This window comes from Xiphias gladius, chromosome 3 (genome assembly GCF_016859285.1).
Source record: "Xiphias gladius isolate SHS-SW01 ecotype Sanya breed wild chromosome 3, ASM1685928v1, whole genome shotgun sequence".
NCBI lineage: Eukaryota > Metazoa > Chordata > Actinopteri > Istiophoriformes > Xiphiidae > Xiphias > Xiphias gladius.
Genome location: NC_053402.1, coordinates 3,056,251 through 3,128,339, shown reverse-complemented (window position 1 = coordinate 3,128,339; position 72,089 = coordinate 3,056,251). Strand labels below are relative to the sequence as shown.

Sequence of the window (72,089 nt, the reverse complement as noted above, 5' to 3'; positions counted from 1 at the left end):
TTTCTATACCATGAGTTGAGTTACAGAACCGTGACTCTTTAAGTATCGGTTGCCCCAAACTTGACACACTTGCAGGTGGACTGGTGTACATAGTAACATAATGTACAATATTACATTAATTGAATTGCTATATTGTAAATACATTACAAATACTAGGTTAGCGCTATGATACGAGAAATCTTTTCAATATACTTTGTATGGATATGTTTTTCCAAAATGTTTACATCGTTGTCACTTTAACCTTTCCAGAAAACCTCCTGGAAAGTGAGGAAGGGGAAAGGTCTTTTTTTTTTTTTTTTTGGTAATGTTTAAGAGTTAGAAGTTGGCTCTTTTACTTTGTAGTTGGTTCTCTCTTTAACTAAGGCTACATTAACACTGCAGCTGACACTGTTGAACCGCTGTTTTTCTGCCATGTGATTTTGTGGTTTAGAATCAGTCTTAAATGACAACTTTTTTTTAACTTTGTTTTTATTTTCATAGCTTCAACCATTGGTTCTGTTGGCTATGATAACATTGTACTCACTAAAGTCATTCCTAAGAACTTGGAACATGATGACATTGCTAAAAATAGATCCAATGGGGCAAGTAACACAAGCAGTCAGATGATGACACAGGATGTAAACAGTTTAGCCAGATTATCTAAACCACATTATTTAGAGGCAACAAAACTAAGAGTCTACCCCTGTGAACCAAATGGTTCTTAAGATTTAAGTCTAAACCGAAGTGGTGGACTGACCAACGGACCTACGTGTATTTCCCCTAAAGCCAGCCGCTAGCATGGCTAAAAATGTTGAATGAGTCCTTCATTGCACAGGAAAACTGTGCACATCTAGAGTAAGTAAAGTCAGTCTAAGTTGAACCAGGATTCAGGCTTTAAACTGTGTTGGTAATATTTTTTACATTTACCTTGCATTTTACTTCAAATTAAGTTTAACTAGCTTGTGGATTGGTTTTCAACCTTTCTGATTATCTGACTGCTCATGTGTGTGGCTTTTTTGTTTTTTTGTTTGTTTGTTTTTTTAGCATAAAGTGTTCCTAGACTACGAAAAGGAAAGTGAGACCCAAGTTGTAACAACCTGTAGTTTTCATTGAAAAACAAAAGCCTACACCATGGGTGCTTCTTTTCCACATCAGCCCTAAAGGCATCTGTATATTTTCAGCAAGGTGCTAGTCCAATCTTCACCCCTCTCCTTGACATCAGATTTTTTGCATTGCTTTTTACTGTTGCCATTTGGAACATCTGAAACACTTTTACCTTTAGACAAGTCTTCATATTAACTAGTTCATTTGAAGCATACTGAACCACAAAGTTCATTCATTCCTATTGAAGACATAAATCTTTATGAAAATAAAATAAAGAAAGTGCTTGAAAACAAAAACCTCCCTATGTTTTGCCAGATGAAGTCTTTTAATGTAAAGCAACAGCAGCAGGAAATGTTGATTGGCATTAGCGGTAACTCAATCCTGATACAGCTGTAGAAGAGAGAGCAGTAAACAGAGAGGCTCATACCAATGGGATGAAATTACACAAAGTAACACTGGATTACATGCTGCATCTTTTCCTGTGAATCTAAAGTGTGGGTGAATCCAGCACGGGAATGACAGACTCTGTCACTAATGTTGAAAACTATCATATAGAGAGATAATAACAGAATGCTAATACATTAAATGGCTATTGCTGAAAAAATGGCAACCATTTATAGCATCAAAAAGAGGATTTAACTTCATGAAAGCCTGAAGGATTATAAGTAACAGAGGAAGGTCTTGGCGATTAGACTCCGATTATGAGAAGCATCTTCATTAAGCGTGGGGCCCAATGGAGATAGGAGATAGGACAGGATCCCCTGGAGTCTAGATGCTGTACTCCCTGGAAGACCTGGAGGTCAAGGCGGATATCAGGAGGAAGTGAGTTTCACATTACAAGGCCTGAAAGATGGATAGACAGACATGCACTGATATTTAAAGAACAGAAACTAGCAACTGATAAGGGATCATTGGTCAAGTAATGCTGACACTTAAATTATGAATGTAGGGATTTTGATAGCATGGGAAAGCAATGTATCAAAACTATTTTACTTTTTAAGACTGTATAGTGAGATGATATAAAATTTTTACAATATTTTTTGTGGTTAACGTTATTGTAAATTAGAGTTGTGTCTATAAGTTTCATGTTGAGTGAAACTGAATGCCTCACTGTTACCTCTCTGTGTGCAGCATCAGCAGCAGAGCAGAGCAAAGGCCTTTCAAATAATGAATCATATTTTAGAGCTGCGGGCAGGGTTTGAGCTGTATATACGATCTCAAGAAGTTCAAGTAAGGGTAAGGGTAAGGGTAATTTCAGTTCAAAACTAACCTGTCTTATGTGTTGAAGGTCACAGACTGATGTGGTCTAACAGTGTCAGTCGTGTGTACACCACCACAAGAGACCAGCTGCAGAATGTAATTGAGAACATTTACTCAAGCACTGTACTTACAAATGTGCGGAACAGGAGTATTTACACTTCATGTTATGAAATACTTCTGTTCCTGTACATTTACAACCCAGCTTTAGCTAGGCTACTTTACACATGTATATTTTACCAACAAAACATGAGTTTATAAAATGCACTGCTGTAGATTAATCTCCCCAAAAGTATATAAAATAGTGAGCCAAAACATTATGGCCACTCACAGTTCTAGGGAAAAACGTTGATTATCTTGTAAAACAACCTTAAGGTCTAGGATATATATTTCTCTGGGAGAAAAGTGCAGGTCTGCAAACCTGGGCGACGCTGACAAAGGCCAAATCCTTACGGCAGGACGACTGGGTCAGAGCCCCTCTGAAACAGCAGGGCTGGTGGGCTACCAATGGTCGTTAGTGGCTACCAATGGTGGTCTGGTTATGGGCAAACCCCAGACCCGTGACAGGGTCTTGGGTGGAGGTACTGAAACAAGTCTGATCCAAGGCAGGGATCAGACATATTTGCGGTGGGCATTACGTTTTGGGTCAGCGATGCATAATAGTACATTCCTCACAGGGGACATCTTTTGGCAATAGGAGTACTTTGATACTTTAAGAACATTTTGCTAATGCTTTTACCTATGTGACATTTTCAACGCAAGACTCAGATATTGGAATATTGTTATATTTCAATATTGCTACTTTTACTTTATTAAAAGGATCTGAATACTTACGCCACCACTGAAAGACAGGCAGGGGTCATGCTAGGTCTTGTTAGACTCATGAATCTGGCCATTTCTTCGTCTCTCCTGGTTGCTTTAGCTAAGACTCAGGACAAACTGGTACCACTCTCTAAACAGGCAGCCTTTAAGGTTTTAAGCTGCAACTAATTGCTTTATCTTTTTAGCTCTTTATCTTTAAGACTTCTCAAATGGGCCATTTGACTGCAGGCAGAAGTTCATTTGAGGATCTGGAGCACAATCCATTCATTTAATAACTAAATTACAATTGCACATGCGATGGTCTTTTTATTAATCATTTATCAACATTTTTAGAGCATCATTTACTAACCTTGGCTGGTTGATTATTAGAAAGTGTGAAACTCCTCTAAATAGAGTGACCAATTTGAATAAAATTAACAAAGGCTGATCATGAGTTTCTCACCATCTCATAAAGCATAAGCAAAAGGTCGTCATCTGCATTTATAAATAAAAATCACTAATAACAGGTTTTTACAACTGGATTGGATTTTGGTCCAGATTCCTAATAGCATCTTTCCACAAGGCCAGTGGTGAACAAATGTTTTACAAGAAATACAATGTTGATTATGGAACTTTTTATTTGAAACAAAACCAAAGCAAAAACATTTGACTTGGAATAAACAGTAATCTCTTTTTCCTTATTAAAATCCATTGTTGAAACATCAATAAAAATACTTCATTGCATCAACCGAGAGTATAGAGGTCCAAGAGATGCAATCCTTGTCTGTCTGATAGATTTATCCAGCATAAACCAGTGTGTCACCAATGTGCCACAACATCAGAAAATAAAATACACACCGACTTTACAAGTCAACACGAGTTTATACATTAAGACCCACTTAGAAAGGAAGCAGGACTGCACCTATAATAGTATAATACCTATAATAACAGTTCACCTATAATAAATCCAACAAGCACCAGAATTATCCCTCCATGTGTTCTGGATTCTTCTGCAGGAAGCAAGCTTCTGACACTTTATTTCTGAACTCGTCACAACTGTCATAAAAATGAGCCTGACTACAAATATTTATATCAGCACGTTAAAACTAACAAAAGGTATAACATATAAGTGACATTTTTCCCACGAATATGATACAAGACACTTTACATGTAAAGAGGCCTTAATCCTGACGGAAAAACTTGAAGATTTTTACCCCCAATTTTATCAAGGTCAGAGACAAAATGTTAAAAACTGGGTTTCACATTAAGATTTGCTTTTGAATCATGAATGATTATATTTCATGTCTCCATTATTTTTAAGAGGTAGGCGAAAGGCTGGAAAGACATCTGGCTTAATCTAAATCAGTCTTCATTTGTTCCATAGTGGCATCTCACCTCTATATGGCACAAAAAACCCAATGAGAGGTTCATGTGTCCTTTCAAACATTCCTCACCTCTACACCCTTGTAGTAATGGTAGCAGCAGGCCTCTGTACGTGTGTTCACAAGTCACTTCACTTCGTAGGTTACTGGATTAACACGAGTACAATTATTCATTTTTTACTAATAGAGGGGCACATTATTCATCTTTAACATATTACCATGTGTTTAGCACCTGGCGGATTTCATTCAGCCTCAGCATTAAGCCAGGTGTTCTACCACAGGTCCAGGTTTTCAGTGTTGGAGAAACCCGGGTCTTTGCGGAGCTTCCAGTAGGTTCCGTTGTAAAGCCACACCTCTCTGCCGGCCTCATCCAGAGCTTTCCTGTGAACACAAACAAAGAAAACTTACTGTTCACTACTCATCTTGCAAAAATGTTTCTCATAATAACATGTAGGAATAGTCCGACTCATATCTGTATGGTAATACTGTATGGGGGGGTTGGGGATAGGAGTTACAGGCTAGGCTTTTTGTTGGTCAGACACAGCACCGTCTTGGAATGTTACCGTTACTACCCTGGGCCAAGACATAAGATCTGTTCTAAATCAATAATAAATACTAATTTCAAACAATATACACTACCGACAAAAGTTTTAGAACCACTCCTTTTTTTCCAGTTGTTACTGAAATTTACATAGTGCAATGTTTCAGTGTACTAAGAAATTAAAGCATAGAACAAATAAATAATAAAGATTAAAAAAAGAAACATGTTATTGTGGAATCTTAAATCCTTAAATTTAATCAAATTTTCTTACTAATATATTAACTTTCAATGCTCAATTTACTCCCACTTCTGCAGGAAAAAATTGTAAATTAACCAATTTCTTAATCCCTGAAAAAGACCTGTTTCTATGAAATTTAGCTAAGCTTTAAGGTTTTATTTTAAGGTTATTCACTGCACTTGAACTGCTTAAATTTTAAAAAAAACATACCCATCATAAAACATGTCATTATTACACTTTGGTTTTTGTATGGATTAAACAATTGATATACAATATATTATTTATTGATTTTTAGAGGTGCTGATGGATGGTTAGGTCTTCCTTATGTTTAGATTTAATTATTTTGGTTAAGGTCATGTTTTAAAATTTGCCATAAATAGGCTCACTTAGTTACAATTTTTGTTGAAATAAACTGTGAAATTAACTCAAACACGTAGAGAATGGTGACTAAAAACTGAAGGTGAAGACACACTGTAGGAATCAAGCATTTTTTGGAGTTCTAAAATCATACTAGGGATCAAATCTCAGATTTTGAATACTTTTTAATCTGTCTGTTGTGAGTCCCCCATCACTTGGGGAACTTCTTAATTATTGCTGATAAAGAGTGAGGCAACTTATAGTTGTGTCTTATCTATGCTTATGCAATATTAAATCTTCCTCCCCAAATGTTCAAAAGCACAGCTCCTCACCAGAAAAACCTGGGGTTGTGCTCCTCCCCTCTCTTGGCCATCTCCTTCCTCCTCTCCCTCTGCTTCTCCTCTACCTCGTCCTTCTTTTTATCTGCATCTGCTACCCTCCCCTCCTCCAGAAGCCTGATGGAGTAAGAGTGGTAAGAATTAAACAACTGGGCAACATGGAAGATGGTGCAATAACATTTTACAATTTAAATAAATCCATGATTTTGTCTGCACCTCTGGTCTGGTCTGAAGCGTGTGTCTGTAGGTGGGAGAACAGCTTTCAAGTCAGGTGTGAGCTCGTTTAGTTCTCTGGCATAACGTGAGAAGCCATAGAACTCGAAGTGGTCATCAGGTTGCACATCTAAAAAGGAAATAACATTCTGTATATCAAGAACTAGAACACTGGACAATGTGGAGAAATGTAAAAAAATCCAAAGTGTATGGTCTGTGGAAGAGATCTATCTATCTATATATACACACACACTCATATATACAAACACACACACACACACACACACACACACACACACACACACACACACACACACACACACACACACACACACATTCATATATACAAACACTATAGATAAAGTCGAAACCTGAATTTCTCTGGACTTTTAAGGACTTTGCCAATGTTCAGACAGGAGGGGATGCTACTCACTGGGCTTCCAAATGCACTTTGGTGTAGGAAGGGTGTCACAGAAGATGCCTTCATGCCAGAGGCCTCCAAAGCGATGGACCACCTCTCCAGCCTGGTCCAGAACCACACCTTGCACCTCATTCTTACTGTTATCTGAGGACCAGTAGCGAGACTAGAATATGAGGAGGAAAGGGTCATAGTGGTTAAACAGGAGAATAGGGCAAGAAAATTCCGTGTGCATTATTTTGATTTCTTACTGATAAGCAGTAACAGATCAAGGAGGGACTGGCTAAATGAGGACATCGGTGTGTGTGCATCCTGACCTTGACAAAGGTGATCTTGCAGGTGCAGATGTCGCTCTTTGTGTTTCTGATTACCACCTCACCATAGTGCTCCAACCAGCGCTGCTGACTCAGCACGTTGTGGATACATGTCACTGCCTTGTTCCATTCGTAGTGATCACCGTACCTACACAAACAAAAAAGTGCAATAATGTTTGACTTCTTAAGGATAATTTAATATTGTATTTTTGCCTCTATTTACAGAGGCAAAATGCACAGAAATGCATTCTTATGCATGTCGTACTCCTAGACTTATCATAGTAAAATTGTTGAGGGCTTGAAAACAAAAAAATAAGATGCTTTCTTGTTTTTGTCATTTTCATTTTCATCTCTTAAATGAACTAAGTCAGTCTTAATATGGGCTATCAGACTGAAATTCAACTTATAAATCCATCTACAAGTCTATAGAGTGCGCAACAACTTTTAAGGTGATAGAAAGTGACTGAACTATGACTTCAGTACCACAGCGCATTACAAAACCTCACCAAAAAAGCTGTACATGTCCCCAAAAGCTCAACAAATGCTATCAACAACACTGAAAACATATCCTAATATTTCATCTGGGAAAAATGTTTAATTTATGTAGAATATTATTGAATATTCAACATCGGCAGATCTACATGGTATGGTATGTACATAATGGTGTGCTCATACAGATGGATGACACATTTAAGGAAAAACCAACATTGAGTGTCTAAGGAAGGTGTTGGGACACCACATGCTGCCAGAACAGCTTCATTGCACCTTGGCAAGGATTTTACAAGTCTCTGGAACTCTACTGGAGGGTTGAAACACCATTTTTCCAAAAAAGTTGGTTTTTTGATGGTGGTGGTGGAGAGCACTGTCTTACACGTCGGTCCAAAATCTCCCATAGTTGTTCAGTTGGGTTGAAATCTGGTGACTGCAAAGGCCACAGCATATGATTAAAATCATTTTCATACTAAAACTATTCAGTGACCCTTCATGCCCTATGGATGGGCGCATTGTCATCCTGTTTCTCCATTTTCCACTTTCAGGTTTTTCCTTTAATTTTTCACCCATCTGTAGGTGTTTTAGGTTGCAGCAAGACGTGAATTGGTTTGATTTGCTCCTGGGCATTTACTGATCTTTGCAATATTAGATAATGGTGGTCAAATCATTTGTCAACCTCTTGAATCCATCTGCACCCACTTTGTGTATGGTTTGTCTTTTTTTTTTTTTTTTTAAACCCACAAATTCCTTTCCAATATGGTGAGACAAGATAGCCGCAAGCTAGCAGGTAAGATGCTAAGTGTTTACTGCTGTAAAGTAAAACACTGTTGTTTCTATGTTGTAATTCCTGTCCAAAAGTGCCTAAATACAGTCATAAAGAGGAGAGTCTAAGCTATTTTCTATTTTTCTATTATGTATAAAAAATATTGATATGAAAATATGAAAATTTTGCCATGCATCGATTTCCTCTGCACCTCATAATTGGAATACAGTTGACAAGGGATTAACATGAGTTGCTAAATGTATAGTATACTGTTAACAGGTCGTGATATCGTAGAACTTGTTAAAGAGTATTCTATAAGCAGATATACTACTTTATAGTTGTACTTAAACTACGAGTTAGTAGTTTATACTGCAGCGGTAGAACAAATTTATCTGCTGTATTATGTGACTGGTGTTAAAGGAAGCAGTGGCTCACTTGGGCAGGTTAACATTGACCAGTCCGCTAGAGATGATCTCCACTGATTTCCCCCAAAACTTGTTCTTCCATCTCTGATCTGAGAGCAAACAGGACAGCAGAAACAAAGAGCGTTAGGTTTAACTGCCCTCATACAGTACAGGTGGATCCAGCACTGATCAACAAGCACTGCTCCTACCTTGCCAGAAACTGAAGTTTTCCGACTCAGCGTGACAGGCAGAGATTGGCGGGTGATGGCAGACCTGAAAACACAACATACAACACGGCATTACATTTGCTCTTAACCCAGATATTGAGGTTTTTGCCAACATATTTGAATATCCATTTCTGCTGGTTACCTGCTCACTGATGTAACTGAAGCCTCGGTCCTCTCTGTGACTCTCGTATGTTTCTCCTAGAACAGGGTTGAAGGGTTTGTAGCGATACCTCCAGGATGCCCAGGCGTAGCCAGAGATGGAGAATGCTGCTACGTAAACCTGGTAATAATTTTTTTTTTTTTTTTTTTTTTTTTTTTTTTAAAATCATTAATGAAGTTAGCATTAAGCTCAACTGTATCTCAGCTCCAGCTGGATAGTGATCTCAGTAAACCAAACTTACCATTCTCTCATATGGATCGTCAATTTGGTTGGCGATGTCTAGCAGCTCAGAGTACTCCAGCTCTTCACTGAGTCTCTGCAGCAAAGACAGTGGCTCATTTAGAGCAACTGGCATGGACACTCTGGACAGGTCCTTGCCAATGTTGTTGTACAGGATGGCCATGATGCCAATGTGGCTGTTGTCTGATCCTGGGGCAGGGAGGGTGGTGCGACGACCTGGATCACAGAAACACAAATAAGTACAATTAAAATGAAATTCAGGCATCTTAAAATGTTTCACATAAGACAAAAATGCAAAGTAGCAGAACATGACATCAAATATATAGACATAATATAATCATTGAAAAATAATAAAGGCAAGCCTAAACATGTCTCTCTTCCTTGAGCTGTTTTCTATAGACTACCACAGCATCCACAAATCTCAAGTCCAGTGGAAGTGTCCCTCTAGGGTAGTGGTTCCATACCTTTTCTAGACCAGGGCATCCCTTCGTTGAGATTTTGCTTCAATGGTACCCCCTTTGTCAGTTTCATTATTTTTTACTACTGGATTAGATTTTGCCCATTAAGTGCCTAGTGTACAATATTTATTCATTACCCTATATAACCTGTAATGTTGGGGGACTCCTAAATTATACTGTTGTATGACACCAGGTGTATTTAGGCTGCTCCCAGATCTTGTAAATCAAAAGTATTGTTATCAGCGATACCTACCCTGATATTACCTGACATCCAGTTCAAACCAAAATTTGCAGTATTGCCCATCAGTAATCAGTATTTCTTTGAGCTCTCTTTATAATGGCAAGTATTTGCATTGCTTGCTCTGAGAGTTACCATCTCTGATTGCTGTACAACTGCAGCTTACACTGGAAAACAAGTTACTCTGACAATGCGCAAGAGTGAGCTATCATGTCACCACCTTAAGCTGTGGCAAAACTGCACATTTAACGAAGCTTTTAATTTGTTGGTTTCAATGTTTATTGCTTTTTATTTCTTCCATTTTGATATGTTTAAAAACAACATATTTATATGTAGTTCATTTATATGTAGTAAATGTTGCCTTTTTAAAAAAAATCCGTTTACCTTATTGTACAATTAAAAAAAGTAAATAAACCTTAAGACACTTCAGGGTGCCATAGCACCCGCTTTGGGAAGAACTGCTGTAGGACGCGATCTCATTTAGTCTTGAGTCTGGTACAACCAACCCTTGTGACCTCCACTAAGTCATACAGGCCTCTACTAGATTAGTGTCTTTAGAGGCACTTTAAAAAAACTGGGTGACAATTGGCTTTTTGCAGTAATCTGATTTCTTAATCATTTATACCATTAAATACCATTATACCAGTAAACCCAGATTCTATAAATGGGGAAGGGGATTAGAGAAACTATATTTATTAAGCTAGATTTTTCCTGGAGAAAACCTATTTCTATGCCAAGTATACACTGTGTATTCCACAACATTGAACTGCTAGGTCTAACTTATTTAACGTTTATGAACATGTACTCGGAGCCCGCTCCAAACTAATTGAAAACATGTTAAAGAAGTCATCGATGTGGCTGCATTTTTTTTGCAACTCCAATCTGCATAATTAGCCCAAAGTAGTTCATAGTCATTTATTACACTGATTAAGATATAAGATTAGAGGTCAATAATACTATAAATGATGTCCATGAAAAACTGCAAGCATCAATATAGTATTGTAAGATATGTGAATCCTGTTCTTGAAGTTATCCCCCCATATATGGTCTAAGTATGGTCTCAGTACTGAGGAGCCTAGACAGGTGACCCAAGACTATGCAGCAGACATAACTGCATACCTTCAACGTAAATGAGTCAACACTATTGGTGGTGTTACCAGTATCAGTGGGCACGGGGCTGGGTTTCTCAGTAGCGCTGTTCAGACTGGCTCTGTAGTTGAGGGCGGCAGTGGCTGGAGGAGGAGGAGGAGGAAAGGAGAAAGTCAGCCACTCTTTCCATTCAAAGAATATCTTCTGTCATGTTGGCCCGAAAATATTGGAGTGGTGTTTGTGCAGGATGGTCTGACTAATACTGGTAAGAATCTGTTACGTAAACACTCACTGTGTCCCTCTTCCGGCTCTGAGTTGCTGGTGGTGGTGATGTCACTCAGGCCTGACTCATCCGAAGCCTCGGCCTCTGATGAGCTCTCGCACACGATCACCTCACTGGCGTCAAAATACTCTGCCATGGATTCTGCCACTGAGGGCGCACGATGACTGTGACGACCCGTAGATGGTGTCCTCTGTGACGGAGTGCAGAGGAGGGGAGGGAGAGCAAAGAGGAAAGAAGGATTTATGGTTCAAACGATATTTTCAAATGATAACAAGATCACTGGCTAGCATCCATGTGGAGAGAGAGACAGACAAGAGAGACATGCAAAACAGACACACTCAACTCTCTCACACACGCCCACTGTCAGATGTGAAGTTCAGTTCCCTCTAGTGCTACCAACCAAATGTCTACACACATTGTTCTGTCAGGCTCTTGTGTGGAACTTTCCCAATTGCTAACCTAATCACACCAACCACCTGACAACAATTTCATTCATTTGTATTGGCTTGTAACAAATTGTTTCTTGAAGGAAGAATCATTTTGTGTGAGATGTGCTCTGGTGAAATAGCTTCTGGGATCATGTCAACATATTCTCCTTAATTTTTAGACAAATTTTATATGCAAGGTAAATTAATGCAAATGACCGACAGTGAAGATCATGAAATTGCCATGCACAGAAAGACAAATTGACTTTCACAGACAAACTCATAAAGCAGTACACACCTGGTCCGGACGGACAGTGTAGAAGGATTCCTCAGTAGAATCAGAGGACAGGGAAAATGAGTGGACTTTGGTCAGGCGTGACTGTATGTCAAGCTATACACATGCATGGACATGCATACATATACACATACAAAAACCAGCCATGCAGCACACAAGAGGAGGAAGCAAAGAATATCAAAAATAATTGATAAGAACATCACGCAGACTCCATCGCGTTCACACTGCACATGACGCTGATCATCGTGTCAGTCTATTGTCTGACTGACAGGGCCAGAGGACAAAACTGCATCCTTGCTGTGGTCTACAATATATTTAAATGGGTCAGGTAGGTCTTTTTGCTGCAGTAGTACTGCCTTTTACAAAACGTCTTAGCAGGTTGACGTAAATAGAGGTTTACAGGGCAATTTTGTGTTTCACAAGGGTTGGAGGGTGAGCAAGTTAAAAAAAAATAGATGTCTAAAACTGTCCTGACTTTTATTCTCTTGTATGGGTTGAGCTCTGAAAACATTGGAATCATACACTTCCACATGTCCACATAATGGAACTACATGTTTTACATTTAACCCTCCCTTCCTGGTAAACACCCATGATTTCACACTCCACGCTCCAAAATTGCTCCAAACTCGTGCTCTCAATGCAGAGAAGAGAGCAGGAGTGCACTGACTTATTGACTGCTGCATGAATTGCTCATAGTGAGAATGCAGGGTGACAGCCAGCTGCCAAGCTGCCAACTGATGTCCCATTCGTTCAAACATACAGTGACATGAAGCATGGACAGAAAACAGGGCAGGCAGCTAGGAAACCTCATGCAACACCAAACAAGAAGGGTCCCTGAGCACCGTCAGTTTGACAGCAGGAATTAACAAGCTCCTCAACTGGTGCAACTGCTCAATTTCAGTGCGAGACAACAATCCTGTTATTTATGTCTGTCTGTGCGGAAAAAGGGAGAGAAAGACTTGAGGTGTGTTCCTTCAGGTTGCACCTGTGATAATTTGTGTGTGTCCTGCCTAGAAACAGGCCAAACCTGCTCAACAGTTTCACACAGCACCTCACCAACAGAGCGAGGGCTTGGCCCCCCATTGTACTTTGCAGGTCGATACTAAAAGGAAAAGTAAGATGGTGTTGAAGAAGTGAACAAAGAGGTCAAGGTGGATAGACACTGACACTACTAAATTCATGTAATTTGTATCTGGTTTTGAATGAATGAGGATCATTTTTGAGTTTTGATCCTATGTATCCCAGCTTTGGTCTTTGGTCTTAGTCCTTTGTGTATATATATATATATATGTGTGTGTGTGTGTGTGTGTGTGTGTGTGTGTGTGTGTGTGTGTGTGTGTTACCTCAGACAGTGTGCTGCACAGTGTAGCAAGCTGCTGTGAGGTGTTCTGCCTCAGGTCTGGGCCGGTCCAGGCCTGCCTCAGTCTCTCTCTCTCAAAGGATAAAACCTCATAAATGGACCTGAGTGAAGAATGAACTGCAACACAGCATAGAGAAACTGAATTACAAAGAGAAAGTTAAGTTTATGAATTTATTATGTTACCTGTAATAAAGATTATAAAGAGTAGTATTAGGAGAGGTATTTTTCACTTATTAAATTCATTTAAGTTTATAAAATGTCAGAAAACAAAGACTAACATCAATCAAAAGTAACCTAAACCAGGGTTGGGCTCTGATAGCCAGCTCTAGAGAAATGATCAGCTCATCGTGGCATGTTAAACAAAGGAGTTCTGGTTCAAGTTTTTTTGCAGAACAAATCAATACTTTGAGCCCATTAAGCTCATATTTGTGAATCAGGGCCTCCATCATTTGGATCATGTAGTTTGTGAAAAATCAGGTGTAGAAATCAGTATGTTCCAGCTGCTGTTTGTCACAACAATCAATCATCGCCATTTCATATCTTCTGCTGCTACGCTCATTTTCAGGTTGGAGCCACAGATTGTTAAAATTAATTAGGTTTGCTTAATGTTGATTATTTTGCTATCTACAACTAAAAACTATAGGATTTTTGGCTTCTTAGCCAACAACGTGATCCCAAATCTAAACTGAACCTTTGAGTTGTACTTATTTATAACTAGTGACTTGCAAATACTACTTAATAAGATTCAATAAGGTATTTGAAAGAATTTCGATTTCATAAGTGGATTTAATACAGACCCTAACCAGAACCCAAAGTAACATCTTGAAATAGCTAATTTTGACAAAACAATATTTTTGCTTACATTAATAACTTGTATAACTGACAATCAAAGTCGTCTCTGATTAGTTACTAAAGCTGACTGAAGTTTCTGTCTATCAGTCAATCTATCAATCATCTGTTTGTTTGTATTTCAGAACAATGAATTGAGAAATGTACTGACCCTGTTGATTATCACTTGTCATTAAACACTAGCTAAATTAAACCTATTCAGAGAAATACAAATCTTTCAGGTGGGAGGGCCATACCCCTCTGGGAAACAGTGCAGATGTCCTGGTGGAGCTTCCTGGCCTCAGGTGAGGAAACCTGTGGGTTGGACAGTTGAGAGTAGACGTAGTCAGGGATAGACTGAACAGACGCCCCCAAACCAGAGCTGCTATTGGTACTCAGATGGCTGGAAGTGAACTGGAGAAGACAAGATGGAGAAGAGGAATGGTATGATATCAAACTGATAGGTTCAACTTGATGAACAAAGGATGTAACTAACATTAAGATGAATGATAACACTGCATACAAGGTTAAAGTACTAAAGTCTGTCCTACCATTCCCCCCATGGCTTCAACGCGGGACAAAGTCCTGGAGTGACCAAACACTTTTCCCGTCTTCTTCTTGGGTTTCTCAAGGGAGAGATTCTAAAACAGAGACCAACAGGGTTATAGATTTCTCCAAAAAGAAAAACCATACAATTAAAAAAAAAAAAAAAAAAAAAGTGCAGTTTTACCATGTATTTGTAGACTGATATTTATGGTCGATATTTATGGTCTCATCTATATTTAATTTTTTTCCTCATCAAATAGTGGTAAAAACGAAGAATAGCTCATTTGTCTTGAAAGCAATCAATATGTTCACAGTATTTAATTTCCCCCCGGAAGATCAATTGTGTGTTATCCAATTATCTCATTCAGAGCAACATTTTGTTAGTTGATTAATAAAAACTTGTAAATTAACCCCACTTTTATTTTTCTCACCCCACTTTTATTTTTCAGTGAAATACTATTTAAAGAATCACAGACATTTATAGTTTTTACCAGAATATTCACCTGCATGCTGATTCGCATCTCCAGGTCTGTGTTTGTGATTGGCAGGCCTCCTTCCAGCCAATTGAGTCGTTGAATGAGTTGAGCCAGTTCTGTCAGCTCTGCCTGGCAGCGAGCCAGGTCTGACAGACAGAAAGTCAAAAGGTCACAGTTTAGAGATTAAGAAAACACACACACACACACAAAAAAAAAGGTTTGTATCTGTTTCTAATGATGCAGTGAGGATCAAGTCGACACGTTTATTTTCTGTATTTAAACATTTGTATGGATCTTATCATTAAACCAGGCTTCACTCCGAGCATCAAGATTACAGGTGGTTCTCACCGTTAGAGGTTGCATCAATGTCATGGGTCTGCTGCAGCCAGGCTGACACCTTGCTGGTCACCCCTGGGTGGGAAGCGATGGCAGGGGCTGGGTTTCGCATCTCTGGTTGGTACACTGAGGCTGAGCTGGCATAGTGAGGAGGCTTGAGAATTAAACACATCACAGTTAAAATCTCAATAATAACCAATGACAAACATTATACTCTCATTTTCTTTGGTTTTTCTTTTAAACAACTATAAGACAACTGTTATTGTGGGCGATACTGTTATATTGATAAACAATCATTAAAACATTTTTTGGTCACAGATTCTAAAATATGAGAATGCAAGATCTCAAATCATTTTAATATCTTGGAGTTTTTTGATAGATGGTCAGGAGGTATTAATCTATTAACTGAAAATATAATTGACTGTTCAGTCATGAAAAGGGCAGTTATTTGAAGCTCTAGTCACACATCTAGTTTGTATTTTCAGCTCATGCGTTTGAGTTTCTGTAGGTGGCATTCTGTTTGTTCAACCATGGTGAATTTCGCTGCTCATTCCAATGACCCAATTCTTTTATGAATTTGAAAGGTATAAACTTCCTGTATATTTGTATAGTAGACAAATGTCTGCATGTACATTCTTAGTATGCAAACTAAGTATATGAAAGGTAAGCATATATCATACTGAGGGTCTATAATCAACATGAAAAACACCTTCCCACAATTCCTTGTGCTTTGTTACCACCAAAGAAATTACCCAGTTGGGGGACAATGATACAGACAATTACAGTGGCGGAGGGACATTATGATAAAATGTGTTTATAGCTGAAGAGCTAAATCGGAAAGTGACAAAGTTTACCTCTGATTACAGGTAAAAATAGGTAAAACTTCTATTGTATGTAGTGCCTAGAGAATTACTTACTTACTTATATGCTGTACTCAGTATGAATGGCATCCATCAAAAATTACACAGAAGCTTCACCAAAGGAAGGACTTATCATAGAGCTGTTGTATTTGATTGTATTAGATGTAGCTAAGCATTACTACAGTATTAAAAAGAGTACTCTCCTCTGCAATATTAATAAATGTTAAATGATTCAAAATTGTACCATCTCACAATAATTGTATTATTTTTCAATGTTGAAGTGTAGGGTATTTGATCTTATGTATAATCAAAAACAAACAGGTTAGAAAGATGCATTCAAAAAAAGTACAACCTCAACGCAACAAAAGTGACTAAACCTGTGACCACTGCAGAATAGTGATTAAGCCTGTGATTTCCAATTGAGTTTAAACGTATGAACTAGGTTATAAAATAACCTGTGAAAACCTCAGCGTCCTCAGGGCTGGCCTGTGCTGTGTCTATTGCATTATGGTTCCACATGTTAAGGAACTGCCTGAACAAGTAAGAAACCACAATGTGAGACTTCATAAAAATGGGAGAGGGTACAAGAGCATCAGTAGGCTACTGATCGTAAGCTGAAACAAGCTGCAGCAGTGGTTAGGGGGTATATAGGGAGAGCCAAAAACAAAATGCGCAGTGGCCCTCCTTAAAAAAAAATGACAATTTTTGACACTGAAATAGCACAATTCACTATTTATACAACCTTGCATCAAAAAGATGGGTAAGTTTTTCTGCCTTGGCAAAAAGGATTATCTGTGGAAATTGGTCTTCCAGTGACTGCTAAGACAGTGCGAAGGACATTGCATGAAGTCAGCCTCTACAGACTGCATCCAAGAAGAAGGCTATTGCTCACACAACAGCACAAAACTGCAAGATTAAATTTTGCAAAAAAAGATGAAAAGAAACCTGATGAAAGTTGGCAGCAGATTATTTGGTCACATGAAACCAAAATAAATGTGTTTGGATCAGATGGAGTCCAGCATGTTTGGCATGGACCTGGCCAGTGACTGTATAGTGCAGACTGTGAAACATGGAGGTGGGAGTCTGTTTATATGGGGCTGCATGAGTATAAAGAGTGTAGGGTAGATAACTTTTATAGATGGTACTATGAATGCAAGTTTGTGTATCCAAATACTAAATGAAACGATGACTCCCATTTTCAAGAAGCTGGCAGGGGAGGAATTTTTCAACATGACAATGATCCCAAACACATAAGAACATCATCACACAAGAGTTTTTAAAGAAGAAAAAAGCGAAAACTATGACGTGGCCAAGTATGTCCCCTGACTTGAAACATCTTTGGAGTATTTTAAAGTGGAAGGTGGAGCAACAAACCCCTCCAGCAAAGAAGAACTATAAAGAGTCATCTGTGAAGAAAAAGCAAAATATCTCTCCACAGATTTGTGTTAGACTGGTATCATTCATGTCCAGGAGGATTGAAGCTGTCATCAAAATGAAGGCAGACATACAAAATATTTACAAAATAAGAGTGGAATCTCACAAAATTACTAAATTGCAGTTGGCTCTTAAATATGGACCTTCCATTATAGTTTAATTAGTCAAACATTTCTGATTTTCAAATTAATTGGCTTTATTCTTCTTGGGCTTTGGCTTAAAACAAATAAACCTGTATGAAATGGACAGGATTTGGAATTACTTAGCACTTTAGTGATATTGACCAGGGATGTACTCAGTTTTGTTGCATACTCTAATAGGGAACCCTGTTTTCTTATAGCAATTTAAGAGGCATTTTAATATGAAAATACTGTACCTTATCTGACAGATCTAAAGCTGTGCCGTTAAGGGGAAAACCTTGGTTTACTCTATCAGGTATCAGATTTTCTGTTTTAGGGGAAAACTGAGGTGGTGATATTAACTTGGAATTTCTACTGACTGTTGCTCGGTTTTTCTGGGCCAGAGTGGCCATGGCAGGCAGGGTACTCTGGCCTATGGAGAGTGCGTGAAGGACGCCACGATGGACACTCATCGCCTCATTTTTCCTAAATACACGATGGGCACACAGCTTGGTCAACCAGATGTAGAAGATGTCATGGCTCTTTGCCTAAAAGGAAGGGAATAGAGAGACGGGGAAAAAAAGGAGGATACAAGGGAATTGTAAAAGAAGGGAACTAAGAAAAAGTGATACATGTTATGATTACTTCAGAAGAAAGAATGACCAGACATTTGGTTGCAAACTTCATTTGGATCCTCTAGATTGTAAATTACAAGTTTCGGTAATTATTTTCCCTTGAAAAGAGATTTGGAAATGGTAATCCACTGCTTTTTGTGTCTTCAATCACCAACACAGTGGTTCTAAAATCCAAGTGAAATGCATTGTGTAGGTTACCTTTAGGTGGTAGAGGTTGTCTCCAGCATCCAGGTCTATGCGTTTGGATTTCTTGTTGATGGACATGACAGCCAGGCTGACGTCCAGAGAGCCATGGAGCTTCCCTCTCTGAATCTAAAACACAACAAAAGAGCATGTTTTTTCCCCATTTTCTCTTATGACCTATTCAACAAATTTACACAGATCTAATAGGCAACACTGAAATCAATTTAATAAAAAACAACAGAAAAAGAGCTCATGCCTGTGGGCCAGCATAGTATGGAAGCTGTACTTCCATTTGTGACTTACATCTTGCTGCGTCTTTGAGTATTTGAGAATTCCTTTCTCCAAAAGGAAGTATCTCTGAAAAGGACCAAACACAGGGAGTTGTTAGAAAGAAAAAAAAAAACCTACCCATTAGACACGTTGATGAGGAGTGACATGCTGCTGACTAAAATGAAAAAAAAACAGCTTTGCTTCAGTTGTTCATGTCATCATGTGTTCATGTTTGTTGAACAGAACAGACATGATGAATGAAATAAAAAAAAAAAAAAAAAATAAGAAAGAAAGAGATTCAGATGCTGTTAATCTGTTGTGTTTGTGCCAGCCTTTTTTGAGCCTCCTCTTCCTCCTTCATCATAGCCCTCACAGATCCCAGGGATACTGAGGTCCAGAGAGAGACCAGACAACTGATATATCCAGATGCTGCAAGTCATCCATCCACTTCCAGTTTTAGAGAGACGACAGACAGAAAAAAAACTTTTTTTATTTTAAAAAGTAAACCAAAATTAATTAAAAGACAGTCTTTGGTGTAGGTCAATATTTTAATTCTGAAATACGACTGTTTGTGTAAATGTGTTAAAGTTGAAATGTGCAAGTTTTTCCTCTTCTTTTTCCCCCCCGTACAAGTTAAGCAGCACAAAAAAAGGAATTCTATTTAATGGATCATGTTTAATTTTTTGGAGCCAGACAGAGGAAATTGTATGGAAGACCATTTGAGCCAAGCAAAGAAAAAAAAAAAAAAAAAAAAAAAAAAATACTCATTTTAAAAATAAAAACATTCATTGTAGGTCAAAAACTCAATTTGGAGACTTTGTTGCCAACTATCTCATAATTTTTACGTACAAATATTTCCATTTTTGTCATTCCTTTCTTTTCTAATGCTTCTCCAAAAACTGGAAAAACATACAGGTACTAATAAAAGTAGATAGGTATAATATTGTGTGTTTTTCTAAAACTAAAGCTATTAGTTGAAGTCAATTGTTCATAATTTTTTAAGCTATCTTATGAACAGAAAGACAAGTCAAAATATATACTCCTCCTTACTTTGCTGGCAGAGGCAAAACAGTGAATCTGTAAGTAGGCAAAATGGAACAGAATACAATAAAATGCAGTAAACAGATGATTACAGGCAGTCACACACTAAAAACAACACAGTACAGTCAGATTCTGTACTAGTGAGACTTGTTACCTGCTTTGAATGTTTGGAGGAGCCAGTGCTGCTGTTCCGTGAGTGGCCAGGTTTGAATGTGCTGCCCGGGGATTTGTCAAGGCCGCTGATCAGTGACTGGCTGCTGCTCAGAGGGGGGGGGCACACCTGAGGGTCCATTGGTGTAACTTAATGAGGAAATCGTTAGATGGAGTCAAAGGCGCTTCGGGGTAGGATCCTTCTCATGGCAAAGTACTCGGAACTGCAGAAGTCAATGAGAAGTATCAACAGTGATAAATCAATCATGAAGACAGAAAAATTAAAAATAAATATACAACAACACAAATCAAATCCAAGCCAAGTAAAACAAATGTCAATTCGAAAATGATCTGTGACTATTGTGATACCTTGCTAATAAGGTTATTAGCCATCTTAAGTTATATAGAGTAAGGATAAATAAATAAATAAATAAAGATGTAATCATGAGTTTACAAGGACACTTGCGATGGAAATCAGGATTTTCCCTGTAAAAGGAAAGGAAAATCTCGCAAATATATCATAGGGGTACTCTGCATACCTTGTTGCTACAGTCACCTTTTGTTTTGGAATAGCTGTGATTTCATTTCAATTTGTCAAGAGTTGATTACGGTTGATTTGCAGCAACACAGACAAAATATGGACATTTCTACCAAAAAAAATCTGTATTCTGAATCCTTGTTTCTAAAGCCAAAGTTCTTTTAATCCCGGCAATCAGAAAATCCATCACACAAATATTTTACATTCTTCTCATCTCTAACCCTAAGCCTGTCATATATGTCACCTTCATCTTTTCCTCTTCATGCTTCCATGTTTTAATTAGGGAAACTTCTTTGTTCTCTCACATATTTTCTTACCCAGACGATATTAATAAAGGAATTAAATTTGTCAGATGACAGACCACTCTAGTTATAAACCTTCTTTGTCTTATATTAGATTGTAAAATTCAAACAAGACGCATTAAACAGCAGGGCGGATTATGGTATATAAGACCAAGCTGGACACTTTAAATATAATACACACATTTAAAAAAGGTCTAGTAAAAACTACCTACACCATATATCAGTGGTGATGTAGGAAGTCTAAAAGTTACTAAACAACTGGGTAAAACAGACTGACATAAGAATGGATAATCAGGATGAAGCAGTCAACAGATGGCCCATTGAATATCCAGTGACTCCTCCTGCTCCTCTGGAAAAAAAAAAAAAAAAAAATCAAAAAGCAACACACCACCCTCCTCACCTGCTGGCATTCCCATTTCTTATTCAGAAGGTCACAAACAGCATGTAGGAGGAAATGTTCGCTGTTAAAATTCCAGGTTTTGTGAAGCCTGACCAGATTCTGGTGGTAGATTGTTGATGATGGCTTGAGGTCATTATCACATGGTGGTGTGTTCAAATAAAAATTGGGATGTTTTCCTCTACAGTTCAGTATAGACAATTAGACCTGCACCCCACCAGCTGCTATCCCGAACCTAACATCAACTGTGTTCCTATTTTCCTACTTGCTGATAATTAGATAATTTAATCACTGCATTATCATCTGTGTCTAGAGAAGCATTCAGAAATCAAAATGTCTTACAAAATGATCGAAAAACACTGATTCAGGTTTGACTTCCAGTGTCCAAAACCTACTCATAGAAACATAACTGAACTGTAGCCCTAAGCTACAACAACTGGACAAATGTATTTATTACAAATATATGAAAATGCAATGATGTAATTTGTCAAACTTCAGATATTTTACTAAACCATTAATGCTTTAGTATCTCTAAGTGAATTAGGCCGTTTGGGTCAATATTGGTTAAAATTTACAACATGTAAATATAGGCATATATTGATATACCATGATTTCAAATTTCACATACCATGATAGGGGGCTTTATCCATATCACCCATCCTTAATCTGAACATGAATGAAAAAGTGCACATCATCAAGTGACGACTCTGTAGCCAACACTGGCACATAAAACCATATAATGAGGCCACGAACAGCCACAGTTGAAATCTTGGCAGCACAATAACAAATGAAACACACCTGTGTTGGCCCGATGTCTTAACAAGATGCTCCCCTAGTAATTCAGAAGAAATTCCTTTAACTTTTCCTCAAGAGCAGCATAAACTCCCCTCCAAGTTCCACATTTAAGAATCAAAAACAAAAACAAAAAAAACCAAACAAACGGAAAACCACCACAAAAAGAGCTTTTCCTGTTAAATGTCCTTCAGCATCAAGCTGCCTCTATAAAAAGTCCCTTCAACTCCCCTGTGTGTTACACTGTGAGCAATGGCACACCTGACTGTTGATGTGCTTGTCGGACAAGTGCATATCAATGCCAGCGGGTATCTGGGCGGGGTTGAAAGTAGAGCAATACTCTATTTAACTGACCAAACAGGCCTGCCAGCTCTGTTGTCATGAGGACAACAAGATCTATAACAGATTTGTTGTTACTAGATGCACATGAGAAACATGATAGCTCAAATTTGTATTTGAGGCAAGTAGCAACTGCTGTGTGTGGTTTCAAAACATCAAATGTCAAGAAAAGGGTTACATATAATAGAATGCTAAATCACACTGTAAAAAGGCCATAAACTATGAACATTTCTCTTTTAGAGCAGAACTAAAAAAACAAAACCATAGAGAATAACGTATCAGATTCCTTTGTGCCATAGAGCTCCACTGTTGTCCGAAAACTTAAACACATGAATGAGCCACACTTTTGCAATGGGTGACATGTTCCTTTATTACCACGAATGCCCCTCTATTTTTAGTAACTCAGTCCCACATAAACCATCCTTCGCCCAGAAATACTCACTAGAACACCAATTTTGGATTAATCTGAAACTGAAAAATAGTCCATAGCAGCTGCATTTTACAATTTACTTCTGTTTCAGTAAAGCGTGTTAAAATTGCCCAGCTGTTTAAGGAAACTACTGAGCCTTTTGTAAAAATAAAACACTTTATTTGTGAGGCATTAACAAAGATTTTTACCTATTCAGTAGGAACCAGTGGGAGTTGTTAATGAGAAAAACAAACAACATGCCTTATCCTTTTAACTGCGTTCAGTCCATTCATGGCTCTGCTTTAAGGGGTGTTGGTGGGTTCATATCTTTAAAAAGCAAACAAGGGGGAAAAAAAAAAATCTCAATAATGCCAAATATTCACGTTGTAATGTTGCAGGTGGAAGGGAAAGCGGGCTCAACAAGCTGCCTGCAGAGTTTCAAAGAGTTTTGTTTCAAAATACCATGCATTTAATAGGGAAAAAAAATTAAAAATAAAAAGAACTTAGACAGTGGCTTCAGAAATTATTCAGACCCCTTCACTTTTTGCAAGCTTTGTGTTTAATTTTAAATGGATAAAATTGCCATTGTTTCCCATCAAGCTAAGATCAATAACCCAAAATGAAATAGTGAAACATTTTTTAGGAAGTTTTGCAAATTTATTAAAAATCAAAAACTGCAATGTCTCATTATCAAGTATTCAGTACTTTGTAGAAACCCCTTTTGGCAGCAATTACAGCTTCAAGTGTTCATGGTTAAGTCTCACAAAGCTTTGCACACCTGGATTTGGGCAGTTTATCCCACTCTTCCTGGCAGATCTTAGCCGTATGCCTCAGGTCACTGTCATGTTAAAAGGTGAACCATCAACCCTAGTCTCTGCTCAAGTGTATTCTGGTGCAGGTTTTCTTGATGGAGTGCCACTGAGATTTTCGTCCTTCTGGCAGGTTCTCCCATCTCTTCAGAGATCTTCTGAATGTCTGTTAAAGTGATGGTTGGGTTCTTTGTCACCTCCCTGAATAAGGCCCTTCTTGCCCAGTTTCTCAGTTTGGCTCCACAGCCAACTCTAGGAAGAGTCCTGGTGGTTCCAAACTTCTTTCATTTCACAATTATTGAGACTAGTGTGCTCCTGGGAACAGTCAAAGCTTTAGAAATGGTTTTATACCAGTTAAATAATATGATCTATGCCTCGGCACAGAATTTTATAGCATGGAGTCAGGGGCTTGGTTTTGTCCTGACATGCAGTGTTAATTGTGGTACTCTATATGCACAGATGTAGGCCTTTTCTAAACTATGTCCAATCAATTCAATTTGCCGCTGGTATAAAACATTTAAAAACATTTAAAATATTTTCACTTTGTCATTGTCGATTACTGAGTGTAGATTGTTGGACAAAATGGGTAATTTTATTCATTTAAAAATTAAATCAACACAGAGTGCGCAAAATTTAAGGGGTCTGAATACTTTCAGAAGTCAATAATCTAATTCATATGAAAAAAATAAATCCTAAAATTGTACTGGTGCAGCTTTAAGTTAACGTTTGCTTGCTTGATATGTCTTTTCCCCTGACAGAGCAGGGCATGCAGCAGAACTGTCTATCAGCCAACTGTCACATTTCTGAACTTCACCATCAAAACTGCATTACCTCTGGATGTTGTGACCTGACCCTTGACATGTTTGTTAATTGTAATATTGGTGATTCTGCTACTGTGTTGACATCTACATCTTTGGACAATAGGACTGGGAGGACGACAAGGTTCTAAAAAATTCTGAGTTACTTCCTTGTTGCAAAATATCAAGTAAGCAAGTTAGTTCTTGGAGTTCTCCTGCCTGTTATAACCAGAGAAGTCGACGAAGGACGACATACACACGAGTGGAGGCCAAAACATTCCCTGCATGCTTTGCAAAGCACATTATCATCTGATCATTACATATCTTTATTACAGACTCACTCTGTAAAACATTCTAAACACAGTGATAAGTATTGTTGTATTACTGACTTACTGCCTTATAAGGCTGTAGGATGTACACCCCTATGAGGAACATATTTGATGGGATTGACATGCATGCCCTTTCTTTCCCGTTTCCAGAATACAATACATGTAATGTTACAACTGCATATTTTGTTAGGTTTTTGTGTGTATTTTTTTAAGTGAACTGGTCATAGATCTACTTTAAGACACAAGTGCTACTTTCAATAATGATGTGAAGCTGCCATAATGACACAATCATATGGAAGACAATTTGTAATGTTATTATCGTCAATGCATAAAATATGAAAAACCCTTTCCATTTACCTTTAAAAAGTTATCTTACCATGAAGAGATTTCTACTTCCAAGGCAGTACACTGAAGACGAATGAAATTTTGTTTGTGGTGCTCACAGCACTGAACAATGAACTTAAAAAAATCAACAGCAATGCATCTTTACAAAAACAACACTCTACTCTACATAATTCACAAATCTCACTGAGAACAGTTTCAAGAACCAGAGCAATACTGTTATAGTTGATATTAGGAAATAATATTCTGAAGATACTGTATCTAAGTTTTCTAGTTAATTTGCTAATCCTGCAATGTGAAATAACCTTTTGGAGCCCACTTCACAGAGCCATAACTATATTAGACCTACTACTGTTTACAGTGTAGCACAGTACAAGTGCACTGATAAAACTTCTAACTGTGTAATGATATTTAAGAGTAAAATGTTGTGCAACACAATGTCATTATTGGGCATGTCATGGTAAGCATGCCTCCACTGGCATATGAAGCACTAGCCTTAACTAGTCTACATTTCTCATACACGCCCTATGATCATTCAACTAGAAACAGAAAACTAAAATATCCACAAAGGTAAACTGAGGCAAGAACCAGGAATTTCATTTAAGACTATCTGACTTTGGGGTCAACATAAAGGAGGACTGTTCTTGGAAGTGTCAAAATAGCAGGTAAGGCACAGCAGCATCTATTAGGATCTCAGGAGGCTATCATGCATAGGTAAAGCATAAATGTGAGGTATTACCAGGAGGTATTCTAGCTGTATGCTATTGTGACACACCTGCAGGATATTGAAGACATCTAGAACTCAGAAGTGCTGTTGTCATTCAGGACTCAAGTCTCCCCATTAATAATTTCTTTAATTTATTACTATTTAGCAGGAATTTCAGAAACAACCTCTCTCGGACATTCAGGCTGGTAAAGCCCTTTCATACCTTGAGCTGTCACTCATGAACAAGGCCCAGTAACTGATCTCCATTTTTCCATCTTTGGTGGACATCCATAGTGATAATGTCATCACAAAAATGTTGACTCATTAACCAGGACAGAGGAAGTTCAGAACAACCATGAAAAGTATGTGGTATGACCTGTAAACCAGAGACTAAGCAGGGGCGAGATACAGCCCTCGCAGTATTAACAACAACACTACTTTAAGCTTGCCATGACACAAGGCCATGTGTCAGTTGCAGAATTTGGTGTTTGAATTCTGTGAACTCATTCAACAACATGTTTCTCATAGCTTACTGTGGGTTTCAAGGTGCTTTCACAGACAATAATCAACTCAATGAACTGAGGTCATTACAGGACCATACCATTGTTTGTATTGTTTTGTGTTTGGTATCAGCCCAGTAAACCCTATCTATTTACAGTTTAGGTTATGATAACCATTCCCCAATTCATGCAAGGGGTGTTGTAATTTTTAAATGCACTTTTCCAGTCTTTCAGGGGCCACACTGTTTTCAGTTAATTTTAGTACACCATCAAAATCACTTAACAGACACTAGAAAACTTGCTAAACATAGCTCAAGTTAGTTAATATAGTTTAGTGTTAAAATGGCAGAGTGAATTCCTTACATCAATACAGAAAGAACTATGTCGGAGATATAGTCCTTTTAGCATGTAATGTCCAAATTGCAAGGGCTCAAAAGTAATTGGATACTTGGCAGCTAAATATTTCTTGGGCAGCTGTGTCAATTCAACTTTAGTTCATGCACAGAAGAGCTAACATGGGAGTGGAATTCTGTCAATATGAGGAGTAAAGAGGTGACAAGGCAAGTGATGTTAATAATGAGGTTCAAAAAAGCCAACATCTATCAGAGAGATATCAAAAGGTAGTTTGTTTGCCAAAGTCAACAGTTCAAAACTAGAAAATGGCCAAACGACCTGGTAGACTGTGGAGCACAAGTCTTGTGGATGAGTGGAAAATCATTTGCATGATGAAGAAAAACCCCTTTTTTCGACTGCACAGCAAGTCAAGAATGCTCTCCAGGATGTAGGCATACATGTTTCCTTGTCAACGATAGAGAAGACTTCATGACCATAACCTCAGAGGATTCACAACAAGATGCAAACGTGTTGTAAACCGCAACAACAGAAAAGCCAAGTTGCAATTTGCATAAAACACACAACTCTGCTTTCTGTTTCACCATGTGTCTTAGCCCCTCCCCACACACACAGAGCAGAAGAGAGGAGAGACAGGTTGACAACTCCTTACAGTAAGTGTAATAAAAGCTTTCCAACACTGTTAAAGATGCCTCTAGAACCAAAGATGGACAGACAAACACAGACCCCAAACATCTAGATGTCAGGCCAAAACATCGCACGAAAACTGGCGACAGTGGCGAGGATCCCAGCAGCTCTGCTGCTAATGGCAGGTGAGCTAGTCCTGGCCAGAGCACTAGCAGCTCTCCTGCTGTTATAACTACACCCCCCCAAAAAAAATAAAAATAAATAAATGAATAAAATTTAAAAAAAAATGTTCAATTGCCAATTGGCATAAACAGAACAAACGGGGAATATTTCGGGGGGTTCTTTGTTCGTTTTTTTGAGGGGTGTTCTGCTGGTTATGTAGGCAACACAGACAGGGAACTGTGAGAGGAAGCCAAACCCAGGCCTTTATAGAGTCACCCTGCTAGTCCTACAGAAAGGACACACTGGATAAACATTTGGCGTCCAAGCATCACAAAATAGCCTGTCAGGCCCTGGTGGGGGCATTCAAATGTTTAACTTTTGGGCTGCACCTATTATGAGAAGCTGAATGTAATGCTTTTTAAATTTTTTTATTTTTTTTTAAATTGTGTGTGTTTTTAATCTTATTGACAATCAATTATATATTTTTTTTATAGCATAATAAATTAGTTTAAGAATTCATTTGCATACCTGTATTTAATTGTCCATGCATATGCCTACTTATATGTAAAATTATCCAACCATTTTTCAGGTTGGCCAAATCACCAACTGCAGATCAAAAAGGATAGTTAATGAAATGCTGGAAATTCCAGCAGAAGTGATCGAGCAGGCTATACTAAGGGATTCGGCGGAATCGCAAGCAAATGGCATGGAAATTAACAAGAGCACAGATGTCTGTGTGTAAACAACTGGACATTAATGTCAGGTAGGCCTAATCAAAGTGTAACATTTCATTTGTTTTTCTTCTTGGAATGGAATTCAACTGGTTTTTTAATATTTTCTTTCGTATTAAATTGATTTATTAATAAAATGTATTCAACAGGAAAACAAAATGGGGTTGCATAACAACTGACGGATGAGTGGCCATGGCTCCTCAGTGTCCTTTGTGCTACGCATAGGCTGGCTCTAGCCTGTAAAGACGCGTCAGAAAACGTGCCTTAAATGGCTACATTCAGAGACCATTTAGAACAGCTCTACCTGTACTTTTTAAATAGTGCAAACTGCTCTGTCTTCATGAGGTCTTCTGCAGAGCTTTGTAGGGTGTCAGCTGAAAGTAAATAATTTAAATTTCAAACAAAATGGAAATATTTATGCCCATTTATTTGTATAGTAAATACATTCCTTTTTTTGCGAAACGTTTTATAACCTGTTTTATCCGTCATTTACTAGCAAGTAAAGGACACACGATGGCTCTCTCAACATGAAGCTGTACAAAACCTTCGGTAGAACATCACTGCTGTACTGGGAGCCTAGGCAGAGGAAGTAGAGACCTGCAAATGTCCTGGTGCTTATGGATTGTACTCATTCCTTGCTACATATCGTTTCATTGCTGTCCTTCACCTGCAAGCAGATGTACTTCCTCAGCTGGCACGACTCTCTAAGCTCTTCCAAAAGGAGGTTGTCATGGGCCTGAGGTGTTTGACTTCCCGTATCAGGAGGCACTGGAAGTGTTCTTCAAGAAACTCAGGAAAATTTATTGTAGCAACAAGGGTTATCACACTCTGTAAGGGTTACATTTAGAAAACTTGCAGTTGCATAGCTATTTTGTATTCATGGTTTTCTATGTATTCTATGTATTGTATTCATGGTTTTCTTTCAAATAGAACTGGAAAAGTACCAAGACAGTAAAATAAAATATAATAATAATAAGACGACAAAGAAGACGACGACGAAGAAGGCGGCGGCGAAGACGAAATTGTTCTGTGGGAAATAAAATTAAATATGGGAAGACTTGAAAAATATGATTCCTTTAACTGTTTGTTCAGGTCCAAATGTTCTGTAATATTGTAATTTTTTTAAATGAATGCCTGTTAAGTCCCTATCTATCACCAATGAGGTAACACAATGGTGACTGAGCCTATGGCCCGCTGATGAATGTATTGTAATATTTATGTATTTGAAGGATTACGAACTGGATGTCTTGGGCGACAACCCGAAAAAAAATGGTGTGCTAAGTTAAACATTTCCTAGTGCTGCAGCTTTGAATTAAAAGCATTTAACTGCTGAACACGAGTTCACTTTTATTATGAAGTAGTCACAGGAAATCCAATGTGTTTGTCAGTGAGCTTAGCACTTACCACTATCGTTCATCAAAAACACGTCTACAAAACATTTTGGGCATTTTTGGAGAGTGTATCAGTCTGAAATATTGCAGGGAGTAATGGAAGAAGAAGGAGCGGCCACATTGAGCTGGTAGATGAAGAGCTGCAGGCGACAGGCTGCAAACCATCAACTTCTCAGCGAGATAACCAACTCCTTGCACTGTGCCCTGCTGTTTGCAGACTCATGCAGTGTGCATTAGAAAAGGCCAATTATTTCCTGACTTCTTTATTAAAACGACAAGTTGTTTGTTTTTTTTGCCCTCAAAATTCTGTGACCTGTGACTTTAAACCACATATGCTGTTAACATGAGTGTTGCCAAATCAACCAGGACTGAAATCTTCGAGAATGCCGCTTTAACAAACCGTCCAACTTGCATGTGTATAGAACATAAAATGAAAAAATTAAAAAGAGAAGCCGTCAATTTAGGGGAACCACCGCATAGATATGCCAGTTTAACAGCGAAGTAATAATTAAATAATCCAGCAAAACACAAAAAAAGGGATTTGATAGCGAAATACTTAATTCTGAATGAGACTGGAAAAATACCTGTCTGCAAAGTGCCATTTGCGAGCATTTTTGTAACTATCAAACATTACAAAACGTCTACGAACATGTTGTGGATAATTATTCATTTCAGATTATACAGTTCTGGATTTGATATTTAAGTGAGGTGTTGTCTAGAACAATCCGTTCAATCATATTCATGTCTATGTGATGTCACATAAGACAAGGCTCAGACCTGAACAGACTGGTTCTCTCCCTCCCTCCCTCTTTATCCTCAATCTTTCACTGCCTCCCCCATTCCAGGAATGTGCCATAGCAACATGCACAGGCTGTTTGGCCACAGGTGACTGATAGGAATTCTCTCTAGGTTTACAACACAGTGTTTACAACCCAGTGAAAGAGTTCTGGCTGCAGTTTCCTAAGAATATGTAAAATAGGAGGGCAAAGTCGTGTGCTTCATGCCTTCTAAACCTGTAGTCCCCTGCGGTGAAGACACTGGTGATATGAATTCCCATAGGAGCTGATGATATGCATGTCAACACTAGGGCTGTGGTCAACCAAAGAAAATCTTGGTCGACTTGAAATCGTACTTACTCTTCAACCAATTGACTGGCTGAGGGGAGAAAAAAAAAAAAATCTGCATGTTCTCTCTAAATTAACTAAATCTGCCACAGTGCACCGAGTGCACTCTGCCTGGTAGTCTTATTAGCCTAACATAAAAAGCTAGTATTTGCAGCATATTAAATCCTTTTAACCTGATTATTTTATACTGAAAATATAACAACTGACTCAGAGCCGATCAGCGTACACCTGCCAATATTCATATGATCTCCAGAAATACAACTATATCAACTGTTGATCCCAGCACAAGAACTATTGAGGAATATACACTCAAGTCTCAAGCGTTAAACACGAAAATTGACAGAGCTTCCTAGCGCAGACAAGGTAGCCTACCGTTTTTAGATGATACGCCATGTTGGTTGTTCAGCTGTGATATGCAAACTATCTGTCTGCAAAGTTTACACTCTGCTGTGACAAATGCAGCCACAGCGACGGCTTCTTTGACACAGTATCAATTGCTTTGGAGTCGACTCCAAGTAAATTTTCCACAAACGTGTGAGAGAGCCAGAGAAGCACTCTACAAAGTCATTCACTCGTTTCCGGCTATTTATGACATCATCGGCAGCCATTATAGCTGTGTTTCAACCTCAGTTCTGTTTTGTTACAGTCTGAACTGTGTCTATAGTCCAGAGTAATGAAAACTGACAAGTACTATTATTTCAGTGAGTCAATTAATCATTTAGTGCATGATATGTAATAAAAAGTGAAAATGCTCATGACTGTTTTCAAGAGCCCAAGGTGATGTGTTCAAATGTTTTGTTTTGGCTGACCAACAGTCAAAGTTATTCAGCTGACAATGATATGGAACAGAGAAAAACAGCAAATCGTCAAAACTGAGAAGCAAGTATAGGCAAATGTTTGGTATTTTTGCTTGTATTTAGACATTATTTATCATTTGAGATCTTTGGCTTCTATTGTAAAAAATTTTTACGTAAGCATCAAAAAATATTTTTTGTAACATATCTTAAGGTATCGCATCTTTGCTCATATCAAAAAATATTCAAGTGATACCCGAATCCACACATACTAGAGAAATACACACAACTGGGCATTGAGGACTATGACTGTAATTTCCAAGGCTCTGAGAACTATAGCCCCAATTTGTATATTTAATTTATTACCATTATATTTGAGTCACAGAGCTAAGCGATTACCTGGTACCAGATAATATTTGAAAAATCCAGAAAGCCGTTTAATTAGAAAGAGAAATCAAATAGAAACACTTCTGCTGTTCTGAAGGTATTTCCAGAGTCCTCAAAGAGACTGGATGGAGAGAAGGGAAAAAAAAAAAAAAAAAAAAACTTTCCTTCAACAGCACAAACTTATCAGTTCCATTCGTATATTTTGAAGTTTCTTTCCAATGTTTTATATTTTCATACATAAATGCTCAAACCAAAAAAGTATATTAAGTCATATGTCATTTGCTGCTACCTATGACGTTAATAGTCGTAGCTTGAGAAATGGGTTAACAATCTTTCTTATTAGTCAGAGTCAAGACAACACTTTCAGTGTGAGTTCATTAGCAAACAGAACAGTGTTGAGATCTACCAGACGAAACCACACACCCCACCAGTCTCAGGTGTAAAAGAGGATCGTCACACTGGAGTGAGGGCGTGCGTGTCGTTGGGAACAGGCAAGCTGCAGAAGTTTGGTTCAAGCTAGCAGCTACCCCCCCCCCCCCAAACAAAATAGACCAAAAAAAAAAACACCTCCATGGCGTGAGAAACACCATAGGACACATTTTACATCGCCGATAACGACTCTCTGATATTTTCTGACGTATTTCGTAAAAGATTTGGCATGAGCTCGTTTCACGCGGTAAAAAACTACGTGCAAAAATGCCGTAAAGTGTCGTTTCTCTGACAGTTGCGTTTTGTTTAACTGTTGAAAACCCACGAGTGAACACGGAGGCCCCGGGTCAAACAAACCACAAAATGAGTCCTAAGCTGTTTCTTTCCATTTTAAAACAAACGGTATCAAACATTTAACTTGGCATCACCTGTAACCTGTATACACTTTTTCTAAACAAGGGCTCACCTGTTAAAGTTCTTATTGTGAGGCTGCGTCCTGACCGACTGGAAAACACCTGCTGAGCTGATGAGGTCCCCTCTGCTGACTGTAGCCGCCCTGCTCCTGCTCCTGCTCTACTTGCGCCTGGCGCAGATTCCACAGGTGCACCTGCAGGACAGGTGCATCATGGGAGCACCGTGGTTTTTTTCCCTTCATGGTTTGTTTGTTTGTTTTAAATAAATTCTACCTGTTAAAAAGATAAAAATGTGTAGTTTTGATTGTAACTGTTATCATTTAATTATACGCTAATTATTGAGGTTGTGGTAGCTGTAGTGGACGGCACTCAAACACTGAGAGGTGTTCCTAATGTGTTGCCCACCCCATCTACAAACATGAGGAGGGAAGAATATTACAAACACATTTCAGTATGATGTAGTTCAGTACAAAACCGCCACCAACTAGGGCCTCACCAGTTAACATACAATTGAACTGACACCTTTAGGAAAGTTTTAACAAAAACGGAACTTATAAGGTTCGTAAAGTAAGAATATGTGGCAGAACCTTGCTGGATTGCATTAGACTCTGTACATACTGTGTACGTAATAATGTGGCTAGAGAATATACCTTGTCATATTAGGAGACTGACCAGTAACAAAATGATTGTATTTTTAGAAACTAAATATCTCCCATCTTTTTCAAACATTGGTTTGGTGGAGCTTTGAATAATGACAAAATTAACTGTGAGCTTATCTTTTGACAACATTATTATGTTTACTGTGGAATAAGTATTTCCAGTGGAGCAATCTGTCTTGTATCCAATAAATAGAACTAATATGCATATTATTTATTGGATTCAACAAACTTGATTCTGAGCTTAACCATGATTTCTTACTGTGCTGTACGGATTATAGCTTACAATAGATGCCACGTGTAATTAATCAAATATTAAATGAATGGAATTGCATTGAATAGTACTCATCATGCCGAGTAAACTGAGCTCCATCTGTAAAATTGGTGAAGTGTTCTTTTAAAAGACAAATGAGAAGATGGACATTCTTCCACCTGGGGAGCTGATCTTTTTGGAAGGTTGTCACTGCCTTAAATTGACATAATATGGGTGTTTTTATTAGAACATTTAAACTTGCAATTGTAAACATATTAAACCAAAATGTCCACCCAATACACAATATGGCCAAAGTATGTGTAAGTGTCCATATATTTTTGTGTATTTTGGGTCTCGTATTTTTGGCCTGCACAGAGCCCTGACCTCAGCCCCTTCCAGTACCTCTGGGATGAACTGGAACACCAACTGTGAGCCATGCCTTATCATCCAACATCAGTGCCGGACCTCACTGATGCTTTTGTGTCTGAATGGGAGCAAATCCCCGCAGCCAGGTCCAACATCTGGTGGAAAGACTGAAACCAGAAGAGTGCAGCAGCACATTAGTGAATATGGTTTTGGAATTACATGTCCGCATGTCCAGATACTTTTCACCATATAGTGTTTTTTTACACAATTTTTGGCTGAAGTCATACATAGTTATGTCATACAGATCAGTGTATTATAGATGAACAACATATTAAGATCCACACTACAGACCTTCAGTCACATGACTGAAACCTATTAAAAAACAAAAATGTTCATATGAATATTGTGTCCTAATCGTGATCGCAGTATTCTGTATTTACTCTGCAACACATCTATGGGATCCTTTCTGACCACTGGAGGAAACTTAAACAGATGGTGCAAAGAATAATGTGTGGTAGAAAGTAACAAAGTATATTTACTCAAGCACAGTACTTAAGTACAGTTTTGAGGTACTTGCACTTTACTTGACTATTTTCAATTGATTCCACTTTTTACTCCACTACATTTGTTTAGCAGCTATAGTTACTAGTTACTATGATTTTGCATGCAAATCTACTTTTAAAATATGATGCATTTTTATACATAGTATACAGGTCTTCACAGCTATCGTGGCTGATTAAACCTACTCAGGTTGGAGTTGTGCAGAGCTTCTATACTGGGATTTAAATGAATTAACTAAACTCAGTGTACTAATAAGAATGTTAAAGCTGTACCTTGTCCTGTGTTAGGGGCTGAGCAGCAAGACACAGGACACAACTTTCAGATTTCAGAAAAGGTGGGTTTTTATTTACCAAAAAAAAAAAAAAAAAAAAAAAAAAGAAAGCTTATCAAAAGTGATTATTAACTAAACTGGACACTAACAGAAGTCAGTAACACAGAACTAAGGTCAAAATACAGTAAAGTGAACTGAGAGCTGAATGACTTAACTGACCTCACCAGAACCCAAAAGTGACTTAACTAATGCCACTTTAGTTGAATATAAAGATAGGTGACAAACTAAAGGAAAAACAAACTTAAAATGTCTTAGTAAGGTGTTGGGCCATCACATGCCGCCAGGTCAGCTTCACTGTGCCTTGACATTGATTCTACAGGTCTCTGGAACTCTACTGGAGGGAGGGAACAACATTCTTCCAAAAAATATTCCCTCATTTGGGTTGAGATGTGGTGACTGCGACAGCCACAGAATATGATTCACATCATTTTCATACTCATCAAGCCAGTCAGTTTATTGATATGGCTGGCAGTTAGTTTGATGACAAGGAAAAGCCCAGTGGGTGGAGAAAGTTGAAGCTTTGGTCAGTGTTGGACATTAGAAAACGTGGATATGGCTTTTCCCTGGAGGCAGTACTTAGCAGCGCAAACTCGATTCGTGCTGAACTCGCAGAAACAGGAGAAAGATTAGTTCTATTTCGTTCTTGCTCTGCCCTCTAAAGGGCTTCACTATCGGTTAACCTCTCGGGGCTCTGCCTTGCCACCCACTGATCAGGTATCGGATGCTAGCTTCATCAGGGAGAAGAGGCGCGCCTCCCTCTCTTCCCGTCTGACTGGGAGCTGCCGGTGTAGGAACGGTGCGCTCCTCCACATCCACCCCGTACGGCAGCGATACAAACATAAGTGAGACAGGTTGGGCGGCAACGGTGTGTAAAGCCGGTTTCACTGTCACCTGCCACAGACGGCGAATACCATAACTCAGCCGCTCGCACATCGACTGTGTATGCGGTCAGCACAACAGTGGAGAAGACACACACCCTCGATAATTACCCGTCCTGACGCGGAGGCTACTGTGGTAGGTGTATTGCAACTCTCAGCCAACGCCCTATATCTGTCCCATTGGCGGATCAGGCGCTGTGTTCACGGAAATGTCTTTTGAAAGACATTAAAAAAATCATTAAAAACCAGTTACCGGTTCATTAATTCTTTTTTTTTTTTTTTTTACAAAGACACATTCGTTTACTAGCATTAAACTGTGGCTTCTCTGGCTAAGTCAACTTTACTTATTTCATCTTGTTAAAAATAAAAAGCTGTTAGATGCCCATTTTCCTGCTTTAAAAAAAAAGCATAAAATAAACTTACTATGGAAAAATAAACGAGGTACTGAATTGACAGTTGGTGTACATCTACAAGAACAAAAAACACTGGTTACACACATCAGGGATGAACAACTTTTTATTCTGTACTTTTGCAGAACTTTTGTACAATACCAACATTTTCAAGACCTGGAAATGATCATTTCTGTAAGTAATCCAACCTTCACAGAGTCACAGAAGAACCCTGCTTTAAGCACAACACAACACAACCAAACAGCAATGTGATCTCTTCACTTCTACTTCAGGAAGTCTGTTGCAATCAACATTTTGGCCATCACATATATTCTGCTAGGAGCTGCTTCTCATATAAAACATTCTATAACATAATAAAAAGAAAGAAAAAGGAATGCCCTGTATTAGTAATCCGATTTGAATCTCAAGCAAACAACCCCTGGCAGTAGGCCTAGGGTTTGACAAAATGCTGACAGCTCAGGCAAACTATTCTTCTCTCCATTAACATGGCTGTAGACAGCTAAAGGCAGACACTGAAGGTCAATGGAAGGCAGAGAGGAGCTGCAACAAGCTGTTGTCATTCATTTGACCCACTTGTCTCACGTTCAAGCTTCTTGAAAAGAGTATGAGAAAAGCTTAAATGAAAAGTTGACTTTTTGGAAAATGCGAGGGGTGCTCTCTAGGATTCGTTTATTCATTTTCTGGCAGAGAGTTGCATGAGAGGATGCCACTGTCATATTTGTCTGTTAAATAAACTTGCACTTGACTACCAAGATGAAGATGCTGACTTGATTTGTGTAACTCAGATTGCTGAAGTATCATTAGCTTCAGCTGAACTGGAATGAGGACTGTAGATTTTCTTCTACCTTTTACAGTTGAGTCAAGCAAGAAAGATCTCTTCACAGCCAGTGTGAGCAGGTGGAATGATTACAGCAACCAATAACACTTTCAATGTACATATGGGCATCGGAGCACTGAATTAACATAGACTTGAAAAATTCAGAACCTATCCTTTACAAGTGTTTTCATCTCTGAAAGCCCTATAAACTCTGCCTCCTTCTTTTCCTAGAGAGCACCCCTCACTGTGTTCAGACTTCAAGCAACGCTGCCTGTCAACAACTCTTTTTGTTTCCTGTGTTGTTGAGCAGTGAAGCTTGGCCAGTGTGTGCATGGACCAAATTAGCTGTCACCTGTGAAAATCTTTCAGATTTCCTCACTGCCTTCTTTACCCTATTTATGCGATTCCTTAACATCAGACCCGATCTGTGTCAAGCCTGACATCTAGTGGTGAAAAGGATGCTTATGAAATTACTGCTATTCCTTTGGGTTTTTCTACTTATTTTCAACAACAAAGTATTTGACATCTAAAAGTGTTAAATGAAATTATGTAAAAAAACATAAGACTTGCTTGGCTGTCATGTGTACCGCTCTATCAATGCAACCAAAGCCTTTGGTCAGGCCCTCAATCAGACAGAGCAGAGCAACTGAGTTACTTGCAGTGTAAACAAATTGTCTTGCCTTCATTAGTTTCCCCAAGCCCAGATGGATCTTGCTAAAGCACAGGATTGTTTTGTTTGTATCTTGACTGATTAATCACAAGAGCCAGAAACCCTAACAACAGAAGGGTTTCCAAATAAACAATACACGCTACACACAGCAAATGAGAAAAACAATGAGAAAACAACATACAGGGTATAAAGGTGGATGTCAATGAAACTGCCATTTCTCTAATGGTTTCTTCTCTGGTAAACAGATTTACTGTTTTCTTCAACAGCACTATCAGAAATGAAAGTTAAGCAGAACCTTCTGTATAATACACAAGAATCATTGTATTTAGTATCGAGAGCCGCTAATTGTTTTATGTGGCCTGGTTGTGGAGGCAGCTGAGGTCCAGTCTGAAAGAGGTGTAGTTTGGTTTCACCCTGGCCAGAGGAGACAAGGCACGAGACTCTCAAGACCTTGACTAATGTTCACTTCCTCCAACTACCTTCCATTACGTAAGGTCCCTCTTTCCTTTCTCCCGTCTTGAATTCAAAGAAAATTTGGCTACTTGGAAGGAGAGACTGCTCTGATGAACACCATCATCATTCACTGCTCCAGCCAACTCAGGCCAAGGTTTATTCATCTTGTCCAAACCTGCCTCCACTTCTCCTTGTAGATACTTACCAGATAGTCTTTCCTTGGGGACAAGAGTATAAAAAACTAAATTTCTGTTTGACTTGTGGATCAAAGTGTAACAGCTTCTTTAGATTGTTACTATATATATATATACCCATTTCTACAGTGTGAATTTAAAGGTTTGAGACATTAAACTAACATTTCACAAGCAATAATGGCCAGTTTATCTCAAAACCCATCAGGTATTTGAGCAGCCATCTTGAGTTTTAGAATCAACAGGACATCAAAATGAGAGCTGGTTAGCTACAAAAGTAGCACAAATACACCAATCCAGGCTGAATTTGCCTGCATTTGACCAGCGGTTGGTGTTGATGGTGACAATAGAGCACAACCATTTCTTCTTTCTCTGCAGCATCCAAACAGCAGAAGCTTGATTCCAAACCTGGACCCTGGACTTACTAAAGCCTTAAACATAGGCATTACGTTCTCTTCTGTTTTTTGTTCCTCCACTGCAAACAAAACAAAAAAGCTCCCCTTGTCTTTAGTTCTTGGCCTGGCTTTGAGTCCAGCACCATCCAGAGAGTCAGGGCTGGGAGCTACCCTGGCTGTCAGGGTCCGTCCCTGAGGAGCTGGTGTCTGAGTCTGATTCTTCATCATTGCGGTCTTCCTCCGCCAGGCTTTTCTCCCGTATTCGCCTGTGAGTGGCACTGAGGCGAGCCAGTAGACCCTGGTAGTCGAAACGACCTCGCTTCTCGCCAAATGGGTCCTGGTTGGAGGAGACAGTAAAACAAAGAAGTGAACCAAGTTTGAGCATGAACAGTAGTGTATGCCAGACAGAAATTGGGCTGTAATGGTGCATGTATTCGTCCTGATGAGTTCACAACAGCAGAGGTATAAAACAAGGCTACTACTGATATTTGTTTATATCACCAAAAGATCTATGTTCATTTTCTGTGTTTTGAACTATCAACGTATAAGTAAGGTCCAGATTAAAACAAAGTTAGTTTGAAAATTTTTGAGACAAACCCTAACTTCAGCTTGTCAGTTACCATCTACTGTCAAGTCAACAAGATGCCAGGCTTCAATAAATGATGATGGGGAACAAGCAACTGTGCAACATTTGACAACTTTACGCTGCTCTGAACAACTAATCTGGTGAAAACTGATGAAAAGTTATTAGAGGATGAACCTCACTGAATCGGTATCAAACCTCAATCCATCTACACCTCTGTGTTTTTGGCCTACAGCCTATTTGTTTACATTTTGGAAAATCTATATCATAAAAAGTCCTGCTGCTTTGGTTCCTAGCAGCTCCTGTTCACACTTTACAAAAAACAGTTACCTGGATTTCTTTGATCCTGAAGAAAAAGGCTGAATCTGACTGAACGTGGACATTTATATTCGATGGATAATGGAGATCACGATATCACTGTAAAGGCTGAGTTAGCAGTGTGGTTGCTGTTCAACATCTATTCAGAACGGGCTATCTGTTCATCCAAATAATGTATTTGTACTCATTATATTACACTACAGGGAGACTGGTACAGTATACAAAATTCTTCAGTTCAGGACATAAATGTTTGGAACATAATATCTTAAATTCCACCTGGAAAGCTATTGCAGTGAGAAAGTGTCTTTCTAGGTAAGTGGATTAAGCCCCTGGATGTATAGATCATATAGAGAGTGATGTCGGTATGACAAATGCAAATAAAAAACAAGAGCCTTAGAAGTATTGTTTGGGAGTGTTATGATCCTCTAACAACTTATAGCGACACTGGACAGAGAGAGGTGGAACAAACAAAAACTTTGTGCAGACATTGTTAAACTAAAGCTGGGTATGTCTGGCTCAACAATAATCAAACAAGTTGCTGTTACACCATTTGCGACCCAAATGTATCTAATACAGGACTTGATCTATCAATCAGTCAAATAAATAAAATAATATATATAAATATTGTCACCTGCATGTTCTGTCCCTGTAGATGCAGTCTCTCTTTGCAGACTCCTTCGTAGAAATCATAGTATTCTAGGAAGGACTTTTCCATCACACTCCTAAAAACATACATGCATACACCAATCACTTGATAAGCAGAAAGAAGAGAAGAGTGAGTGAAGACGAAGTGGAGTAAGAAAGTGTGAAAGACAGAAGAAATGAAAACATGTTAGAGCCAGAAGGAAAAGTAAAGATGAACTGCCCCTTCACTAAGCCCTGCCCCTTTGTTGTTGGTCGCTGCTAGTCCATCAAGCTGTTGGCGCCTACACTGTCACTAACTGCATAAATACTTTCCAAATTTTTGGAAAAACAAAAATTCAAGTAGACAACTCAACTCAACAACAAAAACATATTAAAAAAATAAAGAAAGAAGCTAATGCCTACAGATCACAATGTAAAAGTGAACCACGACATCAACTGGCAATTGAGACAGAAGACTATGGAATTAAGGAGCAACACTGTTCCTGTAAAGTAGGGTAGGTTCACTGTTAAAATCGTTAAAAAGCAAAAGCAGCAGTTGTATACATTCAGTATACCTTCAGTAGCTTGCGTAGCATAGAAATGCTAGTTAATGATTGATTAAGTGTACTTTGCTAATTTTGGCGCCAAAGGTTTTTGCGTCCATCTGATCGGACTTACTTTGATCGCTATCACTGTTACATGTACCCCTGACACAAACCAACTTGAAGATGCAGGAAATCTGAAATGATTGCATGAGAGTCTATGGAGCACAGCCTTATCGTTGTCCGACCCTGGTTGGAGCTGGCCAGTGCTACGCTATGATTGGCCAGTCTGTGTTTGAGGGGCGGGGCTTAGCAAAGGGTAAACTGGACAATTGTGTTGGTCTCACCACAGAGCTTCAGGGCAAGGCACTTTCCCTTCCAGCATGTCACACACAGCCACCCTCATGGTTTCATGGCGGATACACTCGTTGTAGTTCTTACTGTCTCCTGGATGGCGCTCCTGAAACACACATAAAACAGAGCCTTATCTAGTAACTTAAATGAATGTGCATTAAAAAACAAACATGATGATGAATTAAATATAGCTATACATTGCTGCTTTCAGCTCATACACACAGTTAAAGAATTTGGGAAATGACATTATTCAAATTGAGCCATCTCAATTAAATTAAATTTCCTATATTAGTGTAAGCGATGTATTACAAAATTTAAGATATTTCTCAACTCATCGAGGCCCAGGTACTTAAAGACTTACTGTATGTGGCAGCCTCAAGAGTCGACATAGACTAAACTAAGCTGGTGAATTTTGAAAATGCTTAAATGTTAAAATAATGTGCATCAACACTATTTTTTAAGGTCATTTTTGTAAAGGTGTACCTCCTCAAAACAGCTAAATATCTTCTTTTTCCTCCTCAAAATACAAAATTGCAAATCAAAAATCACATATTTACATTTTCCCCACTCTACTTGGTCTTTCCCACTAACTGAACGACCCATAACTTTAGGTGGAGCCATTTTCCCGTTTTGCTTTTGCTTTCACTGTACTCCCCCACTTTGGGGGTGAGTTCCCGAACTTACATTTTGGCACTGTTCAGGGGGTGATACTAAATGAAACTTCCAGGTATTCTCAGGGGAAAAAAATGCAACAGCTGGTTAGCAACATTGCCACTAATAATGCAGCACATGTTTTTAGCTAAACACTGTAAGAAAGCTTGTTGCTAAACACAGGCAAGATTTTCTGATTCAGAATATCCCATGTGTGTGTTTTTCCTGTCTTTTTGTGCATTTGTAAACCTTACGTTGTGTGTATAGTGTTTGGAGGATGCTAGTTTAACTCCCCAGTAGCTTTTGGGTAGCATAGGTATTTTCACGATCATGTTCGGTTTCCAGAAGTGAGCTACTTTTTCACTGAGAAGCGAGCGCATCGTGACCAAATGCTACATCATTATATTTCTTATTTTATAGCTCTGGATCCTGCAGTCTGTTCTCCTTTCTGTGTTGGTTTGACAGCATGGAGCAGAGAGCAAGATTGAGTTAGAGAGAGAGAGCGAGAGCAAGTGAGAGAGAGAGCAAGAGCCAGAGAGAGAAAAGGATTGACAGCTGACCAGTCCTGAAAGAAGTAACTGGCTCTGGAGAGCTGGTCAGTGGAGTGGGAGCTGGTCCAGTGCCTCTATCCTTCACTGAACTTTAACTGTAGGTAGAGCCAACCAGCAAAACGGCTGAAACACAGCAGTATTGTTTTGTTACATCAATTCCTGTACGTACACATTTCAATCATTTAAATGATACTGATGTTTAAGAATGACCAAACAACAACACTCATATTAGTGGCACAACTTCTATTGTTGTCTGTTCTATAACTGCACTTGCCCACGTTTGCCATTCACCTATCTATTCAAATCTTCCGAGTTAGTAAAATACAGTTGAATCATGAGGCAGAACTTTGCACCAAAGCTTTCTTGGTTGTTTAAAGTTCAAGTTATGGGAAGCTCCAAGTTAAAGGTTCTGAAATCACTGAAATGGAGACAGGGATGAAGTAGTTCCACTGATGTTATATACAGTGCATTCAGAAAGTATTCAGACCCCTTCACTTTTTAGCTGGACCGCAGGGCTAGCGGGGCCAGCCCTATAAAAACGAATGTCCGTGACTGAGTGCTGAAGTTACACTATCGGTCGGACGGCTGAGTGTTGGAGTTTCCCCATTGGTCGTTGCCCTTTCAAAATTAATTGGCGCAAACAGTAGCAAATATAGCCAAAATGACAGCACAGCCGTTGTCGTAACCTATGCGTATGGTCATTTTATCAGACGATGTTGCGGTTATAAAATCAGGACTTCAGCAGTGCAGAGCAGCAGCTTGGAAAGGGCTTGGAAGTGTCTGACAACAGAAACAGAAAAATGCTATTGTGAACAGCTTTACTGGGAGTTTAGCTGTATTCAGACCCTTTGCTGCAACACTTGAAATTTAGCTTAGGTGCCTCCCATTTCTCTTGATGAGCTCTGAGATTTTTCTACACCTTGACCATGACACCTTGAGTCCACCGTTGGTAAATTCAAATGATTGGAAATGATTTCGAAAGGCACAAAACTGTCTATATAAAGGTCTCACGGCTGACAATACATATCAAAGCAGAAACCAAGCCATGAGGTCGAAGGAACTGCCTGCAGAGTTCAGAGACAGGATTGCGCCGAGGCAAAGATCTGGGGAAGGCTACGAAAAAAAATTCTGCATTGAAGGTTCCCAAGAGCACAGTGGCCTCCATAATTCTTCAATGGAAGAAGTTTGGAACAACCAGGACTCTTCCTAGAGCTGGCTGCCTGGCCAAACTGAGCAATTGGGGGAGAGGGGCCTGGGTAAGAGAGGTGACCAAGAACCTGATAGTAACTTTGACCAAGCTCCAGAGATCCTGTATGGAGATGGGAGAAACTCCCAGAAGGACAACCATCATTGCAGCACTCCACCAATCTGGGCTTTACGGCAGAGTGGCTGGACGGATGCCTCTCCTCAGTGAAAGACACATGAAAGCCCGCTTGGAGTTCGCAAATAATCACCTAAACGACTCTCAGATTGTAAGAAACAAGATTCTCTGATCTGATGACACAAACATTGAACTGTTTGGCCTCAATTCTAAGCATCATGTCTGGAGGAAACCAGGCATAGCTCATCACCTGCAAAATACCATCACAATGGTGAAGCATGGTGGTGACCACATCATGCTCTGGGGATGTTTTTCAGTGGCCGGGGCAGAGAGACTGGTCAGGTTTGAAGGAAAGCTGAACGGAGCAATGTACAGAGATATCCTAAATGAAAACCTGGTCTGGAATGCTCAGGACCTCAGACTGGGCAGAAGGTTCACATTCCAACAAGACCATGACCTTAAGCACACTGTCCAGACAGTGCAGGAGTGCCTTAGGGGCAACTCAGTAAATGTCCTTGAGTGCCCCAGCCAGAGCCCTGACGTGAACCCAATGGAACATCTCTGGAGAGACCTGAAAATGGCTGAAAAACCGATGGTCCCCATCCAACCTAAAAGAGCTTGAGAGGATCTGCTGAGAGTAATGGCAGAAAATCCCCAAATGCGGGTGTGCAAAGCTTATTGCAACATACCCAGGAAGACTCGAGGATGTAATCGCTTCCAAAGTTGCTCCAACTAAGTATTGAGTAAAGGGTCTGAATACTTAGGTTAATGTGATATTTCAGTTTTTCCTTTTCAATAAATTTGCAAAAAAAATCTAAAATTTTGTTTTCACCCCGTCATTATGGGGTACTGAGTGTAGACTGATGAGGGGAAGATGAATTTAAATGATTTTAACTTAAGGCTGATACATACAATGTGAAAAAATTAAACAGAATTTTTACTGATTTTATCATTAGTTTCTAAAAAAAGATGTGCTACTACTGTTCTGTAATAGTGATAATCTTGTTCTTAAAAGCACCTCTTTCTATATGTAAAACTCAAGCTGAGGCATACACTGAGCCTTCTCAGCTTTTCACATTTAGAGAGAAGTGTCTTGAGACACAAACACACATACAACTGCACACACACACGGACAGAGTACCTGTTCAAAGCCAGGTTCATTGTGATAGGGGTTCTCCGTCATTAGAGACTGGATAGAGATGAGGACAGATGAGATACTCTGGGCCGGACTCCATGCTGGGCCTGTCCATGTTCTACGCACACATATGCAGACACATGCAAGACACACATGCGTGCTCACACACGCACACGCACACACACACACGCATGCGCACACACACACGCACACACATTACAGCACCATATAGTGTTTTATATATTTTGAAGACAGAAACACACGAAACACGTGTGTATTTTCTAACACACTACTTGTTTCTTATCACGACTGGCCATCCTTAATGGATTCCTGGTGAGACAAATACAAATTATGAAAGGAATGAACCCTGACTCACCCCAGGATGCTGAGGCAAACCTTGCCATTACGGTAGAAGTTGGGGTTGAAGCGTACAGTGTTGTGTCCCGTGGTGATGAGTTTGACCCGGGGTGGGTGGATGGGGTAGTCGGGGGGGCAGCGGAACAGGAAGAGAAAGAAGCCGCCCTCATATGGTGTGTCAAATGGCCCTGTTATCAGGGCATGGATCTTGAGAGAATGAAAGAAAGAAAAAAAGAAAAAAGTTATGTCAGAATGTAGAGAACCTGAATTAATGGACAAAAGGTTTGAAGGATGTTGGGGGAAGAAAAGGGTGGGATGAATAAGAGAGATCATAAGAACTGTACATAGGTAGAGAGTTGATGCTAGGGATGAAGAGATCATGGAGCAGAAAATCTGACCTAGAAAACAATTAATTACATCCACATTAGACCCCACTGAGAAGAACAAATGTACAAATGAGAACATTAAGTTTCAGTGATTCCTTGACTTAAACATTTATGGAGTTTGCTCTGTTGTCATGGAGATGGCCCAGTTTTGTGACCTGAGTATGACAGCTGACCCATGTCCATGACAACTGGGCAAACTCCATCTGCCGACAAAAACAGTGAGATGTTGTTAAATGTACTGGAAAAGCTACACGTTTGATTTAGATGAAAAGATTGTTGCTGCTTATTTAGATGCAGGAAAAACTAAATGTTCATATTGCAAAGACAGTGTATGTTTTTTGTCAGGCAGCTAGATCAAAGCCACAATCAGATGTTTATATGCTTGAAATGCAAAATATGCAGGTAAAATGGAATACTCCACATATCTTTGATTGATTTTGCTTTCTCTGTGAATATATTCAAAAACGCTTGGGTTTAGATCCAGTTATTTACAACTTGGGTCTTAGTTGTGTAACTTCGGACATAATTTCTATCAGTTATGATAACACTGTACTCACCAGGGTAATGCCATGTCAAATCAACGTGTTTCAGAAAATTTTTCCGACTGACCGATGTGGATTTACTTCATACTTTGTGTAAATAATGTCATTTTACCCACAACTAGTGTGCAAAATTTTCAGCTTGTATATTCTTTAGTTTCTGAGATCTGGAGGCTTCGAAAAAAGGGGTCATGGTCACAATAAGTGGTGCTAAAAAATAGAAAAGTTCCATAAGTCATTACTTTTGATCTATTCATGCTACATGCTTGAAAATTTCAGGGATTATTCTACACTAGTAGATGAATTCAACTTCTAAAATGGTTGGCCTACAGTTGCATAGTTGCGAAGTAATGGCATGCTGAAAATTATATTAAAAAAAATATTTTTTGCTTTGGAGCCCACTATATCTTCACACTGAATGACGTCAGATCTTTTAAATTTTTATAAATAATACTCAGCAATTAACTTGGTGGGTCATTCCATGTCAAATCCACAAAAGCCTCCCAACTGACCATCTTGGATTTGTAGTACTAGTACTACTTTCTTAGGAACTAGGTGCATGTCTGAAAGAAATCAAATTTTATTTTTTTGATTTGTGAGGCATTAAAAATAAAAGTGATTTCACACCTATATTTCAGGTACATATTGCCCATGTATGACAAAGTCTACCCTAAAAACAAATCATACCACTGGAGCAAGCATGTTTTAATTAGGACATGCACAAAATATGAATCTGGTACCTTGAACCAAACTATATTTATTAAGGTATCAAATGCACCATGTTTAACTACCAACAGACATTCTGGAAAAAACAATTCTACAATTTAACTAAGGCATTGTCAGGAAATTAAAAGCTTTGAAGAAAAACAGTGTCTACTTTAGGAGACTGATTGCAATGATGTCCTTTTCCAAATCTGGTGGAAGTGTATACTGCATGCCAGTTAGTGTAAATGGGGCATCAATGATCTTCAGGATATGTACAAGAGGGAACCAACAGATTTCCTCTCTCCTGGGAAAACTGCAAGTCTTAGAGGGACAATGAGGATGCATAAACGTTACATATACATCTTGTTCCTCCTCTGATGTTGCAAAAATGTTGCCTATCCACCACTTTTGGTCATACAGCATATTTCCTAGGAACTGTATTTGAAAAACAGACTTCTGATGTCACAGTAGTTTGTTCCATCACTTGTGGACGATTTCCACTCAAATCCACAATGAAACTAGGGCCACCTGACACCTTACTGTCCTGCAGACGGTTTGGCATGATTGGGACAAATGAGTGGGTCCTTCTTGTTCATATGCTGTAGTAAAACATGGTTTGTTTGATACCTTAATAAATATAGTTTGGTTCAAGGTACCAACTTCATATTTTGTGCACTTACAAATTCTCCTACCAGTTCCACGGTTGTTTTTAGGTTAGACTTTGTCATACATGGGCAATATGCACTTTAAATATGGGTGTGAAATCTTTTTTTTCCCTTTTTTAATGCCTCATGAATCAGAAATTTTGATTTCTTTCAGATATGCACTTAGTTCCTAAGAAAGTAGTACTAGTACTACAAATCCAAGATGGTCAGTTGGGAGGCCTTTGTGGATTTGACATGGAATGACCCACCAAGTTAATTGCTGAGATCTGTGAATACAGCAATATTACTACAACAAACTCAGATGGGACCCGTCTATTTTTAAGGATGGAACCATGATTCCAGATCCCAAAACTTAGTTACTTGGCGAGTACAGTGCTATTTTTATTCAATTCAATTCAAAAACGATGACCAGAACTACAAACATAGGACCAAAGGTGTAATTAACTGGAATTATCCATTAGTTAGGTTAACATTAGGATACCGCAAGTCCAACAAACACTGTCAGTGTAACTTTAGGACAAGCAACACCAAATCAGCATAAATATCATTTGGCTGTAATTGTTCAGCCGCAGTCTGGAGCCCCAACCAAATAAATCAGAAAAGAGCAAAGCACTGTTCAAGGTGATCATACACCCCATTTACACCAAGTCATTTCATGCAAATGCATCCAAACAACATTCAAGTTTGAATGAGATTTAGTTGTTCAAAGCACCTACCATGGTGGTTTGAACAAACAGGCATTCTAGCCAGGTGGTGAAAAGGTGTAAATGTATCCATCTCTCCAAGGTGCATATGTAATCTTAACGCCCCACATAGTTTAAGTATGGCAGTAGGTGCTCTGTGGAAGTAGCCTCTACAGGATCTGGCCCCTGTGAACTTACACTGAAGTTACACTGAAATTAGCTGTTGTTCTCCCTGTCTCCCTGAACAACAGGTAGAAAGCAGCTCCAGCAATTTCGACCTAGAGACGGATGACAAATTAAAGGAAAAACCAACAGAAAGAGTCGTATTTAGGTGTTGGGCAACCATCTGTCGCAAGATCAGCTTCAGTGCACCTTAGTATTGATTCTACAAGTCTCTGGAAATCTGCTGGAGGGATGGAACACCATTCTTCGAAAAGATATTCCCTGATTTGGTTTTTTTGATGGTGGTGAAGCGCGCTGTCTAACACGTTCATCCAAAATCTCCCATAGATGTTCAATTGGGTTGAGATCTGGTGACTGTGAAGGCATTTTTATACTCATCAAACCATTCAGTGACCCCTTGTGCCCTGTGTGGAGGCACCTGCATTTGCTATGTTTCTCTACTCATTTATTCAGGTTTTTCTTTAATTTGTCACCCGTCTGTATACGACCATACAGAAGTTGCACCGAGCTGTTGTAACACTTATCTGATTAGTTCATTTGGATTTGGATTTGATCATACTATTTGAAATGACAAACAGGGTTGTAGTAGGAATGCTTTGTCAGACAAGACCTGGCATTTTACCTTGGTCATGTCTTGAGGATCAGGGACAACAAACATCCCTGGTGGAGGTTCCTTGTAGATGGACATGATATCCCTGCAGAGAAAGACAGATGAAGTTCCAGAAAGGGCAAAGTGATTGTAGAGATTGAGAGAATCTTACGTAGAGATCTTACAAAGATATCTGTCACTGAAACTTCTGCTACTACATTTGCAAATACTTTTCCACAAACAACCTTGCTGTCAACAATTTTCATAGGGACTAGGTCTTTGGTAGAAAGTAGTCCCAAGTAGTTCAAACTGTCCACAGGATTATCCTAAGTAACTGTGACACTGCTTGTGAATACCTGACTAGATACCACAAGGGGTAAGTGAAACATGTCTTTTTTTGAACAGTGAACTGAACCTTTGATACATTTTTAGTCCTGTTTGATTAGGCAACGTGAAACATGCAACATGATAAATGTTAAAGGACAATAATGAAAATGTTTTTTCCATTTAAGTGTAAATCAATACAAACTATAGCAGTGTTCCTAATGTCATCCTAACGTGGCCTGTGTAGTATTGTCTAAATTTAATTAAATGCTTAAGTATTTACCATCACTTGTAAAGTCCCTAAAGGTTTCCAGTGATGACAGAAACATCATGTAAAAGCTTTCACTTTCGATTGTACTCACCTAATTGAGATTCTAAGCATTTGCTCACCTGAAAAGGCAAAATTATTTTTTCAAAACCGTTTTGCCACGTTGGATTGTTTTTATTACCTCTTTATCCTCAGGATGCACTGCTGGGAAGCCTTCTCGTTGTCCCAGTCCGTACTGAGGGTCGGGTCCCAGGAAGTGGCGTGGATTTGAGACAGGAGGCCCGCTCCTGCCACGCCGGCCACCCCTAGCCCTATACCGGGGAGAGGCGAGGAGGCGTGTACGGTTGGAGACACGGCTACGACTGGTGGCGAGGTGCCGGGGGTGAATGTGTTCCCAAAACCGATGGGTGTAGCAGTGACAGCGGACATAGGGGCCACCACAGCGGTTAAGCCACTCTGCGCGGCCGCAGCAGGAGGAGGAGAGGCCGGGTTGGAGCCGGAGTGAACACCGGTGGCTGCCGCGTTCCCCCCCTGGAGAGAATTGGCCAAAGTCGGCTGCAACGAAGCTCCGCTGCCCTGACCGGTAACGCCTAAGCCGAGGGCGCCGCCGCTGGACTCTTCTCCAAAGCTGTCCGCCATGGCTCGGAAGCTAGCAAGCTAGAGCAAAACCGTTGGTGTTGACTAATTTATAATGCTAATTGTTAACTTCCGTAAGATGTATTGACAATCGAGTGCGAAGTTACCTCTGTTTGTTTTGTTGTCCAATGGGATCAGAGAGCAGTCGAACGGGGTACAGGCGAACACAGACGCGAGGCCAGAAAACAAGGCATTTCTTCCCACGACATGGTGGCTTTATCGTTAGCTTAACTGTGTTTTTCCCCAGGCCTCCAAAAAGTAAGATGTCGTCAGCAAAATTACCTGATCTAACTTGCTTCGGCTTATGAACCAATTCACCACCCGGTTGTTATCGGATTAAAGGAACATCATGTCAAAAGATTGTGTTTTTACAGATCACATCTCCACCAGCCCATTATCATAACGCAACTTCAGGATCTGATTTCTCACCAATCAAGCTACTCTCAAATGATAACACACGGGACATCCGGTGGGAACTTTCAAAGTAAAATTCAGATTAGACTGGGTGTTTCAATAAGTATTACTGAAAATGCTACGGTGGAAATTAAATAAAGTATTTAATTATTAAATCAAAGTATATAATGAAAAATTTGTGATTGAATATAGGTCAACTTAAGTTCTTTTCATAACAAGTCCAAGCCCAATGTTAGCTCCCAGTACTGTTGTGAATTTAAAGGATTTACAAAAGATACCTGACTAGTGTGTATGGAGCCCCCAAACTAACAAAATGTCTTAAGAGTTTATCAGAAAAGTCAAAAAATAAAATTGAAAAAAATCAACAAATAGTTCTAAGAATTAAATAATTAAAATGAAAAATATAGAATATAAAATATACATATAGATTATAATTCTCCTATTCTTCTGTAATCTCCAATCCTCTAGATTGGAGATTACAGGTTACAGGAGGTTACACTGGTCTACTCTGTTCTGAGGAACTGAGACCGGACCCAAGACCAGAGTCAGCCTGTTTCAAATTCTCCTCAATCCAATTGGGCCGGGTAGGGTCTCGTTTTACTGCAGTGGGTTTCAGGTCCAGTGGTGACTGTATGTTATATCAGTTCTGATCACTTGGTAAATCACTATCACCACAGGAGGTAAGTGTGTTTGAGGTGAGAGGGAGAATGATAATCGTGGACTTCACAGCTCACCGAAGATTATCCTAATGCGGGAACTGATGATGAGCTTATTGCAGGAAAATCAGTAGCCTACGAGATTTCTGCTATTAAATGACTGTTTTGGAATTTGATTCACAGATACAAAATAGGTTAGAACATTGTCAGTTGTGTATATATCGCCCAGTTGAGTACAGAATGTTTTATTTTTGGTGCAGGAGTTGGAAAGGACTTTCAATGAGGACTTTCAGTTATTTATTTCAATTTGTTTTTGAAGCATATTTTTTTCCCATTTGTTCTTAGGACATTATTAATATTATATTGTTGCTCTTTTGCACTGTGGCTGCTAAATGATCAAATTGATAGCACACCATGCTGACACCAGTGCTGGCATTTACTTTCTGTTAGGGTCTGTTTGGATTGACCACATTTTGTGGTTCTATGGCTGTTCTTGGTGCTAAATCATAACTTTGTATCTAAAAGGAATTTCATCACAAGGTCGCCACAGCTATGAGTTCAGCAGCTCAACTTTAGCATTCCGACCTTGCACCTGTCATACATCGTCAGTAGCCGACAAGACCCCCTCCGTTCTTGAGCTAAAACGTCACTGTCCAATATAATAGAGAACATAAGCACATAAATACGACATATTTGTGAAAAATCTCTAATTCATAACCTTAACCATAAAGGGACTTATCAGTACCTTTACATTTACCTTGTCGCGTTAGCTTCATAAAACATAGGACATAAAGAAAATGCCCCTGCGTATTTAGCAAAATTAAGTAATGCTCAAAAGGATGCAGAGAACACCTGACTTTTGACATTTTCCAAAACAAAAAATTTCTAATTTGAACAGTTGCAGTGGGTTTTCACACCACTTTTTCCCGCCAACATTTTCTTGTAAATTTACTTAATAACAAAGTCTTTCAGTCTTTGAAGCAATCTGATTTGTCTTTGAGGCCTATCATTGCAGGTTGTGGGACTCACAGGTGCTGGCCCCTCACTAGGAGTTTCTGTTGTAGTGTCCTTCATAATCTTAGTCTCAGGTATCTTTGATGTTTTTCCAGCTGTTTTTCCAGAGTGTAGTTCTGTGTCCGGGTTGTTATTTCTTAACAATTGTTGTGTTCCTTCTCTTCATTATGTAACAAGGTCATTGTTGGACTAACAATATTTACTCCCAGTCTCAACCATCTTGTCTGCTGTTGTAATTTTTATTTAAAAAAGTATTTGTTAAAGCAAAGCATGTGTTGATGTAAGATCACGCGCATATTCATGTTCCTATGGACACACTATGTGTTAAATAATAACACATGTATAAAACAATTCAACACTGTGACCCTCCCTCCCTCCATTGGTTTCTCTTGTCTGTGTTATAGCCATGTACTTGTACTTTCATACTGTCTTTCTGGAGCGTTTGACTGTCATGGGAAATCTATAATAAAATCTAAATGGAAAAACAAAAACAAAAAAGAAAAGCAATTGTTGTGCTCCTGGAGTACGTGACTACTGTTGGGGATTTGACAATCCACTCTATTCCCCTCCTTGTTGATCACTTTGTGCAGTGTGCCAAAGGGTTGTTGAGAATTTAGCCACCCTATCCTGTTTCAGTAAGATCTGATCTCCCACAGTCACATCTGAGTGGTTTGCTCTCTTTTTGTTGCCTGTGTAAATCTTTCCTGACTATCATTACTATGTCTGTGGCGGTTGATTGCATATTCATAGTACTTAGTAATCTACTACTACCAGTATAGATGTTCAGTTGGCAGTGGGCCAAGTAAATTAGTGGGACCCATACCAAAACAGACCTGTAGCCAACAATTATCTCTACATCAAATCCGGACCCACCCAGCCCTGTCTTGTCAATATAAGTTCCCCAACCCGACCCGTAAGTAAACACATGGGCTACACAGTGTGAGAGAAAATCACCTCACTCTCATGATTAAATTACTCTGTTAATGTTCTCTGTTCCATATGATGAGCACACCTGCTACCCCTTTGCTATATGACTTTGTATAAATCATTTACTAGTTCAAGAGGAGAATTAAATCAGTTGTATGAAGAGAATGCATTAGGAAAACCACCTAGTTGTAGCTGTAAAACTAGGTGTAAAAGTTATTGTATGGTCTTCCTTGGAGATTTCAACCGAGTGTGGCCTGAGAAAGTTGTGAAAAGCATATTCTCATGGGAAACATCAAAAGCACTCCTAAATTTCAAGGTAACATCTTATCTTTGGAAAATGTGCCCTGTGACATCTGGAATTCCAGAACTTGTAACAATTCCCTACCCAAAGTATGAGAACTTGGAGCAGATCTTGTTAGATGAGCATATTCATTTTCTTTCTCCTGTTGAAGCATCAATTAACACAGACTTTGTGAAAACCACAGAGCACTTGGTTAAAGAATTTTCTTTTTTCCCCACAACAACTCAATTTAAAACTCATTCAAATTTTTTTAAGCTGGGCTTACATGATGGCTGGTCTGAGGCCACTGCCGCTGGCCCATGCAGATGTGTTCTCAGCTCCCACTTGTTGTGGATGTAAAAAGAAGTGACACAAAGACAATCAATTTTGCAGTAACCATTTGTTCACATACCCACTCAACTGCATTCTCACTTCTGGAATGATAATGAATTGAGTGGTGAAAATTTGTGTTATAGGCATTAGCATTACAAAAAAAAATCATGGCTACCAATTGGGCTTGATAAAATTATGCTGGTTTATTTGTTTTAGAAACTGCTCCTTTATTTTCATTTGTTTTCTGTTTTTATTTATTTTTTTGTTCTAATGTTTATTTTGACCCTGTTAGCTCATTTACAGCCCATTTGTCTGTTAAAACAAACCAAGATAATAACTGGACTACATATCTTGTGTTAGTGATGTGGGGATGAAAGTGATTCAAACATGTGAATATGCTGGCCAAGATTAATATTTTTGCAGCGAATTAGTAGCTTTGGTTCTATACGAATACCTGCAGCTGTTGCTGCTCTCAACCTATGGTGGATCTTAGTTTATCTGTAAATTACTGTTCATGTTTAACTAGGCCAACAGTTTCCTCCCCTTTGCCAGGCCTTTACTGCAGCTGCCTTTAGTTGTTGCTTGTTTGTGGGTCTTTCTGACCTCAGTTTTGACTTCAGTAAATGAAAAGCATGCTCATTCGGGTAGTGGTCAGGGGGACTGACTAGACCACTGAAGAATATTCCATTTCTTTGCTTTTGGATGCTCTTGGGTTGCTTTTGCAGTATGTTTTGGGTCATTATCCATCAGTACTGTGAAGCACCTTCCTATCAGTATTGCAGCATTTGGCAAAATGTATCTAATCAGAATTCATCCTGCTTCTATCAGCAGTCACATCAATAGACACCCATGACCTAGTTCCATTGGCAGCCATGCATGCCCATGCCATAACACTGCCTCCACCATGTTTGAAAGATGATGTGGTATGTTTTGGATCATAAGCTGTTCCTTTCCTTCTCGATCCTCTTCACATCATTCTGGTCCAAGTTAATCTTGGTTTCATCTGTCCAAAGAATCTTGTTCCAGAACTGGGTAGGCTTTTTTAGATGTTTTCAGGCAATGTCTAATCTGGCCTCTCTGTTCTTGAGTATTACCAGTGGTTTGCACCTTGTGGTAAACTCTCTGTATTTACATTCATGAAGGCATCTCTTGATTATAGACCTTGACAATGATTCTCCTACCTCATCGAGTGTTCTTGGCCTCCTTAATTGGCATCAACATGTCTTTGGACTACACATTGAACGTTCCCATGAACGGCTACTAAATGCAAATTCAACACTTGGCATCAAGTCCACTTTTTATCTGCTTACTTTCTCATGAAATAATGAGGGACCAGGCCACACCTGGCCACGAAAATGGTTAATTGTCCAATTACATTTGAGCATCTGAAAATGAGGAACTATGTATTTAAAAAAAAAAAAAAAAAAAATTATATATAATATATATAAAATATATATAATATAATATATATATAATATATATAATATAATATATAAATATAATATAATATATATTCACCTGACCCCACCTACAGTGGCTTCAGAAACTATTCAGACCCCTTCACCTTTTGCACACTATGGTGTATATTTAGTTTTATATTGAAAAAAGTTATTTTTCCTGTATCAATCTACACTCAGTAATCCAAAATGAGTGAAAATTTTTCTAGAATTTTTTTTTTTTTTGTGTTTAGTGTTTGCTGATGGTTGTTAGTTGTTTCTCTATAATATTGTAAGGTCATGACCCTCCTCTATGAAGTGCCTTGAGATAATGTACGTGATTTCGAGCAATATAAATAAAATTGAATTTGTTCAGCAGGAATAAATTAATCACCACTGCCAACTTTAAGTTCATACATAACCAAAGTTGCTGGTTTTTCCATTTCCTAACCTTTATATTGTGATCATTTCTAGGGGGGGCAAAAAATTGAGTTATAATTCAACAAAAACAAAATAAAAAAATAAATTTATTTTTACAGTACTTACCATATGCAACAGTCGATCTTCTTGACAAAGAAAAAAAAAAAAAAAAAAAAGAATAAACAGTCTGCATTGTGTTATCCCAACCATTTATTTTGGACAGATTATTTCACCCGAAGGGAGGTCTTACATGAAACTTCAGAAAAACAAAAATAAGTTTAGCAACATAAAAATGTAGGATTGGAGGTTTGTTAACCTCAGATGTTTAACATTTTTCCATTGATTGGAATGGCCTATCAACTCGTTCAGAGTTCCCATTCTGGAACCACCCCCCAGATGGAAGGAAGGGGAGAAGGGAGAGCAAGGACAAACAAAAAAAAAAAAAAAAAAAAAAAAAAGGGGGGGTAAGAGAAGGGTCAAGAGGTGTGGCTATATTTCCAGGTTTACATGGCGAATAAGATGAGGAATGCCACCATCAGACAGAAGAGACCCATAGCCTCAGACAGAGCAAAGCCCAGGATGGCATAGGAGAAGAGCTGCTGCTTCAGGGAGGGGTTCCTGTGGAGGAGGGAAACAAAGGTACAGCAAGTCAGTTAATTAGGTACACCTAGCTAAAATTAATACAGTCTAATACAACAGACCTGCAATAAATCCTTCACGAAGCTTGTAATGTTCCATTTGTGTTGAAACTGTTAAGGTGTTGATTCATCTGTATGATCAACTTGAAGTCTGTAAATTGTGGTGCATTACAAAAAAGGGGTGTGTTTTATTAACCCTAACCTCATTTATTTGAATGAGTTGGACAAAATAATAGGAACACCTGTCAACATAATGCAAAGCAGTTCAACAGCACCACATTACTGTTGCCTCCAAGAAGATCATAAAGTTGAATCAGCACATCTCTAAAACTGTTTAAACACAAACTGAACATTGAAACCTTCATGAAGGGAAGATTTATTCTAGGACTGTATTAGTCTTAGCTAGGTGTACCTAATAAACTGCCAACTGATTGTTCAGCTAATTAAATGTTGATTTCGGCCAAAATCAAACAAAGACATCCATCTGCAAAAAGTCTTGCAGAGTTGATACAAGGCATATATTCTTCCACAAGACACATGTAATGTGTGCTCAAAAGTTTGTCACAGAGCTTCACTCAATGCATTTACATGCACACCGTTAGCATTGGCTGGAATGCTTTAGTAGTGAAACTGAGAACTATAGTTTATTTTAAAAAAAAAAAAAAAAAACCCTCTGCATTGTCAAGAAATTTTCTTGGAAATAATTAGGTGTTTTAGATTACTTTTGCTTACAACCAGAGTTTAATTCGATCAATACAAATCCATTTACAAGTGAATGTGTTTAGAGGCGAAGGAGTGAGAAGTGTAATGTGCAGGAAAAATGACATGTATTCCTGTGCTTTTCTACTGCGGCTGCTCATCATTCTTGGGTGTTTACCAGTCCATGTCTGGTTCTGACCGTCCCTTGGTCCCTTTCTGGCTGCACCCCCCCCCATTGCTTTCTTGATGAGAAGACTGATACTACCTTTAATGTCTGTATGGTAAATATGTAGCTGAGTCAGAAGCTCTGCCCAAAGGTAAAAAAATTTACCTTGAGACTCCAGGAAGTTACCAGTCCTAGCCAAGAAATAGCTGGTCAAGTGGGCCTTCACAGGGCCATATACTAAAAGATATACATTTGTTGAAGTTAATTTTAACTGATGATTTTTTTACAGTTTTTTTTTTTTATTGTAAAACAGTAATGCCCATCTTACTGTGCCCCCTCTTTAAACCCTTAAAATCCACAACTCATGCTATCTAAAAAACAGCACTAGCTGGCAAGTGTGATAATTAACCTGCTTGTACACTTCACGTGGAATGACCACTGTCATAAATTTTCATTTGTGAGCACAGATTAGTCGTCCTTCTCTTACATTGATTTCGAGTTACTTTAGGTGCATAAGTTTAAGTAGTCGTTTGTTGTGGCTGTTCCTGCCAAATAGGTATTGCTATTAAAGCAACTACAAATGCTAAAATGTAATTACTGAGGTAATCAAATCTGTTCAATTTGCCCGTCCCCTCACAACAACTGTACAAAGATGTGACGCTACACTGGACATTTTTGCAACAGTACTGATCAGCTTTGGCTGCCATCAGTAAGGTTTACATATGATAATGTAGCCTACTGCAGTTCAAAATAAACTGAACGTTGTCAAGCCAAGGACAATGTCATCTAAATGAAGCTTCGATTTAAATTCAGTTTGTTTTGGACAGATACTGTGGTTACACTTCAGTCTGCTTGTTCAACATTGTCTTTGACACCTTTAAATATTAAAATATTAATTCTTTTAACATTATGCCATCTTGATTTATATGCAACTATTACTATTTTCAGAGAATGAATAAGTAGTGCTCAGAAGTTAGTTTCTTTCCAACTCCTGCTGGACTCTTACCTCAGGTATTTTGTTACATTAAAGTGAAACTTTAAAACAAGGGACCTCATAATTTATTATGCTTCTAATTAATTTTCATGGAGGAGGTCTATGACCTGCAGATTCTCAGATTAGTGAAGACTATTTTAAAAAAAAAAAAAATGATAGTCACATCAGAAATGGGATCAAATTGTACAGTGTCACGGCTGTAAATATCCAAAACAGTTTGGCAAGAGTCTCAAAAGCAACCCTTCAAGGGTCTGGGGAATTAATCTTCCTAATAGATGATGTGTTAAAACATTACCTGGCATAGCCAATGATGAGGCTTCCAAACACTGTCCCGATTCCAGCTCCTGAGCCAGCCACACCCACTGTGGCAGCACCAGCACCAATGAACTTGGCGGCAGTGTCAATGTCTCGGGAGACAGCGCTGGTCTGAAAGGAGCGGGTTGGGACTACAGACTGGCTGACTGGCAACAAGGCCTGGGAGAGGAGAAACAACTATAGTATTAGTTGCCAAAGCAGTGCATCAGCAAAGAGCTAATGAGTCCTACTGAATATTCACCTTGATGTTTGAGAAACAGAAGGCATTAGTTTAAATATACAGACTTTTCTGCATTTGATTTACGCAGATACTTCGACTATAGTACGCTGAATTAAAAAAGACATTGTGAAGTCTGACCAAATAAATTGTTAAAAGATGAAAGGGGGGGCTTGCACACAAAATTATAAACTCCAGTGAATATCATTAAATAAATTCAATTTAAAAATTGTAAAATGACAAAGTTAGGTTGGAACACATTAGTAAACTACTGCCAAGTGATGACTCAAGTTGCATAGATATGATTTTATCATAAATTCAATCCTTACTCTAAGTAAGGATAATTCCAAGATACTGTCTAAATAATTTACAAAAAGGGGTAAACTGCCTGAGGGGGAAAAAAAAAAAAAAAAAAAAATTGAGGTCACCAAAAACAGAAAACTCATGTAAATTTTATATTCATAAATTAAGCAATTAAGGCAATTAAAAAAAAAAAAAAGGGTAGACAGACTAGTAGGTCAAGGTTCATACTACATAAAGATAATGACCCAAAACATCCCTACAGGCTATGTCAGAACCATCTTAGAAGGCGGCTTCTAATGCTGGAAGAGCAGCAGTCTCCAGACGAGCTGGTTTAGGATGAACTGGACAGAATGGTGAAAGCAAAGCAACTTACAGTGCAACACAGGAATGGGAACTTCTACAACAGTGCTGGGAGGAACCTTTGGGATGATATTTAATTCCTATTGTTGAAAGAATGCCAGAAGTGTGTTCTGCTGCTGAATGAGTCTTTGCTTAGATTTCAGCATACACTGGGACATTGAACTTCATAAATTTCAGTAATTTGGGGGGGGAAAAAAAAAAAAAAAAAAAAACAAATTCGAGGTGTCCTTAAACTTTTGACTGGTAGTTTATACACTGACAGGTTTGATCACTATTGGCCATCCCTGTGTTCATCCCAGTATTAATTAGGTGTGTTAGGAAGAAAGCAAAAGCAGTTTAAAACATACAGGGAAGATCACTTGTGTGAAACGACTGACCTGCTGCTCAACTGTGGCTTCAGGTCTGTTGAAGAGGGAGACTGAGACTGGCCGGGCGAGGACTCTGGACCCCCCACGCAGCTACAGACAGACGAGCAAACACATTAGAACCAGACACACCCTGGGAAACTACATTACACAACACACATCCAGTGTGTCATCCTATTCATTTTCCCATTGCAAAGAGGGAAGACCTAAACTACCTCAGCAAAATTTAAAGTATCTGCAGTTATTTTAATAGCATACCAAAAGTCAACTGACAGAGAAAGTAGCAATAATTGGAGAATGATCAATGGTAACATGGAACATACAGGATTTAATGAGAATAAGCATCATATAAATCCAGAAGTAAACATTAATGCAGTACTCTTTTTCTCAGCCATATTACTACTATTATTACCACTATTGTTATTACTAACAAAAGAAAACCAAGCAAATATAATAGGATTATATACACAGTGAATATGCTAATAATAAATATTTAACAAAACCTTTAAGACAGTTGTTCCTAACCCTACCTTTTGCTTCTTACCCCTTAAAATAAAGGAATATCTAGTTATGACCCCTCTTTACATGTTATGGTCATGATTTGTGAACAGTTTTAAGTAAGTAAACTGCAAATCCTCACATCTGAAGCTGGCGCAGTAGACAAACAGCAAATGTTGGGCATGTTTGCTTGACTTTAATAATTAAGTTATCAATTAAAAGTTATAAATGTAGTTTCAGATTAGTTGTCTGTTGATTGATTAAACGACTAATTGTTTCAGCTCTCATAACACGTCTTTAAAATCTGTGTTGGTCCATTGCATGCAATGCCACAAATGAGTGAGAAGACTGATTTATGGAAAATTATTTCACAATATTTCTTCATAAATAATGTATCCACGCGATCCATCCCTAGACCTACATCATGGAAACTTTTACTCTGGTGATCAGTGTGTCACATGTAAATATGGAACTTTGTCCGTCATAATAGTTCCATCATCGAGATGCTCAACATGCTGCAGGGTCAGCTGACATGGAAATGCCACTAACTGTGCATCTGTCATAAAGAGCGTGGACCAAACATGGCTGTGCAACAGTTAAAACTGGGTCCTTGAAGTCAAACTACAATCCAAAAGGCTGATGCAGCCATGAACCTTATAAAGACATCTTTTGGAGTCATGACACTGAAATTTAAGATTTTGGGTTCTATAGGTTGGTTTATGCCCGTCTTCACAAAATTACATTCACAAGATAACAGCTACGTGACAGTTAAAAGCTTCACATTTAACCACTGGCGGTCATATCAATATTTGAACAATCTTTCAAAGCTAGACACTTCGTACAGCTGACGTACCACAGCAGGAGAAGTGACAAACTTGGCGCAGGCATACATGGCTGGAACCTGGAGAGAGGGGAAACATACAATTTAAGTCAGTGTTTTTATACACAATCCCCTCTGTTTGAAGAAGCAGCAGATTCTGCATCCTGGTTAAAGGCCGTATGTTCACAGGAATCAAACATTGAACTTAAGTTATGGGCAGTGCCACCAGGTGTTGACCGGAGAGATCTTATGAACACAGAAGAAAGCTGGACATTCAGGTGAACCTGGACCCTTACATAAGACAGTACACGCCACTGTATTAGAGAGAAAACTTGTAAAAACACACATTTGTAGTCTGAAAATTCTAACATTTTTCTTAGAGCTTCATCTTAACAGAATGTGTGCAATATATCCATCCACTTCACAAAGACACAGGGACTGCTAAGGAATATCTCTGGTGACTTCAGAAACTCATAAAATTGTGCAGCCTCAGATGAGGACTAATATGTGGAGGCTGCAGCTCTTTGCCATAGTTTGTTCTTTACTGACCCACAGCTTTGCGGCTACAATATACTGGTGATGTTGCCTTATGTTCAAGCTCAGGGTCAAAGTACACACATTCTCATGTAAGTAGGTTTCCGGCACATACAGTCACCCATCCAAAATGAAAATTATGTTTTGCCCTGGTCATAGAAAGGCAACTCTAGAGTATGCAATAGTCAAGTCTAGCAACAATTTGACCAAGGAGGAGTGCAACTCTAATTGCTCCTGGCCAATTCAGCCAAGAGGCTAATCCAATTGTATCGATTGCTGCAAGGATCTGCTCCAGAAAACCGCTAAATGTCCACACATGCTGCTGAATGAATGGTTTTAACACTCCACTATCAGACGCCATTAGTCGAAACCTGGAGGACATTTCTGCTTTAAAGTTTCACCTATTTAAAAGATGTGGAGTGAAATAAATCAGTATTATTTTAATTCCGAAAATAAACTGAAAGAAGGCTGGCTTAAATGACTGTTTAGACCTGGGTTTGTCTGACTGTGTTTAGACCTAGTGTGGAAGCGCCGGAGCTAAGCTAAGTCACTAAGCTAACCAGCCCGCAGCCGTGAAGGTCAAAAATTAGCCACAGACGGTCATATGGGGCCTAGAAAGCAGACACGGTGCACTCCCTGCTTGAATAAACCCTAATCGGGCTGTCGTGCAATGACAAGGTGCACGATGACACCGCAGATATTCTATAGGAGTGTCCTTACAGCGGCAGACTCATTCAGAGCAAGGTAGGCGCTGAGTGTCAGACATTTTACGTTCAACTGCCTGTCAACGGGAGCTTGGCCGCACTATGACCGGTATGTGACCCGATGCTTGCACTAGCTGTACGACAACCACAGCGGCTGGCCGACACTCACTCTTCATGTTACTACTGCTCGATTACCCGTCTCCTAGATATACCAAAAACACACATACTGATCAGCTCATAATTCATTCCTTAGAACCAACTCGTTGAATGGCCGACCTAGCTTACTAGCTACCGATTGCTAGCAATGACAGCTAGCTTTAAAAGTGTCTGCTGACAGCTCATACAGAGAAGTTTAAATGTCATGCACACATGCATTTAAAGAAATGTCCAAAGTGGGTATAGAGAAGTGTGGGAGACAAAATAAAAGCAAATATTACCGATTTGTTACGGCTTTTGGAGGGTCCGGGATTAGCTGCTCTCGCACACAACCGCAGTCAATGAATGTAGGATGAGACAAACTGTCACCTTGTCATTTATAAGCTCAGCGCCTACGTCCTAAACGCCCATTGGTCAGAGAGAACCCTCCTACATTCATAATTGGCCCATCGTCATGTTACTTTCCTCCCTACAGCCTATCGGATAGAGCTTTACTAAACCACACGGTCTTTCACTGACCGGGAGGTTTATGAAGGTGGGACTAAAAGAGCTTTCATTAATTTAATTGGACAGTAATGCCGGGAACGACGAGTTTACAGGAAGCGACCTTTCAAAGCATATCCAGTGTCCTATATGCCTATTAGTTAGTCTATGGGAAGTCCCGCCTACAGGAGAATTTTCCGATATCTATTGAAAATGAAAAAATTAAATCTAATGTACTATATATATATATATATATATATATATATATATATATATATATATATATATATATATATATATATATATATAAAGTGTTGGTGTGCAGTACTTGGGTAGTATACATTATTTAAAAGTGAACTACAAGTGAACTACACATAGTTGATTGTTGTTTATTCATTATTAATATTTTTAGTGGCATTTCACAACCATGATTTTCCATAAGCCCTAGATGTTTGCAGGCTAAACTTCAAGGCTCGACAGAAAAGGCGAGTCTGGAACAGCAGGACAGCAGGACAGAGAGGACTGAAAGCTGTATAAATTGTTAGACTTATGAGATCACAACTAGAAAGATGAAAAAACAACTCTGGAAGAGAGTGTTGGTGAGTTTTATGGATATGGACCAAACCAAAGTATGATGTGTGCTGACAAAGTAATTATTGTTTAACTTTGTTAAAATCTCAAATGTTTCATTTTCTAATAGTAACTGCTGTAGTGGATTTGACAATGTGTCTTACAATACAGAAACTAAACCCCAGGCACATGCTTCAGTTTTTTCATAAAGACTGATGAAAGAAAAAAAGGGGCAACTTTTCAACCTGATTCCTATGGTTCCAGTTTGGAGTTCAGTTTGTTCTAGTATTAAACTCCCCCCTTCCTCCCCAGTATTAAAATATTCTTTTCTTCTAGCTGCAAAGCAAGTTTTGCAACCTGCGTACACTACAAGAACGTGATGTAGCAACCGATGATGTTGTGATGGGATTGTCTGTTTGGCAGATGCACGCTGATGGAGACTAATTTGAAGTCACCACATTGGGACAAACTTCACTGTGCTTGGTGTCTCTTTTATTTATTAATTTTTCTGATGAAGTTGATGATTCCACAGAGGATGAAGGAGCACAACAGCGAATCTTGGGCTTCATGTGGACTGCTGAAAATGTATTTCTGGAGCACTAAACAAACAAACAAAAAAAGAAAACAATGCCAGTGGGACTAAGTGGGTTGATGAAAATTCTGTAAGTGCAATAACATGACTCAAAAAATGCTTTAGACTAAAATTATATGGTGTTATGTATAATACAGTGCATTGCAGAGATTGGTAGTCGTAGTTTGAGTGAAAACCTAACAGGCAGAAAATACTGAATAGCAAAGGGACATTCTATGATTCTTGTTATTTATTTACATTTTCCATCACCTGCATGTGTGTACAACAGAAACACACTGTATAGTGGAAAAACAAGGGTCTTGTGTTGTGCGCTCTGCATTGGTCGATGCAGTATTTACCAATCTGAAAGTCCCAGTGGCACTGTCCTAAACATTATCTGTAATGCTAATGCTGCTAGCAGTCGATCACTTTGTTTCAAAGACTTGGAACAGTGTTTTTGTAACAAATCTGGTAGCTGCATCTACATGCTAATATTGCATCAAAATGAATAGCCCATCTTTTTCCGTCTGGTCGCGATATGAGGTCAGTCTGTTATTGTATAGTTCTGGAAATTCAGACACACAAGTAGGCTGTTCGGTTTTTCATCCGTTGAAACAGAATTTGACGCAGAGCAATGCACCATATAGGCCCTGTTCATATCCGTGTAACGTCTTTTCTGTTTTATGCATTACTTTCTGTTTTACTTTGAAATATTCATTTCAAAGTAAAACAGTATTCTGTTCAGTTTCCTGCCCTCATGTGTCTCCCACCTTTGATCCCTTTCATCCACACCTGCCTCCAGTTACTTACCTGCCCCTGGTGTTCCTATCTGCCAAACTTGTGTATTTATACTTCCCTTTTTCCCCTACCTCTTTGCCAGATTGTCTCTGTTACCCTGTGTGAGCATAGCTCTCTAATATTCCTTTCTATTGTTTGGTCCCATGTCATTTTGCCCTGTTTGGACCGCCTTATCTGTGTATGACCACCCTCATCTGCTGTGAATTTCTCTGCATTTGAGTCTCTGTGTCTACCAGAATTGTTACAACCCGACATTAACATGCGTCTTGGGTGAGCCGATCACAAGTGGACAGCACTAAATAAAAAATATATAAAAAATAAAATAAAATAAACATTAAATTTTAAAAAGTTTCTATAAGAGTCAAGTAGGACAGTCAGTAAGATTAAGTAAAATCAGGAAAAACTCTTCGATAAAGGTATGTTTTAAGAAGAGAATTAAAAGAAGTGACTGATTCTGCTGACCTGATTTCCTCAGGCAGCTCTTTCCAGAGTTTTGGGGGCTCTGACTGCAAATACTCTGTCCCCTCTTGTGTTCAGCCTTTCCTCGGGAACAACTACAAGACCTCTGCCCAAGGATCTCAGGCTACAAACTGGTTCATATGCAACTAAATGCTGAGTTTCCTCCCTTGAGATGCTTCACCTTTACTGCAGCTGCCTAACATTGCTGCTTTTTTGTGGGTTTTACTGCCCTCAGTTTTCTCTTCGGGAAGTGAAAAGCATGCTCAATTGGGTTGAGGTTAGGTGACAGACTTGGCCATTGAAGAATATTCCATTTATTTGCCTTGAGAATCTCTTGGGCTGCTTTCACAGTATGTTTTGGGTCATTATCCATCTATACTGTGAAACAACATCCTATTAGTTTTGCAGCACCTGAGTGAATCTGAGCAGATAGTATAGCGCTATACACTTCAGAATTCATCCTGCTGCTTCTAGCAGCAGACACGTCATTAATTAATACCAGTGACCCAGTTGCATTGGCAGCCATACATCCCCACTGCTTCCACCATGATTGACAGTTAACATGGTATGCTTGGATCATGAGCTGTTCCTTCCCTTTTCTATATTCTTCTCTTTCCATCATTGTGGTCCACGTTAATCTTGGTTTTATCTGTCCAAAGAATCTTACAGACCTGGGCAGGTTTTTTAGATGTTTTCTGGCAAAGTCTAATCAGGTCTTTCCGTTCTTGAATGTCACCAGTGGTTTGCACCTTGTGGTAAACCCTCTGAATTTACATTCATGAAGGTGTCTCTTGATTGTAGACTTTAACAATGATACACCTACCTCCTCGAGAGTTTTCTTGACCTGGCCAAATGTTATGAAGGGGTTTTCTTCACCAAGGAAAGACTTCTGCAATCCTCCACTTAAGTTGTTTTCCAGGCCTTTTGGTGTTACTGAGCTTACCAGTGCATGCCTTCTTTTTAAGAATGTACCAAATTTTTGATTTGGCCACTTGTACAGTTTCTGTTATCCATCTCATTGGTTTGTTTTGTTTTTCAGCGTAATGATGGCCTCCTTCACTTACATCGACACGTCATTGGACTAGGCAATGAAAGTTCCCAATAACAGCTACCATATGCAAATACAACACTCGGAATCAACTCCAGACCAGAAGGACTAAAACAGCATGTGCTTATTCAAGTCATGTCTTTTATACCGTGTATATTCTATGTTTGTTTTATCAATTGAGATTGATTAAGTTTATCTTTAACTTATTCTTTAACTTGGAGGAAGTAACACTACACCTCCTGTCTTAAAGAGAAAAGTTACATTGGAGGCAAATTTTTGTCCTCAAATTTAAAAATGAAAAATGAAAAAGTTCATTTCATCATCATGATGGCAGTGTTATTCTAAGAAGCACTCTACACTGAAAATTAATTGTTAGTAGAGCTTTGTTTGATGTTTACTTTGGCTGTAATTATGGATCATCAGACCTGAAAATACAATTATGTTTCTTTTTTATAGTCCTTATTTTCTTTACACTTGCCTTTTTTGCAGAAACGTAGCAACTTGCCACATGGCATTTCTGCACATATTATTTGTGTATTTGACATGTATAGCTTTGAATCCTTAAGTCATTTTATTTCAATATTGGCATTCATAGACTTACATACTCTTTAGCCCTTCCTTCATTCAACCCATTATTAGGCAATGTGACCTCTGACTCCTGGATCGTTTCCTGAACTCTAATGTTGTCCAACTAGTAACTGCAGCTTACTTCACCAGCGCACCCATTTCAGCGTCATCCAGATGAAAACGTCAGCTAAATGTTAAAAATATAAATGTAAATTACCTAATGCCATTTACTGCCACCACTGAACAGAGGAAGCAAGCTGTCAGCTGATTTATGTTTACCACGCTGTCAGCTTATTGGCCTACACCAGAGAGGGACCTGCTTATAAATATTCATTTTATCCTGTAAAAAATTATAGATTCCTCTATGGAGAAGCAGAGAGACAGAGCTTGTTAATTTACACCTCATAGCAGCAGAGGGCACCAGAACATAAGACATAACAAAGTTTACTTCGGTTTTGGAAAGTGAAAGATTTAAAATTAAGAAGCTGTTTTAATTTTAATTTAGTTTTGGTTGATTTTGAATGTGGTGTTAAATTTTTTTTAAATATTTGTATACTCCTATTTTTTATATGCAACTTATATTTTTGTTTCATGTCAAATAAAAAACAAAAAACAACTGGTCCAAATCACCAAGACATGATTCCTGTATGTGCAACCTCACAAGTACAAAGAGTAGAAGCTGTTTAACAAAAACTGAAAACTGAATCTGAAAACAGACAGTAAAGAAACTCTTCACTCTACTGTACAAAGTATGTGTATGGGTTTCTATTTGATTCCGATTTATTGCACTGATAAAAATCCTATTTGATGCTATGGTATCATCGAGAAGAAGGCTGGCTCCGTCCTGGGGGTGGAATTATATTCTCTTGTAGAAGTGACAGAGAGAAAGACAATACTCAACTTATAGAGTATTATGAATTACACCTCTCACCCCCTTCATGCTTTCCTGGACAAAAGCCTGATTGTTTGATGCCACCAAGGTATACTGCTGAAGAGCTCCTTCCTCCCAGTTGACATCAGGCATATGCAACCCATTGGACAATGAAAAACATATCGGACAAAGTCAGTCTACTGTTTTGGTAAACTCAACAGTAGATTGGCTTTGCTCTTTGTGTGTGTATGTTTCTGTGTGTGCGTGTGGCCATGCTTGTGTATGTCTGTAGACTAGACTTATTTTACTATGTATACTGAGCATTTTTGGTACTAAAAAAAACCTTCTGCATGAATTAAATTCAGTCTTATCTATTGCAGTCAACTGCAGAAATACAAAAACTACAGGGTTCTCCTGAAAGAATAGACCTATTGTGCAACACCATCATACTTCAAAGCAGGATTTTATGAAATTGCCCTGAGCAAAAAATGAGCAGTTGGCCCCTATTGAACCCCTTCTCTCTGTGCATTGTATATGTACCCCATCACTTCAGGATATCCATTAAAGGCACACTGCAGACTACACATGACAACATTATATTTCTCTTAAAGAGCCCCTACCTGCCCCAGGTTTGCTTTATGTTTTTAGCCATTTAAATAGTAATCACATTTTTATTTAATAATATACACTATGTAAGCACAATATCACCTAAAAAAATCAACTACATTGTGCAATTAATTTAATTACTACAAATCAAATGACACAAGGTGAAACTAAAGCATAGGCCCTGGGGCTCTGAGGGGGTTGTCTGGTTTGCCTGGTTGGTAATCCAGCCTTGCCTCACTCGAGCTGGACAACAGGGGATCTCTTCACTAGGAACAAATCATCGGAGGTGTCACAGAAAAAGAGCCGAACCAGCAGCCAGACATTAATAGGTTTTGTCTCTTTCTTTTATAGGTTTTGATGAACAGAGGTCTAATTACTTAGTAACTAAACAGTGATTACTTGCCCACCATGAGTGAAAATGCATATTTGTCTGTAGATTGATTCTTGAAAACAACCATATTTAACTGCTTTTTGAATGCCCAAAATAAATTAATCTTGCCTTGATACTTGTTTTTGGAGCCACTGCTTCTGAAGGTTTGCTCATGTAAGAGCTGACTTTGGCCCCTAAGCCTATCTCCACTGTTGCCTTCAAACTCTCCTCCAGCTAGCATGAACATGATTTTGCGCTGAGCAGGAGCTAATTTTCTATTCTGACCCAGGCAAATACTGCAACAGCTGAGTGCACGCCTTTTTCATTGTATTTACAGAAAAATAATCTGAATGGACCTTGGAAATTTTATATGGAGAAAGATGAGCAAATCAGCTACAGGATAAGATATTGACAATGATATTATTTTTATTGTTTTATTGAGGAAAGATATCCATAACAAATATCCATAAAAAAAAGGCACTGACTCCAAAACTAACCATTTATACTTATGCTAAGAACTATTTGAGTATGACACCATAAACAGTTAAGTATGTTAAAAGTAAGAAAAAAAAAACATACCAAAAATAATCTGGACCCATAGAATAGTACGTGCATCTAACAAACCTACGACGTGTCCCAGACAAGGTTACACGTGAGTTAAGTTCACAAAGCATTTTCCCTTTTAACACAAAAGCCATGTTTCTGCTTTAAAGTCAACCACATAGTTCTTATCCAAACTTCTGTCCAGGTCCAAGCAGCTCTGATAAAGTGTCCCTTCTGATTTCACTTGTTGAAGAGTGGCCACCCCATCACCTCAGTCCTAATCCTTTCAAGAGTGCTTTCATAGTTCCATAGGACTTTTTACTGCCATGATGTGTTGAAAGCAAATTGAGAATTACAACATATGAATATCCTCTGTCAAAATATTCCCTTATGATTTCAATCTCCTCTTCCATCCTTTCAAACTCAATTTAAAATTTACGCAAAGACACTGCTGTGAGTAGTACACAATAGAAACAGGGAATGACATTGAACTGTTGCCAGGGTCTTCTGTCCAATCACAAACAAGAAGTGTTGTCCCACATTTTCTGTAATCTGAAATGTTGCTGAGCTTTCTCAAATGTCATTGTGTTTTGTGATATGTTATCGTGTTTTCAGGGCCACCTTAAAATACAGTATATGCACATCATAATGCATTGTTCTTATTTTATTCATTAATACACTCTTGTTCTAAACCCTTGGTATGATCAGTTCTTTGTACTGTACAGTTAAATTCTAAAAAGGTTGAGTATGGGCCATTTTATTCAGTCAGTGATTTGTGTGTTCAATCATAATTCCTTAGCTAAATATATGGTATATATACACAGACAAGTGACGAATTAAAGGAAAAACCTGAAAAATGAGTGCAGAAATTGGATGAAAACATACCCAGCCATAGGGTACGAGGGGTCACTGAATGGTTTGATGAGTATAAAAATGATTTGAATCATATGCTATGGCCATATGATTCAAAAAGCATTCTCCACCACCATCATCAAAAAAACCAAATCAAGGAATATCTTTTAGGGAGAATGGTGTTCCCTCCCTACAGTAGAGTTCCAGAGACCTGTAGAATCAATGCCAAGGCACAGTGAAGCTGATCTGGTGGAATGTGGTGGCCCAACATTCCTTTAATTTGTTGCCCATCTGTAAGTATGATATATATACAGAGTTAAGTCAAATCTGTATCAATAAAGACAAAAAACGATTATAATAAAATGACCATGTATTAAATGTGAAAATAAAAGACACTTCGGCCTTTTTTTTTATTAATCAGCTTTTACCTGTCATAAAATTGTTTCTTGCCCCATTAGAGTCCTCAGTGCTCCGACGATCAGACCGGTTGTAAAGCAATCCATAGGTTAGTCAGTCTTATTTGAAACAGAAAACAAAGGTAAACAGTAAAATTATGACCCAAAATGTAAACATGCATCAAACTTGTATGTTTTCTTGTGCAAAGAAGGTCCTGTTGGCTTGTTTTGAACCTGTCTAATAATCTGACTGCTCGTGTTTCTTGCCCTGCTATTTGTAGTCACATTCCCAGATCTCAGCAATCACTTGTATTTCGTAAGTACAATGCTATTTTTGCTGATAGAAATAATGGGCTACAAAAACAACCTCTAGGTTGTAATAAACTCATTACGTTTTTTCTTTTACAGAATTGTAGTTCCCTGCTTTTATTCTGAATGACAGATGTGTATTCAGGTAGCCTTACTTCAAACTTTCCCCTAAGTTTAATTTTTTTTTTTCATAGTTTTTTGATCCATGTGTAATGCTTTTTCATTTTTGTGTACGTTTTTTGCTAAATTGAGCACAAGATTTGCCGTTGTCTAGCTGTAGCTGAAAAACGACGTTAATGGTGTTGTAGTGGGTAAGTTACTTTGTATTTATATTTGCCAAACTGTTATGTTTTGCGTTACTGAGTGAGTGAACTTTCAGTCTTTTAAATTATAAGTTGCAATATGTTATCAGTACAATAGAAGTATGCCAAAATACAGTATATTTTGTCAATTGCAGTATTTGGTTATCTTATATGTAATGATTCACTTTATTATTGATATTCATTTATTATTTCAGTACAGTACAGTATACTATATATAAAAAATAAACAGTATATATATACTCCCCTTTTCAGGACTTATACAATGGAAAATGACCAGAGTGTCAAAACTCGCAGTGAAAGGTAGTTGTGTAACCTCAGCACTCCCCGCAATATGTGGTGATTCACTTAGGACATAGTGTACGGAGTCATGGCGTAATGTAGGGAGAGCCTACATAGAGATGGTACAAGGCAACAGCTAACAACTTGGTCCAGGATACCAGATGTCACCTGGACCATAAGCCAGAAAGGTTTTCTTGCTTCCGCATTGTGCAGCCCACTGCTCATGCTCATGTGTGTGTTTCCACTCATCCCGGGGACTTTTCTGGACTCTGGGAAAGTTCTAAAAATATCAAACCGTCAGAATTGAATTAAAAAAAGAAAAAATAAAATAATAGAAAGTTTGGGTGGCAGCATCATATCCAGCTCTATTAATTCATCCATGAGTTGGTCCCCAGCTGGTTACCTGCCTGTGCGGCCTCTGGAATTAAAGTGGTATTTTTAGAGCGTACACACACAGACATTGAACCAATCGAACTAC

The 72,089-nt window shown here is 38.7% G+C and overlaps 3 protein-coding genes across 3 annotated transcripts; all 3 read right to left on the bottom strand.

Moving 5' to 3' along the window:
• Positions 1-4,543: 4,543 nt before the first annotated feature.
• LOC120783550 (oxysterol-binding protein-related protein 6-like) lies at positions 4,544-19,424 on the bottom strand. Its single transcript, XM_040116604.1, has 22 exons — positions 19,392-19,424; positions 19,097-19,150; positions 18,809-18,922; positions 18,356-18,523; positions 15,575-15,716; positions 15,254-15,372; positions 14,756-14,845; positions 14,462-14,618; positions 13,360-13,493; positions 13,044-13,118; positions 12,020-12,112; positions 11,306-11,486; positions 11,082-11,156; positions 9,230-9,444; positions 8,971-9,108; positions 8,811-8,874; positions 8,633-8,711; positions 6,946-7,090; positions 6,644-6,794; positions 6,214-6,340; positions 5,992-6,114; positions 4,544-4,904 (listed from the first exon to the last, which is right to left on the bottom strand). The coding sequence occupies exons 1-22, from the start codon at positions 19,422-19,424 to the stop codon at positions 4,796-4,798; spliced, it is 2,586 nt and encodes an 861-aa protein (XP_039972538.1). The 3' UTR covers positions 4,544-4,795.
• A 17,049-nt stretch (positions 19,425-36,473) lies between these two features.
• On the bottom strand, positions 36,474-50,850 carry ube2z (ubiquitin-conjugating enzyme E2Z). Its single transcript, XM_040121244.1, has 8 exons — positions 50,426-50,850; positions 49,864-50,339; positions 49,124-49,196; positions 45,360-45,547; positions 44,990-45,101; positions 41,319-41,431; positions 40,437-40,527; positions 36,474-39,241 (listed from the first exon to the last, which is right to left on the bottom strand). Exons 2-8 carry the CDS (start codon positions 50,319-50,321, stop codon positions 39,059-39,061), a joined length of 1,218 nt encoding a protein of 405 aa, XP_039977178.1. The 5' UTR covers positions 50,322-50,339; positions 50,426-50,850; the 3' UTR covers positions 36,474-39,058.
• A 5,140-nt stretch (positions 50,851-55,990) lies between these two features.
• On the bottom strand, positions 55,991-62,947 carry atp5mc1 (ATP synthase membrane subunit c locus 1). The gene is made up of 5 exons (XM_040124002.1): positions 62,849-62,947; positions 61,207-61,254; positions 59,868-59,948; positions 58,591-58,769; positions 55,991-56,416 (listed from the first exon to the last, which is right to left on the bottom strand). Exons 2-5 carry the CDS (start codon positions 61,243-61,245, stop codon positions 56,302-56,304), a joined length of 414 nt encoding a protein of 137 aa, XP_039979936.1. The 5' UTR covers positions 61,246-61,254; positions 62,849-62,947; the 3' UTR covers positions 55,991-56,301.
• Between the last annotated feature and the right edge of the window lie 9,142 nt (positions 62,948-72,089).

Bases quoted from the DNA above. Each gene is read 5' to 3' on its own strand.
- LOC120783550 (XM_040116604.1), bottom strand. From the start codon at position 19,424: ATGAAGGAGGAAGAGGAGGCTCAAAAAAGGCTG. The intron at 14,619-14,755 runs GTAGGACAGACT...TGTCTTCTCCAG, and splicing joins TTGAAGCCATGGGGGGAATG to TTCACTTCCAGCCATCTGAG. The intron at 4,905-5,991 runs GTGAGGAGCTGT...TTGTGTTCACAG, and splicing joins CACAACCCCAGGTTTTTCTG to GAAAGCTCTGGATGAGGCCG.
- atp5mc1 (XM_040124002.1), bottom strand. From the start codon at position 61,245: ATGTATGCCTGCGCCAAGTTTGTCACTTCTCCTGCTGTG. The intron at 58,770-59,867 runs GTCAGTCGTTTC...CTCCTCTCCCAG, and splicing joins AAGCCACAGTTGAGCAGCAG to GCCTTGTTGCCAGTCAGCCA. The intron at 56,417-58,590 runs GTAATGTTTTAA...CCTCCTCCACAG, and splicing joins CTCATCATTGGCTATGCCAG to GAACCCCTCCCTGAAGCAGC.
- ube2z (XM_040121244.1), bottom strand. From the start codon at position 50,321: ATGGCGGACAGCTTTGGAGAAGAGTCCAGCGGCGGCGCCCTCGGCTTA. The intron at 49,197-49,863 runs GTAATAAAAACA...CTTTCTCTGCAG, and splicing joins TGCATCCTGAGGATAAAGAG to GGATATCATGTCCATCTACA. The intron at 39,242-40,436 runs GTGACAATATTT...TCCTCCAACCAG, and splicing joins TACAGGGACAGAACATGCAG to GACCCATTTGGCGAGAAGCG.